The sequence below is a fragment of the Typha latifolia genome, chromosome 5, assembly GCF_019914945.1.
Source record: "Typha latifolia isolate L0001 chromosome 5, TyphaL0001v2, whole genome shotgun sequence".
Classification (NCBI taxonomy): Eukaryota; Viridiplantae; Streptophyta; class Magnoliopsida; order Poales; family Typhaceae; genus Typha; species Typha latifolia.
The window spans coordinates 5,416,105-5,488,193 of record NC_133090.1 but is presented as its reverse complement, the minus strand read 5'-3'; the positions used below and the strand labels follow the sequence as shown (position 1 = coordinate 5,488,193).

The 72,089-nt window shown below is 37.6% G+C and overlaps 2 protein-coding genes across 2 annotated transcripts; one reads left to right on the top strand and one right to left on the bottom strand.

The window, feature by feature from the left end:
- Positions 1 to 9,341: 9,341 nt before the first annotated feature.
- On the bottom strand, positions 9,342 to 10,640 carry LOC140789526 (senescence-specific cysteine protease SAG39-like). The gene is made up of 2 exons (XM_073139254.1): positions 10,202 to 10,640; positions 9,342 to 9,934 (listed from the first exon to the last, which is right to left on the bottom strand). Exons 1-2 carry the CDS (start codon positions 10,638 to 10,640, stop codon positions 9,342 to 9,344), a joined length of 1,032 nt encoding a protein of 343 aa, XP_072995355.1.
- An 11,001-nt stretch (positions 10,641 to 21,641) lies between these two features.
- On the top strand, positions 21,642 to 54,537 carry LOC140789054 (uncharacterized). The gene is made up of 16 exons (XM_073138650.1): positions 21,642 to 21,980; positions 26,017 to 26,078; positions 26,142 to 26,209; positions 28,705 to 28,826; positions 36,475 to 36,580; positions 36,719 to 36,770; positions 36,847 to 36,964; positions 37,059 to 37,089; positions 37,291 to 37,314; positions 37,465 to 37,589; positions 43,254 to 43,335; positions 47,148 to 47,270; positions 47,409 to 47,462; positions 47,591 to 47,660; positions 53,330 to 53,363; positions 53,902 to 54,537. Exons 1-16 carry the CDS (start codon positions 21,779 to 21,781, stop codon positions 54,270 to 54,272), a joined length of 1,644 nt encoding a protein of 547 aa, XP_072994751.1. The 5' UTR covers positions 21,642 to 21,778; the 3' UTR covers positions 54,273 to 54,537.
- The last annotated feature ends 17,552 nt before the right edge of the window (positions 54,538 to 72,089 follow it).

The window sequence follows — 72,089 nt, the reverse complement described above, 5'->3', positions numbered from 1 at the left end:
AATATGCTCGACTATAATCATCTCTAGATAAAATCATATAATCATGCTGGAGGCCAAAACATTCATGTACATACATATATAATATAACCTAATTTGAGAAAGGCGTCTAAGGGATAAGATTACTTACACCACTGAAAATACCAAACCACCACTCGTTCACGCTGCTACGAAAACGATTAGGCCTCAATAGCTAGGTCCACAGGGTCTGGGCATTGCAAAGGTGCTAGGCCGAGCCCAGCACCCCTTGCAGAGTGCAGCCAGGGAGAGAAGGGAAAAAGGAGGAGGAGAGAAGAAGAAAGGGAAGAAGAAGGAGAAGAAGGAGAAGAAGAAGAAAGAAGAAGAGGAGGAAGAAGAAGAAGGTTGGGCCATGGGGGAGGGGTGTGGCCGCTGGTGGCCACTCAGCGGCCGGCCTCTTGCCGACGGCTCAACCCTCCGGCGGTCCGAGAGAAAGCCGACAAAAAGAGAAAGAGAGGTAGAGAGAGAGAGAGAGAAGGAGAAGGAGGAAAGCTCACTAGCGTTAGTGGAGGTGGCGGCGGTAGCGGGTAGAGTGAGAGAGAAGGGGTGTTTGAGAGAGAAAGAGAGGGGGGTGAAAATGAATCAGAGAGAGAGAGAGAGAAAGAGAGAGAGAGAGAGAAGCATTGGGGAGGGGGCTGCGGCGGTGGCGGCAGGGGCCCACCGCGCCAACTGGCTCGGCCAGGTTGGCCTGGCCGGCGCTTGGGGCACGTGGCGCCCAACTCTGCTGCCACTGCATGGCACGAGCTGTCTTGCCATGCAGTGCAGTTTTTTTTTTACTTGGGCTTGGTTTATTACATTTTCCTTCCCCCCTTATAAAAATTTTGACCTCGAAATTTACTTGGGCTCGGGTATCCTCATGCTTTCTATCAGCTATCCTATTAATCACATTTCATGCTTCCCTTCTAAATGTCAGATCACATGCTTCCCTTGCAGAGTGCAGCCAGGGAGAGAAGGGAAGAAGGAGGAGGAGAGGAAGAAGAAAGAGAAGAAGAAGGAGAAGAAGGAGAAGAAGAAGAAAGAAGAAGAGGAAGAAGAAGAAGAAGGTTGGGCCATGGGGGAGGGGTGCGGCCGGCCTCTCGCCGACGGCTCAACCCTCCGGCGGTCCGAGAGAAAGCCGACAAAGAGAGAAAGAGAGGTAGAGAGAGAGAGAGAGAGAGAGAGGGAGAAGGAGGAAAGCTCACCGGCGTTAGTGGAGGTGGCGACGGTAGCGGGTAGAGTGAAAGAGAAGGGGTGTTTGAGAGAGAAAGAGAGAGAAAGAGAGAGGGGTGAAAATAAATCAGAGAGAGAGAGAAAGAGAGCGAGAGAGAGAAGCGGTGGGGAGGGGGCGGCGGCGGCGGCGGCACGGGCCCACCGCGCCAGCTGGCTCGGCCAGGTTGGCCGGGCCGGCACTTGGGGCGTGTGGCGCCCAACTCTGCTGCCACTGCATGGCACGAGCTTTCGTGCCATGCAGTGCAGTTTTTTTTTTTACTTGGGCTTGGGTTATTACACATACAATGTATATACACATGCGATTTCATTATTTTAGATGGTATGGATCCTACTCGCTGGGCTGTAAGCTCACCATCTCTTAGTGGCATTATTTCAGAGCTAGGGGACGTAGGTGCGGGTAGCGAGGAGTAGCTGCCTTTATTTTTCTATATGTCTATTAGTTTTATTAAGCCCCTGCGAGAGCGTTGTGATTGATGATGTATTTTGGACTTTAGCATTGTATTTTGGATGTATATTTGGAAAGCTTGTTGTGGCTTGTGGAACTTGTATCCGGACTCTTATGTTGAGTTTAATTATGGTGAATTTGTGTTGTTGTGTGCCTTGTGAAATTCTTGTACTGACAGGTCATGTGATGCATCGCGTGGGGAGATTTACCCACGCGGTTTACACGTGTATTGGGAGATTTTGGTGTTTCAAAAATATTGTTCAACTTGAAACACCCAATCCGTTGGATCACCGCCTTGAAATTTTGGGAAGTCTAAGCATGCGGTTCTCCCCCGAATAGCATTGTCAGGTTCGCGAAAGATTCTTGCTTCAGGTCTAAACCTTTGTGCAGCCGTTTACCCTCTCCAAATCCTTGAGCACGTCCATCACCATCTCCAGAGGGATCAATCTCATCCTCAAAGTGCCAATCCTCCTCATCGACGAAGTGCATTGGTGTCGCACGCCTCTCGAGTTCCACCACCCCCGGTCTTAGGTTTTGCAGCAGAGGTGGAAAATGATGTGTGGGCATAGGTAAGAGGGGATCATTGACACTCGCAAGACGCACCTGGACCTGTGCGATATCAGTTCGATGAGGTCCCACCGCTGGTCCTTCTTGAAACTTCGATCTCCGTCGAGGAGATAACGAATCAAATCAGTTCTTGACATATGTTTTGAAATCATTGTGATCCTTTTGAATTGAGTCAACTCTATGCATCAATGTATGAAACATGCCCCTAAGTTCATCCATATTCCCACTCATGGACGTTGGTTGACTCGGTCCTGCCGTGGTTGCTCCAAAGGAATCGACCTCACGGCTAGGGTCATTGTAGATTGAGTCCTCCCTTGTCGGTGTGCTCTCCATAGGTCTCCTTATTGATGTCATCTTTCTTGTTTCAACTATTAATGGAAGTCTGAGGTTCACTTGCTCTTATACCAATTTGTTAAGCTCCGATACTACTTGATGAGTTCTTGAACCAAAGATAGGCTATGCAACGATTCCTTCAAGATCTGAATGTATTATAGGAATCAGTCATAACTATGGGAAAATATTCTTCAAATATTCTCTGGTAGTCCGAAAATTACAAAATCAATTGTGTTAGATCCGTAACTTCCTGATTAACAACTTTTGTATTTACTCTATTTACATATTCGAACTATAGCGGTGACTAAAATATGGAATAACGTGGGTGATGATGGTGGTGACGGGTGGAGTGGATTTTAGGGTTATGGATGGATATGGAGATGAAGGTGGATTGTGGAAGTGGTTAAAGGATGTAGACGAAGGGAACGAAATGGCCGAGATCCCAAAGAAGAGGGGTGGCTCGACAGTCGAGTGAGATTAGAAGTTAGGAGAAGATTTGCCAACGGTAGAGGTGGAAGGTTGGTAAAGAGGGAGGAAGGTAAAGTCTAGAGAGAAGATAAGAGGCAAGAATTCAATAATCCAATAGAATAATAAAGTTGGCTGCCTTTCACATATATATAAAGGCTAGCCAACAAGTCCTAAAATAATATGAAACCCTAATTCTAGAACTTTCCCGTCGATCGCGTTCAAATGCGCCCGATCATGTTCGAACGCACCAAAATTCGTTCTCTATATATGCGAATGCAATGCAGGCGTTCGAAGGCGGATGTTCAAACTCACCCAACCGTGTTCGAACAAAGAATATGCGTTCTCTGTATTTGCGAATCTGATGCAGGTATTCGCAAGGGCATTCGAACGCGACTTACAGAAATTTTATTTTAATGAAAATAAACACCAAATATAATAAGAAAAGATCCTAACTAAGTGTATCAGCCGAGCGGAGGCATTACACCTTCCATTCTCCTTTGGGCCGAAAGAAGGGCGGCGAGCCGTAGGCAAGATAGACACCCCAGTTAGCTGCAAGGGTTGCGTGAAGTGTTGGAACCCCCACCATGCCCTGCTACAACTTGGCCGGCGGATCCCCTTCTCCCTTGCCCCATCATCAACCTGAGACCATCTTTTGTAGCCCCTTCTAGATTGGAGGGAGGAGAGATAGGCCAGTGGCTAGCTTGACACAGTGCGCACCAACTGGACCCAACCGCGGCACCCACACCACCGCGACGACCGATCCCGGCCTAGACTACAACTCTGTCACCCGAGGGCTTCCCACCTACCTATCCTTGTCTGAGATTGTCCCCTCCATTTCATTATAGATCGAACAGAAATTGGTTGGACCAGACATGGTTGGAACCTTGGACCTGATGAAGTCGCAGCTCCTTGGCTAAACCGAGGCAAGTTTAGGCTACCACGAGAAGAAGATGATCAAAGAAGGTGTGACCATATGTTGTAGACCCTCCATCTGCTAAGGGTCATACATGAACAAATGTATGACCCCAACAGCAACAACGTCATTCGAGGGTGGACAATGCAGCTTGAATATCCAAAATTTTAAGAAGGTAACTCGTTGGATTGAATATTTTTAGTTGAACAATTTTTTAATTATCAAGGTACAATAGAGGGAGCCAAGGTGTTATTCGCGAGTTTTCATTTGGAAGGCGCTACCCTACAATGGTACTAGTCAGTTAGCATCCACAAACCGTTCAACATTTGGATGGCCTTTATTGAAGGCCTTTCTAGACGATTTGGCATCGTCGAATTCAAGGATTATAAAACACTCTCCAAGTTGATGTAAGGAACAATCATAGCCGCGTATCAAGAAGAGTTTGAGTGGGTTAATAGCCGGTGCCGACTACAATGGCCATAGCGGTTACTAGTCAGCACCTTCATGTTAGGGTTGTGCAAAGAGATCAAAGCTGACGTCCTTTCCTTACGGCCTCGGACCTTGAGCGAAGCTTTCGAAGATGCTACACGCCTTGAAGAGTGCATGAGGACCACATGGACCAGCCGAAATAGTGGGCATGCACCCAGGGAAGCTGAAGCAGCCAGCAAACCCAAGTTGGGCCCTAGGGCCGCACCTATACCCTATGGCTTGAAGACTATCTCGAGACTAGCAGCAAGCCTTGGAGGGGGGACGTCCTTCGGTTCGCACTCTCACACTAGCACAGGTGGAGGAGCGGCGAGTTAAAAGATCACTTCGGGCCACCGTTGCACCAAGGCTAGCGAGAGCGTGATACTGATTGACGGTTAGGAGGATAGTGGGGACCATGTGGTTGAGGATGATATTACTATGGAGGATACTAAGGAGACACCAAACAAGATCTCTCTACATGCTTATTCTAGCACGAGTGGCCCGTAGACCTTGAGATTGGACGGGCTGGTCAAGAAGCAGTGCGTGCACATCCTTATTGACACCGGGAGAATGCATAACTTTTTGGACGAGCATCTCAGGATAGGGTTGGAGATTAACCCGACATCCAAATTTGAGGTAGAAATTGGTGATGGCACAAAGCTACGAGCAGATAGTTTGTGCCCCCAGATCAAAATCTGCATATAGAGACACGAGCTCATTGTGCACTTGTACTTAGTCACACTTCAAGGAGCTGACATTGTCTTAGGTACACAGTGGTTATGGAACTTGGGACCTATGACATTTGACTTCAATAGCATGTGTATGGCGTTCCGACAGAATGGCAGAGTAGTTCAGTTCGAGGGCGCAAAGACGATGCTAAGCTCAGTTTTGCATTGGATGATGGGGCTACCCCAGCCCCCATGGATAGGGGAAGACACGGTGGAGATACTTTTTGCCACCAGTCGCACCACCCTAGTCTATGAGCCTGGCTAGCAACGAACTAGCTTAGAATGCTTCCCAACTTATCACCTTGAGGATAAAAGGTGATAGAAGCGTGGTGGACTATTATGACCCAGCTTGGAGACTCTAGTGGGTTTAGTCTTGTTGGTTTAGTCATGAGTCCATTACTATTCTTACACTTGGTCCAGTCGAGTCATCTATTTCACTACTTAGTGGTTGGATTGAGTCTAGTCTAGTTTTTTTTTTTAGCTTTACTTGGAGGGCAAGTCACCTAAATGAGGTAGCCACTATAAAGGAGGTGTTGTGACACCCCAAAGGCATAAAAAAAACTACCCTAATTTTCGTACTCTCTCTCCCCCCTCAAATTCTATTCTCAATTGGCAGCGCCCAAACCAAGGCCACCAACTGACTAACCCAACCTACCCCCACTAGCTATCTCCTTCCAAATCCCCATTATCATTCTCCTTCATCAACAGCTCAATCGAGCTCCTTCAACTCCAATCGTCGCACTCCCTCAAGCCACACCCATTGCAGCTCCACACTTGTCGCAACCATTCCCACCCCCAAGCCACACTAAGCGAGCCCACCATCTCCTTCACCAAAACCCATCGCCTATACCCACCTCACTGCTGATCACAACACAATTGCAGGAGTTCAATGAGGTGTTTGAAGAGTTGGCCTTCGATAAGATCTCATGGTTACCGCATTGAGAGTGTGCCTAGTCCAGGACTGTCAAACATGCAACTATATTGCTATCCACATATCCAAAATGATGAAATCACTAAATTGGTCGTTGAAATGATGGCTAGTGGGATCATCCATCCATGATACTCCTTGTGTAACACCCACCACCAAACACCTGCCTCTCACGTAGGTAGGACCCACGTGATTATCACATGACCTGCTGGTTAATGTTCAACACAATATATAAGAGAAAAACCCACATTTCTAAATAATACAGACAAAAAATGCCCATAACACCAAGGCCACGACAAGCCCAAAATACATATTCATACAAATATAAATCAAGGCCCATGTAGGAGCAACAAGGCATCTAGTTAAATTTACATGAATAGAATAAAATAAGAGAGAAAAGACTAAACACCAGCCTTCGCCAGATCCTCCATGGGCTCGGGTTATCTATTAATCTAAATCTAATTCCACCAAACGGTAGTGAGCCTAAAGCCCAGCAAGTATCCATTGCTATAGTCTAGAAGTAGTGCAATGAATGATGCAATAATAAGTAAATATGAATATGCGCATCATGATCAAATCAATGCATAAATATCTTATCCTCAACATGTTCATCTAATGCGTATATGCATTAGCAATTGATAACCTACCATGCATCAAACCGGACTATCAAGTCCTCAGACTCAAGCTCACACCGAGCTCCGCCCATAGGCTATGTCAATACTATACCATATGATATGCATCATCTCAGACTATTATATGTGTAACATAGGCTTATGCAGACTATTATACTCACACCCAACCACACATATACCCCTAAGGGAGGGTAGACCATAGCGGTAGAATCGCTAGTCCATCACCTAGCGAACAGTAAACTTATTACATAGGTCAATATTGCATATCGATACTACTATCTGAGCCTTTGGCTCCACATCACTTTACCACCATACGGAAATCATAAGCCATCGCTTACGAACGCCCTCACCCTGCGTCATTAGGTATCGCTAGGTCTACATTTCTTTCTCTATCTTAAATATCTTAAAGAGTATGACTATCATCAATCGATACTAAATTGCTTATTCTCCGGGAAAACGGCAGCCTAATTATCTATGATTAACAGACTGAGACCTCAGGCATGAGCCATAATATATATAAGTATAATATTATTGCTCACCTCTAACCCTAGCTGGGGAGGTGTCGGATCGTGTATGTGTGTAAGTGACATTATATTATACAACACAACAAGCATAATAGAATTTAAATCATTATCATATTTTATGTGCTAACGTACATGTTCATGCCTAATAAATATGTGTAGAAATCATGATATGCAGAATTTTACCGAAGAATAAAATAAAATTAACATGCACAACATGCAATACTAACAATATGGAAAATATATGCACGTACATGATATGAATATGATAATGTCATAAGGTAAGTTATTTCTTTCTCTACACTACTCCTAGATTATAAAAGTTTCACTTGCCTGAACCGCTTTTCTAATACTAGCTGCCACTGCGCCACGACCCACGGGATCATCCTCATAGGGTATGGACTGGATAAGGAAAATAATAAAAAAAGTATAAGCACAATTACCTACAACTAATTAATTAAGTAACCTACTAATGTCCACTATAAGCTTAGGTAGGTCCATTTAAGAATTCTCCTATTTAATTAGATAGATAAGATTAGCATAAATATACCAAGGCCTAATGTGTTATTAAACGTAATAAAAATGTTTTCCTCAAATTATCACCCAAATTGCTATTATCAAATTTACAAAGGTCGCATGGACAATATTTAATTAATAAGCTTCGTTAAATAATGCAACTTGTTTAATATCATTTTTCTATTTTGATCTCTATTAATTTTCCAATAAAAGCAATTAATACAGATACACTTGGAGCACCGACTCTTCTGCTAAAAATTAATTTAGCCAAAATTAAAATCAACCATGCTAAACGCTACTTAGAACTAAATTCCTATTAAGAGTAATTATTATAATTAACCAAACCACTCTTTATTGATAATTAATATTAAGGCTGAAGTTGACAAGAATAAAAGAATAAGATGACTAGCATAAATTAAAATTAATTATGATGCAATTAATTGGCTTGGCCAGCTTAAGGCCAAGCACAAAACCCGCTAAAATTGGAGTCAAAGCCTCAAGGTAACTAGGCCTAAAGACCTCATGGACTGGACCGCAGCCTAACCCACCAACAAACTTGGGCTGGGCTGCTGCAAGCCAAACCCACCACAAACTTGGGCTAATCTGCCAGCAGCCCAAACCCACCAAAGTCTAGCCCGAAACCCACACTACCCAACAAAGCCACATCGGTCGGGCTATAGCCCAACCCACTACCAAATTAGTCTAGTTTGCCTGCAAACCCCACTCACCACAAATTTGGGTTGGGTTGCATACAACCCAACCACACCGCAAACTCTCAATATCTAATGGGCTAGTGGGCGATAACGGGATAGAATATTTTAGCCCGGCTCGAACTCGACTTGACCCAAGTGATTGGTGCGTTGAACCATGAATAAATATTTAGGCCCGGTTGGTCTGAATTCAGCCTGGCCCAGTCAATGATCACCTCTACATTGTAATAATATTTTTTTCTCACCATGTAACTCTACCAAAGCCATTACTCACGTTCCACCATCATTTACATCAATCCTAACCTAATTTATCTACCATCTATTACATATAAACTCTAGATTTGGTGCGCACCACTTCTAGAGGAATAGCAAGAGGCTTATCTATTGTCCGTAAATATCAATCCTTAGTTGGATCATAGCAATTTGATATCAGAGCTCAAGTATCCCAGGTTGGTCTGTAACATATAGACCGCAACTTAAATTCAATCTATTTTCTGTTCTTACTTTTTTTTTCTTTTTTGACTAACTGTTCTTATATATAAGAAATTGCATTTCTTATCACTTATTTCATATCTCGGTCAAATTACTAAAGCTGCTTACTAAGAGATGATGGCTTTTAAATTCAAATTCGTTTGTTCGCCAATGAATAATACTTTTACTCTCGTTTCCAGATAGTCCAAGGATCTGTGTTAATAAATAGAGAGAACAAACAAATCAAATCTAATATGCAGGCATCCACTATTATCGACAATATATTTTGTTTCCTGATACATACATACAAGACACAAGAGCAACTTCACGTTGCAATTTTAACACAAACAGAAACAAACAAAACGCCAATTGCCAGTACGTAGCACACAATTACACAAACACATTAGAAATTTCAATTCATGCAGTCGGATAAGAAGCTTCCATGGCAATGCCACAAAGTCCTTCAGCTGCATCAACATCACGTTGCATCCTTATGTATCCACTCTCTCCCCATGTCTTTCCCCACGAGTTCTTCACCACCCAATACTTAGTTCCATCGGAAGTACTACCATAACCGACGGCAGTAACGCCGTGATCGAGCTCGATTCCGCACTCACCGGTGAACACGCCACTCTTGTAGAACTGGAAGTCCGACTCGCCGGCGTCAATGGCAACCGACACTGGCTGGTTGGCCATCGCTTTCAGCAGAGACGATTCGCTATTCGCTGGCACGTCTTCATAGCCGCTAATGGCGGCCGCCGGCGACGAAGACTTCGCGGTTTTGCAGGTTCCGTCGGAGGCGGTGTATGGGTACTTGGCTTCGGTGGTGAGGCCCCCGTTGTCGATGATGAATTGGAAGGCGTCATCCATTAGACCACCGTTGCATCCTTGGTCTTCGCCGTGGACGTCACAGTCGACGAGCTCTTGCTCCGATAAGGAGATCAGGTTGCCGGTGGTAAGCTTAGTGATTCCTTCAGTGGCCGCAACGGCGGAGAAGGCCCAGCAACATCCTTTAATTTGTTTCATTGAAATGATCAAACAAAAAGGTGTTAATCGACATTGTTGATCTAGATATATGGAAAAAGTTCAATTCTTATCCTACATAAATTGTATTAAAATTTATAATAAAAGAAAACCCCTAGATTTTGCTTTTAAAAAAAAAACAAAAAAACAAAAAGAAGAAAACAAAAACAAAAAACTATATATGTAAGTATGGTTGGCAATATGAAATTCTTCCCACGTATAATCGCCATCAAACTGTCCAAGTTTTCTCTTACCACATTGGCCTTGATCTTTGATAGGTGTAACGGCGCCCTTTTGTCTCCAATCCATGGTAGTAGGGACGACCGTAACATTCTCATACTTGAAGGAACTCTCCACCTTTACAGCAGTAGTACTACTCTTGGGCTTGAATCCAGTGTACACGGCCTTAAATTCCTCGTTCGTCATGTCAGCAAATTGGTTGACGCCGAGCACGTACTTCCGGTTATCAGCCTTGTTGGCCGACTCGATGTATTCGACGTTGGCTTTAAAGATCTCGAACCGCCGGTGCTTCTCTGCAGCTTCTTCATACACGCGCCCATACTCCGCCATCCACCGCTGGTGCCTTACGAACATGGGCACGTCGTTGGCGACATTTCGCGACTCGGATAGAGAGATCCAAGTGCTCAAGATGAACAAAGCTAGCCATAAGCTTCGGTCAGTGATCGGTGCCATGGTGGAGAGCTTATTGATGTAATTTGATAATGAAATACTAGCTAGCGATGGTTTAATTATGTTTATACAGAGATATGCTTATGTATATATAGAAGGGCCAAAGGGGATCGGGGAGAGGATTGGATATATATATATATATCTACGTACGTGCCGTAGAGATTCAAGAGAAGGGGATGGATTTCCTAGCTGATATTATAGTAAAGATCAACGTACCGTGTAGCTTCGATGCCCTTCACTTTCAGCTCTTTCTAGTTGAATAGGGAGGTGGCCAGGAAACGAAAACAAAAACAAATTTTTTAACATCTTCGGTTAACTTGAGATGGTGTACGTACAATATGCGCCACTATGTTAATTAAGAGTGTAATAAGTTTCAAGTAATAATTAGAAAAAGTAAAACTTTCTCTGTCAAACCAATAAATCAATTTCTGAAATGAAAGTGACTCGTATCAATCAATCGAATTTGTTAAATAGTTACCCATAATTATCTAGCTTAGGCATAACAACACATAATAGAAATAATATATATAGAAATAATATATATATAAATAAAAATTTTAAAAAAATATTAGAACAATATTACAACTAAATTATCGTTAACATGTATAGCAATTCTTATTTCTCTCTCCTCACACTTCATACACCCAAATTAATTTAATTTTAATAATAATACTAAATTACTATTTTGCCTCTTAAAAGGACAACATTCGATCGCCTACACTTCAGTAATAGTTGATTCTCTCTTATTCTCTTTCTTCTCTCCAAAGCCAGATATGAATAACTTGAAGCTCTCATTCAACTCTCTATCACCGAGCTCTCTCCTCCTTTGACAAAATCCAACTACCCCTCCATCTGACGATGATTCAGCATCATTATCGCAAAAGCACTCCTCTTACATCTATCCGAGCAAGCAAGAAGAAGCATGGAAGGTCAACCTTTCTGATCAACGAACAATCCGCAATGACTCAAGAGAGGAGCTCAACCCACCAATATGTCATTTGCATTCTCCAACAGGATCATTCCATTTCAGCACGAGATCTGTTATAGCTACCTCCTAGCACCAAAAGTAATTTTTATTTTTAATATGAGCCCACTTTTTTAATTGTGTTGATTTTCATCACCCATATCCTTCATGCAGGCCATCATTTATATGACATCTACTTAATTGTATCCTTTAGTTGTATGCATTATGGATGTTGTTAGGATTTTATTGTTGACAATTGTGAACAAAATATTCTAAGTATTTTTATACATGTATATGAGCATTTATACAAGTCTAGAAAGTATTTGTTTTGAATAATTGCAAGATTAATGGAGAAAAGTTTACGAGTTCACATCGCGTTCACACCGCGTTCATAGTGCGTTCACAGGGCGTTCATACAGAGCAGCGCTCACAAGCGCGTTCGAATGCAAGCGCAGGTGTTCGCATAGACAGTAACACTGCGTTCACAAGCATATTCAAACGCGAGCGCAGGCGTTCACACAGACAGTAACACTGCGTTCACAAGCGCATTCGAATGTGAGTTCACGCGTTTGCACAGACAGTAAGTGGGTTTCTGCGCGCGTCCGAACGCAACTTGTGAAAATCAAGCCGCCGCGTTCGAACGCACTTGGGCCCGTTCGAACGCACCTGAAATCAAGTCAGGTCGTTCGAACGCACCCGGGCCGCGTTTGAACGCACCTACGAAGTTTGTAATTTTTGGACTTTCGTGAGTTCGGATAAGACTTGGATTTGGCTCTATCTTGAAGATCTTATATAAGTATAGTGATGCCCTAATTCTATGGTAGTTGGGTGAAGCAATTTGAAGGTCAACTCTTGATGCTACATCATTTCTTCAACCAACAAGGTCCTACTCTTCTACAAAGCTTAATCTTTCGTTTTAAGAGCTATCTAGACAAAAGATCAATCTCAAGGGCTACTGAGGTTGGATATCAATCACGAGAAGCGGTGAATCGTGGGTTCTAGCGAGCAAAACTGAGATGAACAAAGTCGATTGAATCGACGGGTTATTTTGTGAGTCAGTCTTGTAACTGCTACTATTCTAATGATTGGTTTTGATCCGAGTTTGGATTCATGATTTTTTTCGTTTAGATTTTTTCACGTTAAAATCTTGGCGTTCATCTCTGCTTTCATTTTTTAATATTTCTTTCAATTTTATTTAAGCAAACGAGTAATATCATTACCTAGGGTTTAGATACATACAGTGTGTCTAGGTGTTTTTTTCAGATGTTTCTTTATTTAATGCAAACTTCTACTATGCATTATAGATTTACAAGCTCAAAATGTATATGAACGAATATTTTTCTATCTACTACATATTTATACTATGCACTGCAGATATAGAAGTAAGTTGTGAGGATATTCTTTACATATATGTACTAAGGATATTTTTCTATGTAGTGCGGATTTATATTATGCACTGCGGATATAGAAGTAAGTAGTGAGAACATTTTTTACATATATGTATTGAGGATATTTTTCTATATAATGTAGACTTAATATGCTTTATATGCTTGGAAGTGCAGACTTAGTAAGTAAGAGTAAGAAAATTCTCCCAACCTCTTCTATGGGAGATGCCTTACAAATAACCCTAAACTAGAGGTGAGCTATTGAAATATAAATTGGAGAAGAGTTAGTATGACTATGAGCTAAATAAACAAGGCCAAGTGGATGAATGCTTTGAACTTGCTTATGAACTCCCTACTTTGGATGACAACAAATTTTGCTTTCTTAGTAATACATTTAACGATGCGGATTGTAAGTCTTTCTCGAAAGGGACTGCATACAAATGGCTACACATTGAAATAAGTCGGAAAGAATAAATTATACTAGGAAAATCTTCCAATGTTAAGTCTTTAAATGCAAGATATCTAGAGAGAAAAATTGTGAATTACTTTAAACATATTCGTCTAATAGTCGTAATTCAAAACCTGACTAACTCAGAACAATTTTATATTTGTATTTAACTAAAAAAATTTGTTGCGATCACCCTAAATAAAGATGGATCCGATCCAAGATGTAATTCTAGATAGAATTGAAGACATAATTTGCCAAGACAATGATGATCAATCTACTTATTAAAATGACCTGAGATTTAGATACATTGTTACTATGGAAGTAAGGAATCCAATGCAACCGAGATCTCATCATTTGGATGGCTAGATAAAAAGTTATGGCTAATAAATTTACCAAAGATCAATAGATATGGGATAAAAGTGGATTGTGGAAAATGGATAAATGGCTAGGGTTAGGGTTATGGATGGTGGTAGATGCTGAGATGCATATGGGGGTAGTGTTGTAATTAGATAAAGAGGGAAAAAGGGACTAACTCATAAGGACGAGAGGAGGTAGTCAGACCTAAGAGAAAGGCAGCAATGACGGTGGTGAGAGCAGGGGTCGAGCTCAGGGCAAAGAACAAAAATGCACGAGAGAGAGAGAGAGAGAGAGAGAGAGTTAGGGCAAATTTTTAATTCATTCAATAATGCTCATTAGAGGCGCATTGTGGATTATGATCTTTGGGCATCTCTTGAAATTTAAAAAAATTGCTCCACTTGAGTGGATTCCTTCTTTGTATTTAGGGAAATCGAACCATGGTCCGATCCTTAAGAACGTTCTCTTAGTTTGGGCTAAATTCAAACCCAACTAGTGTAGAGGGTGTGTGCATCACAATTTGCCGGTGTGGTTGCCTTCTATGCGGTGCACACCATCTTGGCTCCTCCATCACAGTGTGGTCGGCCTCGTGCCCATGCAATAGGGCAGCGTTGGGGAGGTGCCACACCCCCCCCCTCGCGTCGTCGTAGCCAACCGGCTGCGGCCCGTCCGCCGCAGCCATCGCCAACCCCTCCCACCGCCTCTCTTTCTCCCTCTAAATCTCTCTCTCTCTCTCTCTCTCTCTCTCTCTCTCTCTCTTGCCGAGGCCACCCTATCGCCGTCGCCGCCATCTTTGGAAACTGTCGCCGCCACCTCCATGAGCGCTAGTGAGCTCTTTCTCCTTCTCTCTTCTTCTCTCTTCTTTTCTCTCTCTCTCTCTCTCTCTCTCTCTCTCTTTCTCTCTCTCTTCTTTCTCTTCCTCCTTAGCTTGGGTTCACCGAAACTGAGCCGCCGGCGAGAGGCCGGCTGTTGGCTGGCCAACAGCGGCCGATGCCCTCCCCACCGGCCTGGGTCCGCACCTCCCTCCCCTCCTCCCTTCTTCTTCTTCTTCTTCTTCTCCTCCTTCTTCTTCTTCTTCTTCTTCTCCTCCTTCTTCTTCTTCTTTCTTTCTTTCTTTTTCTTCTCCTTCCTCAGTTTCTACACACTGCTGGGCTCGACCCACCACAATAGCAGGCAGTGATGGGTCGAGCCCAGCACTGATACAGTTTTTTTTTTAATTAATTAATTATTTATTTATTTATTTTATTGATGTTATTTATTTAGGTTTTTCCTTCTTAATTAATGCAAATAGATTATTTAGACATTAATTATTTTAATAATAATCTATAATCTTCAATATGATTAGTATTAATTATAATTTGTATGATCAATGATTAATTAGGTATAAATATAAATAATATTCATATTTATTTATTTATATTTCTATTAGATTAATATATAGATTTGTAAATTATAATTATCAAATTTATATACTAATATTTTTATGAGATACATTTAAAATAATTCTAATAATTTATTATTTTGTAACAAATAAAATAATCGACTTATGTATTTATTTATAAAGTAATGACTACATAGTCCCTAATTAATCAAGATATAATTTAATTATAATTAGGTTTTTATTTATATTTATATTTATATTTATAATTAAAAATATAGCCAGTTATAGAAATAAGTAGAAATTCTAAAATCTAATAAATCATCATATTTTACTCGAACGAATTATAATGGGATAAATAACTAACTTTATGTTACTTGAACATTTTCAGATCCCGAACCCCTTATTTGAGACCCCGTGGATCTTGCTAGCAATGAGTGTCACTCGGTTGATAAACGGATGTAAATGATACGTAGTTTGTATCTTCTAATCAGTGTGAGTAATCTTACCTCTTAGACGCCTTTCTCAAATTAGGTTATATTATATATTATGTACATGCATGTTTTGGCATTCAGGATGATTATATAACCTTATCTAGAGATGATTACACTTGAGCATATTTTATTATGCATTTGATTAGGTTGATCTGAGATATGAACACATTGGTGATATATAGAGATGATGAGAGATGATTATACTATTATAATGTTATATCCAATTGATCTGTAGCATGAGTATGCATGTAATTGATTAGCATGAGTATGCATGTGTTGACTACATGATCGGAGACTATATTGCATTTATTTTTTTCTTGATTCTTGTTTCACCTAAATTTCTGTTATGCATTGACTTGTTATCATACTAGATATATGCATATGATCTGTCATTTAGAAAGAAAGCATGAAATGTGATTAATAGGGTAGTTGATAGAAAGCGTGAGGATACCCTAGTGGGTGCGAGAGTTAGGACGCGCTTGGTGGATGATTGATCGCTCAACATAGTCGCGATCCTGTTGGCTTTACGTCCGAAGTCATTAGTCTGTGTGCGCAGCAGACATTCGAACACATGTCGTTCACTAGGGCATATATGGCGAGTTATCCTCACGACGTTTCTATCAGCTAAAAGGGTGCCCAGTCTGGATGGATGTTGATACCCTAGCGTGTGGCGGGGTATGATTATATTTGAGATACTCTTGCGGGTGGCGGAGTATGCTCTGAGCCTCCGGGCATGATGTTGAGATCGGGTACCGAGTGTTGACTATGCACAGTGGTCTAGTACGATGATATTATACCGAGATGTCGGTGATAATCGTAATGTTGAGAAATGCATATGATTTCATTATTATCTGTTATACCTGATTATCGAATTATCGATATGCATCATAGGTATTTGCATTTGACATCATAGCATGATCATGATCGGCATGCATCATATGTGTTATATTTGAGAGAGAGTTATGATGATAATATGACATGGAGATTTATTTATACATTGTCGAGGATTATATATTTTATCAGTTATGACATGACATGTTATATATTTTTTATTTATGTATTATTGAGGAACATTCATATACTCATTCATGACATGATGCTCTTTCTGATTCATATTATCCAGTACATGATTTACTCTCTGTTTGACATCACTGATTCGGGGTAAGGTCGGTCTATTCATTGAGCCTTTTGCTCATTACTCTCTTTATTTCTTTTCTAACCCCCTCAGATATGTGATACGTGATAGCGACTTGAGATATCTTGAGAAGATATTTTAGAGCGATGATGATGTGAGCTATAGATGCAAGACGGTATAGATGATAGTTTATATAGAAATTGAGTTGTACCAATATTTGATATTTGTACTCTTTTGTATTAGACGATGATTTATATGATATAGGTCAAATCATGTCGTACTCTTGTATTAGTTATTTAGTTGTATCTTGATGGTTTGTTGTGGCCTATGTGGGTCCTGCCAGATTATGTAGCGGTCTAGTGTATATTATTGTGGGCTGTGATATTCATATGTTAACAATTTTATTTAGTTAATAGTATGATTTATCTAGTGATGGATTATGTGATCATGGATATGTTAGTAGGTTTTATTTAATGATGTTATGATTATATGTGCATAGGAAAGTATCTATGCGTGACGGGCCCGCCCGATTTGTCGCGTACGCCGCGCGTGTCGTGTGGGCGCGTGGGCATGCATGTGCCCGTGCCGGGCGGGGGCATTACAAGTAGGCTCTCCTTGGTTGTGGCTGGATCTAGACCTAACCAAGATCTTGTGCATTTAGCTATGACTAGATAGGCACACCCTTGACCGGTTTCCATTGCTTTAGCTTAATGGGACTAGGCTCACATATAACAGAATTTATGTCTATGACAATATTTCTTAACTACTGATATAGAGTACTAAAATGTTGCCCATATATTTGTAGTGGCATAAGCTACAATCACCGTCTAAACTCTCTATCGATATAAGTTAAGTGGTGATCCTAGTGTTGTTTTTAGTTGAGTGATAGAGGACTAAGAATTCCGTGGCATTTTATAGAATTCGTCGCTATTAACTTTTTCTTGAGGTAGTTGTAAAAATACGCTATAATATTTGTAATGGCTTTAATATAACTATTGGTATAATTTTATAGTGACATTTATCAACTTTTCGACATAGTTTTCGTCTGCCGTTTGTATAACCGTCGGTGTATTTCTTTTAGTGATATTTATTTTACTATCGGTATAGTTCTTTTAGTAATGTTTATCTAACCTTCATATAAATTTTTCAATGACATTTCTCAAAAGTAGCACTTCGAAAGTATTAGTATAAATACTCGCATATCTAAACTATCCTTATCACTATTAGAATTTTGGCCATTTATACATTAACAAAGAAATTATAGTTTTCTTACCTGCATATAGTACCTTTTATTTGTAACTAAAAGATGCATATCATCTAGTTTCATTAGAAATATCCCCAAGTATATGTAATTGTCACATGCCCTTCAAATAATTTTTTATAAAATTAACAATACACACCAATACGACCACCATTAAATTTTGATCTACAAAGCACCACAAAATAAAACTATATATACAATTCATCACAAAATGAAAAATCTAAGACAGACTGAAGTTTCACTAATAAGACAACATAGATAGTAACTATGTCAGTTAAAAAAATAAAGAATCTTCATCATAATGCACTATTATTTCCTCTTCACAACCTCTAAATATAAATAAAAAAATAATATTAATATACACAAGGATTTTAAAAAAAAGTTTTAAAATGGAATAGAAATAATTAAACACACTAACAACTTAGATGACTAGGTAATATTTTGATTAGCAACATCTTTGATTATTTGCAATAATCTCTAATGTCTAGTCAGATCCTCTTTAGGTATCATGACGACATCAATAAAAACCTCAAAATATTAAATACCAACATTACACCACCAACAAAAGTTGTTGTATTCCTATAGGAGAATTCCACATGTGATTGGTCAATGTGGCGGTGAATTTTCTCTTCAACTTTTCTTCTACTCTTGAAGGCCTTTTTTTGTATAATGTAGAAGTACGTGCATTTTCCTAAAGTAAGGAGGGAGTATGACCTAATCCAATGCCTCGTACTATATCATACACGTCCATTTCTATCCTCACCCATAATTTTGGCATAGTGATCATCTTTAGAAATTTTAGATTGTGATAACTCTAGATTATCTTACATCAATTAGCTCGAGTGTAGTTGCATGTATAAAGTATTATTAATTAATAGTATTGTGCTTCTAACACATATATATTCTTAAAGATACTTATAATTACCAATCGTATATTGGCATGCCATCTTTTTCTCATAGCTAATAATAAAGACTTTGCACTCAATTGTCCACTTTGTCGTTTGAATACACCTTAACAGTTGTTCAAATTTATAGAGGAGCATTTTCAAATGTTTGAATGTAGATTGATGGTCATTCAAAATTATAGAGATAGTTCTATAGATTTAAGTCAGGTTGTTTAAATGAGACATTTTGTGTTCGATGGAGATTTCGAATTTTCATGAAAGAGTTATTACTCCAATATCTTTTAGTATTTTTTTCATACTACTCTAATTGTCATAACATCGTTTGAGCACTTCAATGATAATTTTAAAATCATCATTGATCACATCTCGTAACTTATGTATATATTCTACATAAAATCTTGATACATTACATGAATAAACATTCTGTTTTAAAATACTGTTAATTATATATACAAATAAATCTTTACATATAATTTTTATTTATCAAATACTATTTAGAGATTACAAAATTGTATTTCTAGCAAACAACATATGTTTAATTTTTATTTATAACTTTCTTGATAGTGATTTGAAAAATATGATATTTATATGTGAAAAGTACACTTGATATTCTATAATTTTTAAGAAAAAATATTTTTAAATCGGATATTACCTACATGCTGTAAGGCCTATAAATTAACTATCCATAGCTATTTTCTAGGTTGACAATTTCTGAACACGTCTCTATTAGCCATAACTTTTAAGCCAAATATCTTTTTAATAAAATTCTTATCAGGTTTAAAAGACAACTCAAATATCTACAATTTATCTTTTGTTAATTTGGCAATATTATTTGTAAAAAAATATTGCAAATTAGAGAAAAAAAATCAGACCAAATTATGCACACATTAAATATTTTGTAAAATATCTTCATTGTTTCAAATTATTTCAAAAGGAAAATAGCATTCTCAAACCTATAAAAGGAGGTTCATACCTCATATTAAAGTAAAAAATTTAAAGACAAATCAAATGATATAAATGAGAACAATTTAGTTCACCCTATATTGGAGAAAAGAGAGGTTCCGACTTGATTAGTTTTTTTTTTCTCTTTTTTTGTTTAATAAAATTTATTCATAAATTAAACTTCTTGGAATTGATTACACAGCTTGAGTATGTTTGTGATTTTGATTTTATTTATAAAAAAGTTGGAAGAACCTTCATGGTTTGTGAGTGAGAGATTATGTAAATATCTTGAAAGAATTCGATAGACTTTTTACCTCAAAGCAAATGTTGTTTTGGGAGAAGATATTTTGGAAGATAATTTTCTTGTGTAAAGGTTGTTAACACTTTGGTAAGTTAGTAATGTATGCCTTTTAAGGTATGTTTGGTTGTAGGATTAAATAAGAGAGGATTAAATCATTCCTAGTTTTTTTTTCAAGGGATAATATTACCAATCCCATATTATAATTTTAATATACTGTTTGATTTATAAAAGACTATATATAGGATAATTAAATAAAATTATCAGCTGATTGGTAAAGTGGCTGTGACTACTGGCTTAACCATAATCCTAAAACATGCTAAGGATTGGTTTTGCAGTTTCTTTCTTAATCAGAAGAAGGAGATTTCTAAATGAATCCTTATTTGAGTTGCAACCATGATTTGGAACATTTGGTTAGAGTGCAATAGTAGATTGTTTACTAATAGATGTAAAGATGTGGATATTCTTCATCATAAAATAACCTCCATGTTCTGTTGCTGGGTAGGGTTGCAAGGAAGGTAGGCGAAAAATGACAAAAAAGATGGTATATGTGATGAAGATCAAGGATGACTAACAAAACTAAGTTCGCTGCTTAGATGAATATTTTAGTTTTGTGTTTGGTTATCTTGTGCTGGGGTGAATGTTTGAATTTTTATCTAATTGTCTAAACTTTGATGTAGTTGTTATGTTTTGTTTAGGCTGGAGTTTTATGAAAGCCCTCTGTTTTAATTTATTGCTAGCTTAATGGTTGTTTTCTTTGATTAGTGGGGGTGTCATACTGAACTCAATAGGTTTCTTAACCTATTAAGTCAAAACCTCTTTTTGCTCCGGTTGTGATGTTTTATCAATAAAATTGGGTACTATATATTTTTTGTCAAAAAAAAATAAAATAATAACGCTAATCACTATCTTAAATTATTATTAATTATCTCAAACTTAAATTGTATCATAAAATTAAGTTATATTAATTATAAAAATTAATTACGTTCAATTCAAATTTTCATAAAATAATTGTATACATAAGTGTAAAATTACTTATTTTATAATACATAAAAAATATATTATAAAATAAATATCGAGTTAGTTTAAGCTCGAATAAGCTGACTCTAGTCCAGCTCAACTTGATTACTATTTTGGGTTAAAAAATTAAGTTTGATTCGGCTTCACTGTAATATAGAGTTCGAGCCGAGCTCCCGAGCTAATGAGATAATGAGCCTGGAACTATTTTGACAGCCATATCCCAAACAGTACTGAATAAAGGTTGACTAGCTTTCTAATTGTCTTTACTGAGAAGAATAAAAGAACCATATGATATGACCCACATAAAAATCTTTTAGGACAGCGCCAATCCATCTCAGCTACCAATAAAACAAAAGAAAAAAGAAAAAGAAAAGGCTAGCTCGCCAAAGTGGCATATAACCGCGCTCCCTCTCCCGACCCCATTTAATCCCCTTCCTTTCGCACCAAACATAGTAAGTTCTAAGTCTCTTTCTCTCACCTCGCATTCGCTTTTCTCGCTTCCGCTTTCCAAATCTTCGACCAAAACCCTAACTCCGCCCCGCCGATTTCCGGCGAAAATGTCGGCCTCCGACGGAGAGAATAAGCCGGAGGAGTTGGAGAATGCAGAGGCGGCTTATGGCGAGCTGCTCTACTGCGGTGGGACGAACTGGGATGCCATGGGCCGGAAGGTTTTGGGTTCGCTCGCCGTCAACTTGGTCTCTCCGACGCGGCTACGGTCCCTTATGGGAGTGGATATTCGTTTCGTAGCCTCGGGCTGTAGTGAGTTCGATCTCTTCTTGCGTTGCTCGTTTTGTTTGGATGCTACTTTTTTCTTCTTGTTGTATGTTCGATTCATTTGGATATATGCATTTTCTTTGTTTTCTCTCTTTCTGTGAGATATTTGATCTTGATTTTTGCTCGTAACTATATAAAGTCATAATTTTTGGTCACTGAATGTTTTGTGTTGACTCTTAAGCAAATTTTATTTAAATGTGGTTTTTTCATTCTGCGCTTGGATGTTTTGCGTTATTGTGCTAGGCTGCATTTTGATAGGTTTATGCCTATCGAACTTGAGAAGATGTTTAATTAATTTAGTAGTCATCAACGGGTGGAGTGCCTTAAGAATGTAGTACTCCAAGAACAAAATGCGGTTTCTTCCTAAGGATAATTTATTCACATGTGATATTTTCTCTATGCTTGATTTTTTACGGCTGTTATGTATACTTGGAAGAAAGTTATATTTGAAGTTGTTGATCTGCTCATACATGCTTCTGTATATCTTACTTTTTCCAAGATTGCTGCATGGCTCCTTCTCTTGATTTGCTGCCTTGACTATACTCCAGATCAGTACTATAAGTTCTTGAGTCCTATTTAGAATTGGATTGTGGCCAGTAAATTCCTCGAGAATATAAATGGAAGTTTACATGCTACTTCCTCTCAATTCTCCTCTTGTTAACCTTCCACATATATTGGGATTATCTTCTCTTTTCCTCTCTTTTCTCCTCTAGTACAATGTCCTGGGTTGATATTTGGTAATCCAAATGGACCTTGACCTATGTTATACTACATCCTTTCCTAGGTTCTACTGTCTGATTCAGATATTCTGTATTTAAAAGTGTTTCATCCAGATTTATTTCAGTAGGCTACTGTAACCATATAAACCTTGTCCAATAGCAAAGATAAACAACTAGACGAGAAGCAACTAAAAGTTGCGCACAAACAATAACTCTTCATCCTCTGGTTGAAATCTATCTCTGCTGAACACGATAACAGATGAAATTATGCCCTCAAATCTGATGCAGTAGCAATAAGCTACTAAGCAGTACTGTGATAGTCATGCCAGTGGCATTCAGAGTATTGATTATCGTTTGATATTACCAACCAACACAATTGGCACAGCATTGACCTGCAATCAATATGGGTCTACATGTTCCAATACAGGTTTGTATCAAGTACTCTTTTGTATCAATCCTGATAAGACACCAGCACAATATGCGGAAATCATGGATAGTAATTGATGAAAAAATTGCTGTGGAAGAACTTGTGTATGATCCTATACAAAACAGGAGATCATATCCGTTCAAAATTTCATGAGATTGGAATAAGATTTTGCAGAATCACTATTGAGCACCTGATTAGATGAAATGATCTTGGGTCTCATCAAATATTGAAGACCATGTATTTGTAGATTGGAATACATTTCTGGCTGACTAACTAGGCCACCTGGCCTTATAAGAAGAGGTGCAAATCAAGTTGGGTTTAGAAGATTCCACTTGCCCTACAAGCTATACTATGGGCATAACTTATGAATTTGGAGGAGGTTCACATTAGTTATTCACATTAGATTGAACTGCTCTTCTTTGTTTTTGTTACTAGCAACAAACACGTAAAAGAATTGCTTGAAGTGGTTAGCATTGTTGATATACATCTATGTATTTTATCCATAGAGGCATATTTGACTATACTATACATTTACATGTATAAATAATACATATATAAAAGTGGTGCATATCCCTAGTGTATCATATCCAATTTTTTGAAATTTGGTATGGAGATTGAGATCAGCTATTAGAAAAAATGAAACCTATTGGTTGTATTGGCTGTATCGGCCGCTTATATTGGATCAGACTATATTTTATTATATAAAATTCTTAATATTATTTTTAAAATGCACGGAATTTTTTAAAAATTGAGAAAAATAAAAAATGAATAAGAAAATAAAAATTTGTGATATATGAGACTAAAAACTAAAGAAAAAACTCACTAAAAAACTATGATTCGTTCCAACTTGAATTTGACAATTTTTTAATGAAAAGAAGCTAAAAAGTGGGTGAAAAAGAGAAAGAAAAGAAATGAGAAAAAAAACACTCATCTGAGTTCACCTGCGTAGTAGTCGGAGGGGCTTATTTGATCAACCATCGAATGAACTCGGTATAATGTGAGGGGTGGGATGAGAGTGTGCGTAAGAGATAGAGGGCAAAAATTGAAAACTTAAAAATGAGGCAGCTGAGGGCATCGATTATGGGAGATAAATTTTAGAGTTTAGATTCAAAATGAATTTTAATAATTTTTTAGTTTTGGTTGATAAGGCAGAACGGGCTGATCCTAGATTGAAATCTGGATCGGTCAACGTGCGAAACGGGCTTATCCTAGACTGAAATCCGAATTGTGATCGGGATTGACGTATCTGACATGGCATCTTCTAATTTTGGGAATCATGATCATATCCTCATTTTCAAGATTTTGTCATATTGATGTATCAATATTGTGTTGTATTTGTATCTATATCTGTATCATGTTTCACACTGTATTGAAAGGCAGCCGCGAGTGGCGGGCGGTCATCCCATCGCCTAGTGCCAAGGCGGATGCTAAGGCGGTTTAGCATTTTTAGTACTAAATTTTTTTAAATAATAAAAATTAATTATATATGATAATATATATGTATATATTGATATAGTATATATAAATATTTTAATAGTGTAATTTACAATCATAACAATAAAATATCATAATTTACAAATATGTATACATATATATATATATATATTTATTTATTACATATTTTATTAATGCATTTAAAATTAAAAAAGTGGCTCTATGGGCTCATGCAGCTATTGAGAGGGAGAGAATTTTGGGTGAGCAGTGAGCACATAGCCTTTTAAAGCTTCTCCCCTTTTTTTTGAGACAGTCCTTCCTGGCTTTCTCTAAGAGGTCCCATTTAGAGAGAGAGAGAGAGAGGGAGAGAAAGAGGGAGAAGGCGATCACCACTTTAGTAGCTGCTTGTTGTCGTCGGCGCCGAGAATGAAAGGGAAGAAGAAAGAAAGTGAAGAGGAAAAGAGAAGAAAGAAGAGTTACTTGCTGCCGCTATCGCTTGTTATTGTCGATCAAGAGAGAAAAGAGAGGAAGATGAGGGATTAGGTATTTGGGTTAGGGCTAGTAGTTTTTTTTAATATCCGTTGGATAGTGCGACTTTACTCGACCCACTATAACAACTAAGCGAGCCGCGCAGGCTGCCAAAAGGAAAAGGCAGGCCGCCAAATGACAAGGCGGCCCATTGAAAAATAAATGGTGGCTTGCTCGCCATTAGCAGGCTGCTTAACTGCATGGTGGGGTGGTTGGGTTGCCACCCCGCCAAGGTGGCCGCCTTTAAAAACATTGATGCTTCATAACAGTACGGTGTTGCCATATGGCAATGTACTGCATTAATGAGATTTTCCGTTTTTAGTTCCATCAGCGGGGAATAATGGAGTAGTACTAGTTGCATTCTCTTCCATGACAGGCTATGATATAATTAAAAATGAACTCTTGGCTAGATTATGCCTAAACCACAGCTGTACACTGCTTCACGGCATATGTAATGTTTCTTTAATATTTTAGTGTATGTAGTGCTTTACAGCACTCCAAAAAACAGAGCTCTTATATTGAGCTTTCAGATATTCCACTTTTTTTTCCCTCATCTAAACTAGTATACTGTCTTCATCCTACGATGAGTTATTTTCTGGCTTTCTTTTTTCCTGCTATGCATGCTATCAGACAAGTGTTACTCTTGAAGTGCCAGTTATATGAATTATGAAGTTATAAACTATGGAGTTTGCTTCTCTTTTGCACTATGTTACTAAAAGTGGTTTGTTTTTTTTTTCCTTTTTTTTGGGCCAATCCAAAGTTCTTCTTGTTCATAAAGAATGTTATTGTCTTCCACTCTTCCTGTCATCAAAACTAGTCCAGCATAACATGTTCTGTCATTAGCTGCATATATGCTTGTTGATACAATTTAAACAGTCAGCAACTTGGTAACTATTTGCCAATGATACTGTAGCTTCTTGCCATTGTGTGGCTCTGGATGTTGAAGGCCGCTGCTATACATGGGGGCGAAATGAGGTATGGACACTACTTTGTGACTGTTGGATTTTGCCAAACACTTAATCTACAATATGTTGGCAGAAGGGACAGCTAGGACATGGTGATACCCTTCAACGTAATATGCCAACAATTGTGTCTGAACTATCCAAGTAAGATTTATTGGCAACTACTACTTTTAGTTGCTTGAATCAGCACAAAATTCTGTGATATGCCACTAAATAGATTTGTTAAAATATAGTGACAGTGTCAGCTTCTACATATGTTGCTCATTTTGAGTTGTGGACACTGAATGCATATCATAGTTCCTTTTGTTAGCTTGTTTATAAGTAGTTCCTTGTGCAATTTTTGGGATTTGTAGACAACATTACTTAACTGTACAGTGATGTGTACATGTATATTTATCTGGCAAAATAATTAGATCTTTTGAATTTTGTTTCAAGAACAAAAGGGTGGCAACTTGATGCCTTATCAAAACTTTGCTTTATTTTGAAATTCACTAATTGTTAGATGTCACGCTGTGGCCTAAGGAGTTCCTGTTCTTGACCTTAATCATTTGTTGAGATCCCATTGCTTATAGATCATTTTGTCTCATATGATTCATCAACTTATCAAAGTGCTATAGTACAATTGTTGGATCTAGGGTGAAATAGTGAAAAAAACAACATAAATTGTGCACACAGAATTACATAATTTGCCAATTTCCTACGTCGACGAGAGAGGGAGAGAGCCACTGGTTTCACTATTTTTAAAAAGATGGTGCACCATGATATATGTATCTGGAAATCAGGGCTTTTGTTGTGCTTTGCTCCCTCAAGCAACTTTCCTTCTATATCTATTCTTTGAGAATATAAGCCTCTCTCTTCAAAGGCAATCATCAAATTATGTTATTACTATTTCTGAATCTATCTATTCTTAGACCAATTTGGGTTGACGAGAATACTAAAAATGAGATAAAACAACTTGCTTATAGGGAGATTGGACTGGTTGGTTTCATAACCTTGACCCCAAGCTATTCCTGTGTCTCCCTTAGGTTAAAGTCTCTTGTTAAAAAGTAAATATTCTTAATTTTATATGAAAAACTATATTCACTTCCATTGGAAATATTACTTTAAAGAGTTTCATGGCTTTATAATATGCGTTTCGATCTTCTCTTGTGCAAACCCATTATGTCCTTTCCTTCGATGTACCACCATCATCTATGTGCATGTATTCCCATACAATAGTCTGGAGAGTCCTGGCATGTGCGCTGGTGCTTGCATATCTGCATACTGGAGCAGCTGATGAAGAAATTTTGTGATCACCGTCGGAAAAATAGAAGAGAGAAAAAGAAGAGAAGAAGTAAAATAGAACTAACACTCAATTTTATAAAAAGTAGTGTATTTTCCATCATACACCACTTCTCCTTAAATAGAGATTAATACTAAAGCAAATAAAACTCCTAAAATTACTAGAAATCCAATCTAGATGGGAAACTAACAACTATTAGGAAATTAAATAATTAGGAAAGACATTTAAAATAGGAAACTACATAGAAAACCTACATAAGAAACCTTTTGAGATTAGGAATCCTATAGAACTAGAAAACCTTTGAGAATAAGATTCCTATGAGAATTAGGAAACCTTAAGATTAGGTTTCCTTTTAGAACTGGGAAAGACTTGATACTACATCACATATGGATCATATATGCATTGAATAAGCATGTGCCTGCACATCATGTGATAACTTTCAGTTGTATTTGGTTTTAATAGATTTGAACTTTTATGATATGGCCATCTCAGCCATCTGTCAATTTTATCCAATTGGAGGCTACTGACAATATAAGTAACTATCTTCCCATTCTTTTCCATCTCAGTCACCCCAACCCAAAGATAGTATTTAGATCAATCTCTGTATAGTCAGCTATGTTCAACTAAAATTAATGAAGCTGGTATAACACTTCTTTGCTGCTGCTTCTTTGGGAAACCTTTCACAGGCTTCTACCAAGAATTGCTTGTATGATTAATGTAATTCTTATAAGTAATATTTGTATCATTTTCTTTTGGCATTGTATGTAGTTTGATGAGGCATTACAAACTTCTATTCCTAACAATGGTCATTTTCTTGCATCGGCGGACTCAGAGTCTGTGCAAATCAAAGCAATTTAGGTGTCTTCTTGTAGGTCAAATTATAGTCGTAATGCTTCTGTGTTTTAGTTGTTTGAGTTCAGGAAGAATATGAAGCTATTCTTCATTGCAGATTTTTCTCATTCCGTATGTGGGTGATATATAGTATTCTGTGATGATTCACCCTTCTTTGGTGGCTACTTGAGCTCATGCACTCAACTCATTGTAATATTTCAAGTGTATTAAATTATTCATTGACTTGGTCCAGATGGAACTGATTTCATGTATAAAGGAGTTGATATGATGATTTTCCTTTGCAATCCTGTCTGATTTGCTGTACTTAGTTCCATGGAACAATTATTTCTAAATTTACTATCAAATTATAGGTTATTATGTTCTGCAAGCTTTTCAACCCCGTTTATAGTTTATACTTTATAGCATTACATTGTGCATGTTGTTAGATGCTGTCAGGCCACATTTGCTGCATCATATAAGACAGTTGGATGACACTGAAGCTGACATAAGGTTGCTGATGGTACAGATATAAGATTGTAAGAGCAGGCGTTGGAAGGAATCATACAGTTGTTGTAAGTGAAGATCGGAAATCCTTTTCTTTTGGTATGAATAAGCATGGACAGTTGGGAACAGGTTCTACGAAGAATGGTATGTCTATCTTTTGGTCGGTTATGATTATGCTATGCGCTACAAACTTGCTACCTTAATTATATTTCTTATTTTATGACCTTCTCAAAGTCATGCGTTTGAAATATTGAATGAACTACAATATGGAGAGACCACTGAACAAGTTATGCCATTAATTATAACAATTTGTGTCTCTGGTCATTTTTAATAGCATCCAATGTTACTCCTTTCTTTACATCAATTTAGTCAATATCGCTGTTTTGAAAAGCGGAAAAGGCGGCCGCCCCGCCATGTTGAAAGGCGCCAACAAAAGGTGGCAAAGCGCCTTGGCGGGCTGCTTAGGCGCAAAATAGCACTAGGCGGGCCAGCGCTTCGGCTCGCCAAGTTGAGATGCGGTTATTAGTGAGCCGGTCGGGTTTTATAGTGGATCGGTTTTAATAAAACTAACCAATATAAAAAAACCAAATGCCACGCTGATCTCTCTCGTTCTCTCTCTCTCTCTCTCTTTGTCTCTCTCTGCACATCTCTCACCGACAAACCCTAGAATAAGCTCTTCCATAGCCGACGGTAGGGAAAGGCGGCGACCACAGTGAAGGTGACAAGCGGCCGACGGCAGTATGCGATGCTCTCTCTGCCACTCTCTCTCAGTTAATCTCTCTTACAATGATACTCATCTCTCCTCTCTCCCCCTCTCTCTCTCTCTCACTTTCTCAGTTTCTCTCACTCTCTCCCACTCTCTCCTATTATGAATCAATAGGTTTATTGTTTTCTTTTCCCAAGCTTAAATGTTCCTAATTTTTCCTAGCTTAATTTTTCAATTACTCTTAATCTGCTATGATATATGGTTATAGGAATTAATTAGAAATTTAGAGGAGTTAATTGCTAATTAGTTGGTTTATGATTTATTGAATTAAGATTACGAGAAGGAATTTTTTTCCCACTGTCATGCATTATTAATTGGGGGAATTACTAATTGCCTGCTAGGTATATAATTTCTGATTAGAGTATTTTGAAATGTGATTCATGTAAATAAACTAGAGTTAGTAATCAGATATCTCAGTTATTCAGTTATCACTAATAAGCAATTAGTCAATGCGATTATGTTATTTAGTATTTTGGTTTAGTACACTATTAGAATTTCTATATATACTATACTTATTTATATTAAAAATGTTAGACCGCCTTGTCACCCGCCTTGTCGCTCGTCTTCTGCCTAGGCGCTAGGCAGTGGGGTGACCACCCGCCACCTGTGGCCGTTTTTCAAAACATTGGTCAATATTATATGTTTGAGTTATGCAAATATGTTTTATTACATGTAAGTTGCAGTCTGGTACAAACTAACGATGGTCGTGCCACAGGCACGGCCCGTGCCGACCGCCGGCCGTCACGGCACGGCATGGCACGTGCCGCGGCAGTTGTCGGCCGTGCCGTAAGAAAAGGAGAGAAAAATGTACCACCTTGTCCATCGCTGTCGTTGCTGGCCTTCGCCGTCGCCGCTCCCGGTCACTGTCGCCGCTCGCCCAAGGTTGCGTCGGGTGCCCTAGCTGAGGGAGGGGAAGAAAGAGATCGAGAAAGAGAGGGGGGCTTATCGGTTAAAAACTTAAGTTGCGGATCTGAGCTCGGGCGAGTGGCGACGGCGTCGGCGAGCAGTGACGGCGACCGGGAGCGGCGACAGCGACCGAGAGCGGTGACGGCGATAGCGAGCTCGACGACGAGGGGTGCTGTGCGGCATCTCTCGTGCCACGTGCCGGTACACCGCCGGCACGGCAAGTGCTGACCGGCACGGCAAGTGCTGACCGGCACGCCCTGTGCCGGTCGGCACGGCCATCCTTGGTACAAACAAAATAAGCAAATACATGCATGGTATAGTAGGCTTATAATTGCATCCTGATATTTTAGCAGGTTATGTGATCTCTAGCCACCAAAGGATTGTAATTTGTAGCTTGTTTCTATCACTAAAGAGGAAAAATACTAATTGGCAGTGTAGGGGCATGCACAAGTACTCATCTATTGTAAATAATATTTCATTCGTTCCTGAGTTAATTCACTCAGTTTTTAAGGCTGCCTAAGGTTGAAATGCCTTTTTCTTTGTTGTAAATAAACTTGGTATACTAGGCAAATAATGTCTAGAAAGAAACTTCTCAAAAAGAAAAGAAAAGAAAAGAAAAGAAAAGAGTCTTAGATAGAATGGGTTGCTAAGTTTGGTACTTAGCATGAAATCATAGGGGATCAATTTTATTTATGTATTTATTCATCTATCTATGTTTGTGCGTGCGTGTGTGTGTGTGTGTCTATAGGTATCCATGTATGAACATACCAAAATATGCCCCGTGCTGCCTGCATCATTTCATACTTTATGCAACCTGTCAGGAAATGGTCCAGCTCTAGCCATACAATGGGATGTCATGTGTACTCCCTTTTATCAATCCAATTAGTGCTACAAGTGCAACTTGACACACTTGGGTATGTTTACTCTAAAGGCATTTTGGCCTAAGATAAAATATTTGATCTCAATGAGAGAAGAGAACGACGGAATGTATCTCATGAATTCCCAAGTTTTGCATGATTTGTGTTAGAGAAAATAGAAGCTCGAAAAGAGAAACTCATACATTTAACAATTAGGGTACTAATAGAGAACAAAGTAAGAATATTTTAGTTTAGAATTTTTGAATGAAATTATGAGGAAAGAGTTTTCCCTCATTCTGTTACCAAAAAATACAACATCCAAAAATTAGGCAACATATAGTAAAGTTAGTAACATTTGAAGGACCAAAGTTAGTAACATTTGAAGGACCAATCTTGTAGTATCTAAATAAGGGGTTTGTATATGCAAATTCCTCTTAATTTGGGATGAATTTACTGTAAGTTTGAAAAAAAAAGAATTTCCCTACTACTTGAGAAAATAGAAGAGAAAAGAATGCATAAATTAAGGAAGCATTGAGGATAAATCTTGCCTATTGTTCCTTTACAAGTTCCCTGAATTGAGCTTAAGTTTCACGTAACGTTGGTTAAAGAAATAATTTCCATCAACTTTGATTGAAAGTTAGTGCTCTAAGAAGGTTTGGTCTAGTAAGTGAGATTGACGACTTTTATTGGGTTAATCGTGAAAATATCGTCTTTAAAATATAATCTTTTGTAGTTCATGAAATTGATTCTAAAATTTTGGTATCATTTGGAGGTACTTCGTTTTTCTATGTACTACTTGAAAATGGATTAAGGAAAGCTTTCCTGTAGATAATTAAGTGAGAAGGGAATAGGGAGGAGATGAAGGGAGAAGAAACAAAGGCAACTAGGCCTATATGGGATGAAGAAATTAGGAAGGGAAGGAGAGAAGGGAGGGCATGTTAGTAAATTAATATTTATTAAATAGGGAAGAAGGGAAGCATGGTCTACAAAGGAAAAAAATGGGTGTTAGGTTCTAAACACATGGCCATTTTCCATCAAAATGCCTCATGTTCCTTAACAAAAGGTCCCATTTGTCACATTTCAATAGTTTGAGTCTTAGTGACAGGCATGGATTGTCGTGCTGAGCAATCTAGACACGTGGCATGGAGGCTATCAGCGGCATCGTCTCTTTTGCTTCCTAGCATTGTTCTGCGATAGTCTAGAGGCTATTTGGATGCGTCAGTGTGAGAGAGATAGCTTTCAAAGGTGGCTAAGGGATGGAGAAGAGTAGAATACAGTATCGTTGGCGATAGCCAAGAAGATGTTTGCCAATGAACGGTTTGGGGAGTTTGGTCCGAGGAAGAAGATATACTAAATGGATCAGATTTTCATTCTTATGTTTGATCCGCATACAATGGATCTCTCATTTTTCTTTATTTGATCTTTCATTTAAATTAGATCTAATAAGTGGATCCAACTTAAATCCCAAGATGGGAGGAGGCTATTCTCTTATGTGGGAGAAAGAAAAGCTAGGACATAGTATGTATCTCCCTCTCCTTCCCACTCTCTCCCACCAATCTTTGCAAACTTCGATTATTTTTTATTTTTATTTTTTTGAGTCGGCATTGCGTCGGCAAGGAAATCCTTGGGTAGATGTCTTATTATTTTAGGGGGTCAGCGTGAAATTATGGTGTAGTTCAAGGAATGTAAGTATAATTTAACTATTTTTTATTTTCTCTCCAAAATGGATGAAGCTTACCAAATTTCTACTTTAAATTTCTGAACTCCAAAAGAAAGCTCATTGGATATTTACTCAAGGATTTATTTGTGTGATCTGTAATCTAGAAGATAAGAAGTATAGTATTTATTATGAAACAATAATTGAAAATTGTTGTCACTACCCAATTTTTGAATCATAACCGACCCCAATTGGCTTGATGTACATAAAGCCTTAATAATAATTATCCAATTCCACAATACAATGACACTCAAAATTTACTTAATAACTCCAATTCAAAAACTTTCAAAGACATAAAATATCTAAATTATACAATCAATGTTTTCTAAATAACACTAAGGCAACATTTAGCTTTTCAAATTGAAACTAAAACTACCACTATATTTGAAGGTGGAAAGACCAAACAAAATCTTAAGCTCAGTGGTTAAATCCATCTAATGCTAGATATATTTAATGAGCTAACGGTTTAAGCTTTGAAATATGAAAAAAGTTTAGTGAGCTAACAGTTTAAGCTCAATGGCTAAATCTATCTAGCATTAGTAAAATCACACTTTATCTGATATAATATTACCAAGGCTCGACAATTAATAACACTGACCAGTATGCTCTTAATATAAATGATAAGCACAAGCAACAATAATACAATTAACAAGCTAATAACATGCTCAATTTTATTATGTAAATCTTCTCAATCTCAATAATGCTAATTGTCTCGGTTTGGGATTGTATCCGTGAATCCATATCAATTAGAAGTCACTTCGAAATGACGCTCAAGTTTTTTCTTTATAGTTCCAGTTAAACTTATTAGAAGGTGTCACTATGTGATAAATACACCCTGTCTTTTTCACTAACTATTAAGAGATTCTTAATGTCAGGTTTACCACATGAAGACAATATAATTATAATATGAAAGACGAGAAGGTAAATACGTAAGTAAATTCACTCACCTAAATTCCATGTGGAATAGCTCAAATCCCTAATTCAGGTACGAGTATAAATCTTCATCTTTATCCATAAATAATTTCACACTTTAATAGTATTTTCAAAATTACTTATAAATTTGTAATTGGGCTAAAATAAAACCAAATACTCGAGCTAGCCCTATGTCCAGCCCACAACCCACAACATTAAGCAAACGGTTGAGCCTAAGGCCCAACCCAATTTACAATGAGTTGGGTTATATATCACACCGCACCCACCCTTTCATTGATTGGGCATAACATGCCCCAATCACCAAAGCCGAAACTAACTTACTAACTCACTTACTCACCCAAACCCAAGTTGGGTTTAGGCAAGTTCACTAACAAGCTAAGATCTTTTGATCCCAACCCACTGCTCTTTCTCTTTCAAAAGGGGAAGAGAAAAGAAAGGCTTATAGAAGTAGGGAAGATAGTTGTCGGTGATTCCACTGCCGACACCCCAAGCCAATGATGCCAAAACCTTACTATGACTCTAGCAACCCACACAAAATGGAGAGAAGTCGATCAAAGCGGCCGACGGCGAGAGGCACACGATCCATGGCTGACAACCATGGTGGTGAGCAAGATCACACCTTAGCCTTGAAGGCTCTAATGAGTGATGATAAGGGACTCTCCACAAGAGTGGGATACTCGTCCAACCTTTTGGATGGGACCGACACCGAAGGTGGTGGTTGCATAGCCATCCTTAATCACCATGGGAACCCACTAAACACATCCACGGTATAAGGGTGACGTGGAAGAACTTTTCGGACTATTTAACGACGACCCAAAGTCACCGATTGGTAGAAATCCATCGAGGAAGCCGCAAATACAAAAATGAGGCTTTACAAATATATTACTTAATAAACTAAAATTAATGGAAGAAGGTGGAAGAGGACTCACCTACAATTCATTTGGTGTTATTCGCTTGCTCTAACGATGTCTCGATGATCGACTTTGACGATGATAACTCCAACGAGGTAATGATAGAGAAGAAGATTAGGATGAGGAAGAAGATCATGGCGTTTTCGAAAGGAGGAATCGGCCTAGGTTTTTATAGGGAAAGAGATAAATCAAATTTACGTGATTTCTTCTTGACGAAATTGCTGGGAAGATCGCACTTCTTTAGTCTCCGATAGGGAGACGGAAGTGAAGTAGAGGGCATGTTCCTACGCACGACCTCTTTTTTTTTAATTTTTAAATATTACAATTATGATTGTAGAAACTCATATTCAATCATCAATCACGAAAATAATACTCATCATAATTTTACTCTTCTAGAGAAGGAAAATTATGTTTCTAAATATTCTTTTTAGAAAAGTTGAGACTCATTAGTTTATTAAAATTAAAATGATAATTAGTAAAAGGTGTTGCTTAACTAATACCTTCTATAGAGATTTTTTTATCAAGCTTAGCTATTTCTAAATATTTTGCTATAAAGTATTGATGATGTTGGCATAGGTCAAGTTTGGCTTTGAAATGAAAGGAGAATATGTGTTGTTAAAAAGGGGGTTGACTATGACAACAATAGATTTTATTGATTGCAATACCATAGGAAAAAGGGCAAATGAGAATAAATTGAGATGCACTAAAGTTGGTGAAAGAATCAGATAAGATGGCATGTCATATTTGATAGTTGGGCATCTAATATATCAAATGGATGATTCCGAACGGTTAGGGTAATTAGATGGATCTCTACCTTAGGCCGAAGGGACAATGGAAATATGAACTAGTAGAGAGCATGGATGGCTGTGCCGTGCTAGTAATGGCATGAGACTTGACACGGGGTGTGCTAGTGGCACGGCACATAAAAGCGTGCCACTGGCACACAAGGGCGTGCCGAGTTGTGTTGCTCGGCACACCTTATGTTGACCGACACGTGCGGCTGGCATGGCCATCATTGGTGGAGGACATTTAGCATTGTTTGCCTCGTCTCATTTGCAAGATGAGGTCCTTTTAGGTTCTTATACCTAGAAGAAAGAACTTAAATAAAATCTATTATTGCCAATTTTGCTATGTGTGGGCAACTACTTAGACACAATGTCTAGGTAGCTAGTGGAGCTTGAAAGTGAAATTGGTTAGTGTCATATTATGTACATGTTTAGCAATTAATTCTATTGAAAATCTTGTGTATTGATACACTATGACAGTCTTTCTACTTTTTAAAATTAAGACATAATACCAAGGTTTTAACTTTGTAAGTTTCTGCAGCATAATGTGTGTTACTTAGCATGTATTGTCCTGGGATGGTAAAGGAGCACAGAAATGTTATTGCCAAAGCACCAACCTTTTCTACTTAGGTGGTGACCTGTACTAATTATTGCTTGATGGCCCATTAAGAGCTCCTCACTTGTCTGGTTCTCCTAAAATTATTAAGAACAGCTAATAATTATGTCATTTTTATTTAGGGGAATGAAGTTAAAAATGATCTATAATGCAGAATACCTTGACATGATGCATACAATTATTCATCTCTAGCAAATCTTGGGTTTTTTTAGCTTGTGATAGATAGACAAGCTCACTTCATTGTGAAGTTTTGGATGAAAGATTTGATTTAATAATTAAGTCATTTTCTGTTGTTTTCCAGAAATTGAACCATATCCAGTCCCCTGTTTGGTTACTGAAGCAACAAATGCTGTTTGTGGTGCTGATTTTACTGTATGGCTAACACCGACTGAAGGCTCCTCTATACTGTATGTTTTGCAGGAATATGATTTTTAATTCCTAAATACATTTATCTTGGTTCAGTGGATTTGAACTTACAGGCCTGTAGTAAATAGAGCTGCACATCAATTTTTTGAAGAATTATTCTCTTCTACTATGGTATGTAGGTCAGGTGGTCTTCCGCAATATGGCCAACTTGGACATGGAACTGACAATGAGGTTTGGATGATCGTTCCTTTGACGGGAGCTATTAATAAATTTACCTGTGATACATTTGAAGTGTTTCATCTTGCAGTATAATGTGAAAGATGGATCTGTGAAGCTAGCTTATGAGCCTCAGCCTCGTCCACGAGCGATAGCTGCATTATCTGGGAAAACTATTGTAAAAGTTGCTTGTGGGACAAATCACACAGGTTTTCTCATGACTTTTCCTTTTATTCCAAGTTATCATGCATTCTGACAAAAAATTGATGTTGTTGTTCTCTTGATCCACGCATTTGCGTCTAGTTGCTGTCGATTCAAGCGGCTTTGTTTACACGTAGGTGCCATAACCATTTTCATTGTTTTCTCCTGCTTGTATGATTTTTTTCATTTGTTGTGGTTAACTAAGTTGTCTTTGTCTTCATATCTGCGTCTTCTTTTCACATACATGGCTAGCATTCATAGTATTAAGAATTCTTCTGATTTTTAAATTTCTCTGAACTTTGCTTGCACTCCCTTTTTCTTTTTTTGCCTCCAGATGGGGATTTGGTGGATATGGAAGGTGAGCATGGTTAAAAAGCAACTTTTTGGTTCATTTTTTGTTTCTCTTTGGTTGGATAATAACTACACTAGGCTGTAAATATAAAACAGATATGTTACGTCTGAGCTAGATGAATATGACTTAGTTCTTCCAAAAATTTCCTTGATTTAGGCTGGGTCATCGAGAACAAAAGGACGAGTGGGTTCCTCGTCTTGTTGAAGTATTTCAAAAGCACAACGTTCTGCCACCCAGTGCTGTGGTTTCGGCTGGTTCTGCCAGTTCCGCTTGTACTGCTGGTAGTCCCTCTTATCCCTGCAAGTCTGATATGAATGCTTCTTTTTCTCGATTTAATTTTATTTTCTTTAACTCCAGACATTAGATTTTTCCCTAATAATAGCTTGGTTTTGTATGTTGCTTGTGTATGCCTTTCTATGTCATTATGACCAACATGAAGGCAATATTTACTCTTAATTTCTTGGTTTAGGATTTTGGGTGTAAATTATTCTTGTCCTTTATTACTTAATTTTAAACTGATGGTACCAGTTTCCATCTATGGCAAGTTTAATGCTTGCCTTTATAGTTTATACTAAATCAAAAGTGTCTTAACCCTTGGTGATCATTAAATTAATTGAACTATTTCACATGATGGACAAGAAGTCTATGTGATTATTGACATGTGCTTTAAATATGTGTCCTATAGCTGCCCTTTGTTAGTTACAGGATTTGACGTTATGTATGTAAACATATGTTACTTTGCACATTCATTCATGAACTTTTCAGCCACACCCAAATTGGCTTTCTGAATTGTTTTAAGAGTTGAGAACCTGATTGGATGATTTGATCCAAGTATCCAACCTTTTTATAGGATCCCATTCATTGCTTAAATGTGATATTATTTTTACTGCATACATGCAACTTCACATTTTTCAACAAAGAGAAACTTTCTGTTATTGCTTCTAGATTAAAACATTCGCTGAGTCAGAAGACATGCTTATGTTTCACATAATAGCATGCATCTCAATTCTATCTGCCACGGTCAATAGAAGTTTGTATTCATCTTTTTCCCTGCTGGAAAAGTTGTTTTTAATTGAGAAGTATGTCCTGCATATCTGCATCAGAAACTCAGATACATTTTTATAAGTTGAGACTGCTTTCTTTGGTTTCATGTGTAGTTGGTTTTTTTTTTATTTGCTGAGGAGTTAAAAGTTTTCCATTATTTCTTTTATAATCTTGGCTTGTTAGCCTTCACTGAATTGGCTCAGCTGGTTCTTATTAAGCCCCTTAACCTGGCCACTTCATGACAATGATAAACCTTTCATAAATCTCAACAACCTAACTACTCTTGCATTTGATTTTGATGTAGCTAATGGTGAAATTATTTATTTTGAGCCCTTCACAGTGTGAAAGAGGTGGAAAAGATATCCCCAAGGTATTCCCTTTGTTTGAGTTTAAACACTCTTGCCCCTCATTCCTTCCTCACCAGGCGAGATGTCTACATTATTGATTTATTGTGATTGATTAGATGCCTTCCATGGTAATGATGCCCTGCTTCTCCTATTTCTCAAACTTGAACAGCCATGGTTGTTCTTTTGATGTGACACTTGAAGGTGCCAAGTACATAAAATCATTTATTACGAGATAACAACTAGAACATCACAGGCTATGCTCTTAGCACAACGTGCAGCTCATCATTGACCAAAGTTTGGATGTACCTCACATGAAGACTGGCTGCCCCTAGCGGTGGCAATCGGGTCGTGTTAAGCAGGTTTGTGTCGGGTCAGATTCATCCTAATAAGAACATGACCTGACTATTAAACGAGTTGCATTTAGTAGACACGAACACGACCCATATAACTCATTTAATAAATGGGTCATGTTAACATGACCCATTAACATAGCACGATAACCTATTTAACACGACATGTTAACCTATTTAACATGACACGAATAATATTTACCCATATAAAAATCAATATTTACTGATTTACCCTATATAAATTGTCAATTATACAAACAAAATGGTATCTTTTCAACTCAAAATTTATACAATACAAAAATAACAATTCTAAGCATTCAACCATAAATTCAATTCGAATAAAATCCATACATCAATTCAACCACCAACAACCAACATTAAGTAAATAAGTCTAAGTACTAATTTTAATTTTAGGTTCTAACTTTCAAATCGAACAATCGCCCAATTACAAGAAATTTAATATAGTTTCAAGTTCACAATTTTACAACCAACATCTACCAACAATAAGTACATAATCCATTACAAATTACAAATAGTTTGAAATAAATAAATAATAACATTGAGCTCTCTGTTTTATTGTTCAAATATTATGATCCTGTCAAAAAGAAGAAAAGAGAATGTAAATAACTAAGATAAGGATGATAGAGAAAAAGAAAGGCTTAGATTCTCAGACCAAACATCAATAATATATATATAAAATATTGCAATAAAATTTGGTGCCAGTGGCATAATTGATCTTTTTAATTGGTTTCTTCTTCACTATTAATTCTAGGAACATCCGCCAGCAGATGTGGCCCAACTTTTCCACTAGCTTTCTGGCTATTAACTGGCAAAGAGAAAATAAAATGATTACATTGAAACCAAAGACATGGACCAAATGCATACAGATGTGCAAGTGGAAATGAATTTCATAAAGTTGATACTTCCCCTCTACAGTTTGTATATGACAGACATTGGAAATTAGTTCAGCATATTCACATTTATGATCAAGGGTAAAAAGGCATATGGATAAGCTGCCACTATGGGATGAGTAAGATATCTGACAAAAAAATTATGAGGGAAATAATATTCATCAATTCTTCTTAAAACAGAGGTCATACTTCATCTTATCGGCATATTGCAAGAAACGCCATGATCCATGATCGAACCTGATCTGATGCATTCTTAAAGATTCTATTTTAATCTTGACAAATGTCCCAGTCATTGAGGATGTCTAGTAAAATTTTTGAGCATAGTTACAGCAGATTTAATACACTTACAGTAAAAATATGCTAACAAGCAGATCTAAGTATCTAACCAGGCAGATCTAACAATGCAGTAAAACATTGGAACATATAATGCTACTAGCAAGCAGATCTAAGTACACTTACAGTAAAAATATGCTAACAATGCAGTAAAACCAGGCAGATCTAAGTATCTAACCAGGCAGATCTAACATACCAATGCAGTAAAAGATTAGAGCAAATCAGTAATTAAACAAATCTAACATTTGAATAGATCTAAAGCATTGTAGTAAAAATAATTAGTGAAAAATGTAGTCAGCATTACAGAGAATATCTCAATGCCATCGCAAAGCAAGCACGGATTTCATCATACTTGATGTACTATTCCAGTTAAAAATCTAAATTTTGCTAAGAGAGTTTGATCTACAACCTGGAACATGAACTCATAAAACCCCCAAAACCAATTAAGCATCTAATAAGGCCAGCATACCAGCTCTTCTTTATGTACTCAGCCCCTTCGGGGTGGAGTGGAAGAAGCGGAGGATGTGGGACTGGGAGGAGGCGGTGATCATGTGGAAGAGAGGAGATCCGACGGCGTGAGGAGATCCGATGGGCCACAATGGCGAGAGGAATGAGGAGATCTGGTCAACAACGATGGTGTGAGAAGTGTGAATAGACAAGGCTTTCTTTTGATGGGGGACGGTGCTGTTGTGAGAGTGTGTGAGCGAGTTAGAGACTTAGGGATTTAGGGTTAGAAATTTATACATCCATGAGGTTTGCGGGTTGGCCGGTTGACCCTACTCGATTCGAATATTTAAACGGGTTAAACTAGTCAAACACGTCAGTGGTATAAAATCGAACACAACCCGATTAATAATTGAGTTAGGCGGATTGATCCATTTATAACCTGAACCCCAATTAAACTAAACACAAACTAGTATATCGTGTCAGGTTATTGGGTCAATTCTTGCCACCCTTCGTTGTCTCTCCTATTTGGTAAAGAAGGGTCGGAACATTCAACTTTATGCTGATAGTTTATTGTATATTTTACTATGGAACCTGCCCTAACCTTTTAGATTTTAGATTATTTGGCTGGATTTGGGATCTTTTACGCCCAAATCTTACTCCCAGAGCCAACCAACCCAAAAGGGCTAATTATTTCTTATTAGCTTTCTTTTTCTCACTATTTTTTAAGCCAAACCTGTACCCTCTAGATGTCCTCTTTCCCTTTATAATATCCGGCATGATTGTTGTGTCAACACTGCAATTGGGCCTTAGATAGCACGGATTAACAAAGAAAAAAACTTATGCAACCAAAGATATGTATAGTTGTCATCATATGATATTTTTCTCTATTCTATCCTTTTATCTTATTTTCCTTTTCTCTTATAAGAGAGATCTCATTATTACTAGTGGCTGCTGCCACCTGTATGAGTATGATTTATCCCATAGTTCTTTGTGTGCTCGTGTGGTATTTCATTCTGCAAAATTTTTTATTACTTTTATCCTTGATGGCCGTGCACTTGCCGTGCCAGTAATGGCACGACACTTGGCACGGGGTATGCTAGTAGCACACCCCCTCGACCCGTGCCAAGCAGTGCCGGGCTGGCACGGCTCCGTGCTAGTCATTGTGCCATATGGAGCCATTTTTAAATTTTCATCAGTCATTATTAAATCAATTGATCAATTGATCATTTAGAAGGCTTGAATAAAATCAATGATAATGAGACGAGATGATAAATTGATAATGATGATGATGATGGTGATGGTGATAATAATGAGACTCAGTCTGTTGGCGATGATAATAGAAATGAAATATGCATCCCAGTTACACAACCTTTTTAGAGGTATTTTTTTTACAGAGTACTTGAGTCTGTAGGTAGCAGGATATTAGGAGAGGTGCACCCACAGGATGATATGAGTTTATTATAATTATCATCATATCAATCACACCCACCAGTGTTAGAACACCATTATTATACTCTATATTTATAATCTGCATATGCTTATAGTGTGTGTGCGCCTGTGCTGGTGTCGTTTATTCCCATGCATGTACAATATTTATATTATATCATAGGAGAATTATAAAATTTCTATTTGTACGAAGACTATGTGAGACGTTACAATGAGCAATCACTGAATAAGTTTTGAAGAATATCGACAGTATTTAATGCAACATTTTCATGTTTTTCTTGTGCCGACAAATGAAGTATTTGATTCTCGTCATTTTACGTTCAAGTTGATATTAATTTTAATTATTAAACTATTATCGATTCATATTATGTGTTCAATTACGGAGTATGTGAAACATAAAAGGCTAGAAATAGTTATATTCAACATAAATAGTTGTGCATGCATATTTATAGATTCATGTAGTACTTACTGCATGACGCTATATTCTTAAGTTTTTTTTAGTACTTTAGTGGCACCAAAAATTTAACTAGTGGTTTGTTTTGCCTCCAATTCTCTATGTTTCTTTTATTTATTTTTTAATTTGTGACTTGATCAAAGTCATGCCTAGTTGTTTATCTTAATCATATCTTTCTTAAGTGGCTTATCCTAAATTTGAAGGAAATATTTTATGTTTATCTTTAATCTCCTCTTGCATTATCTTTGAGTTGATTTATGTTTAATTAAATGGCTTTCTTTTGAACTCTCCCTAGTTTGATCAACCAATTAGATGGTACTACTAGTGAAATGGCGGGAAAATTGTATTTTTCCCATACTAAGTATTTTTGATGGATTTTGCAGTTCACACCTACCTTTCAGTTTTACATTTTGATCCCCCTAGTTTAGATTTTATTCTCAGCAGCTTGTACGTTTCATAAGGTTGACAGAAAGGGTTCAAAGAAAGAATATTCAATTAGAATCAAACTCGATTTTCTGAAAAGTGCTTTGTGCATGAAGTTGGGAGAAATTCAGAAAAATTGCTCCATCAAATATTCTTGTTGTTAAGTTGATAGAGTTTTTGCTTTTTTCAGGAGGAGGGCAGTTGTACATGTGGGGGAAAATGAAGAACACTGGTGATGATTGGATGTACCCTAAGCCAGTTATGGATTTAAGGTTCCTTCCCTCATACTTTCCTTTTTAGACTGTTAGTTAAAGCTCTTACAATCTTAATTATTATTTTCTTTCTTTTCCTTCTTTAAGAAGCCTTGCAACTACTACTTTTTTAAATTACTACAAAGAACAGAAACAATAAATGATCATAAAGCCTCCCACTAAAAATTAAGCAAGATTAGGTTCAACTTAAACTTAATAATTTAGTAAGTCTGAATTTATAACCAAAAGAAAGGCCAAAAAGAATAATGTATCAACTATTAGTCTTAGATCAAACCAGCATTGGCTAGAGATAGGTCTAAGCTTCAAGAATTCATAGATAGCTGTAAGATTTTCTAGTGAGGCATTGAAATGATCAAAATAGGGTATATAAACAATAGTAGAATATTGTTGGCTCTCACCCAATGTGAAGGTAATGTTTAGCCTTACGTCTTGCCTTCATCTTCAACCTCGGGCTCTAATGGTCCTCGTTTAATTGCAGAAAATTCCTCAACAAAAAATGCATAAAAATAGAGCAAAGAGATAAAGTAGAATTCTACAATGATTATGGCAGGTTTGTAGAAAGGACATAGCGATGGAAACCCACAAAGATTATTGGAGGGATTTAGTGTAGATGAAGAGAAAATGAGATATTTATGTGGAGAAGAAAAATACTGGATAACCTTCCAACAATTTCTTCCTCTAGGGGCTTCGTAGATTTTATAAAAAGGAGAATACGACAATATGTTAAAGGGAGTTAATAAGTCATGTTGGTATGTCCAAAGGATCCTTGGGAAATCCAAAAGTTCCTTGGGAAATCCAAATGTTGATTAGAAAGCCTAAGAGTTTTCTTGAGGATTCCAAAATGTTTAGATCTAATTACCTAGACTAATAACCAAGCCAATAGCCAAGCAAAATAGTCCAGACATCCCTCCACACATTAGGCTAATATAATAATTGTTCAAATGATCTAATTGGAAATTGATGCCACATTAAAGTTTTTATAAAATGAAGGAAACATTCAGAAAAATAACATGGGGGAAAAATCATCCATCGCTCTCTCTAGTCTCTACCCGTCTCTTTCCAGTAGCTCTCTGTCTTTCTATTTTTATCTCTCTTAGGCTACTGTAGGGAGAGGGCGGAGCAAGTGAAAAGAGATGGAGAGACAAAAAAGGGGAAAAAATCCCTAACCAAAGAAATATGTATATGTTTATACATATACATATTGCCGAAGATCTACTTGTTAGAGTTTGATCTCGTCGTCAATGCTCATTGTGGCTAGCCATCATGTGTTCGAGAAGGCCGAGATGCGATAGGAGATAGACTGAAGGGGAAAAGTTGAAAGCATGAGAAAGAAGAAAAAGTTAATATTAATATAGGTTTCGAATCCAGGTTGGACTTGACTCATCAACATTCGGTCCGAAAATTGCTCATTTTGGCTTGGTCCAATTGAAACTGACCCAAAACCAGTCTAGAAGGTTGGTTTCAAGGTGAGATCTCTGATCCCAATATGTTTCGACGAATCTGGATTGGAATTGACTGAAACTTTATTTCTTGATTTGTTGAAAGAAACTATGGAGTCCAGGGTTTTCCTTTTCTTTTCAATGCATTTCGAGAGGAGATGATAGAGGCTTGGTTGTGCGTGGAGGCTTGGTTAATTGAAGTGTGTAATCAATTGGGCACAATCGGTTGAGCACGAATGGTACATAGGTGGGGCATTAAAGGCATTTTGATAAATCCATCATAACTCAAGGTGTTTTCTGCAATATTGAGCTGGGCTTTGTCTAAGATTTGCAAGATCTCCATCAATTGTCTCTCACACCAAGTCAAATGTTCAAAGTAAGAGTTATATGTAAGGGTTGGTTATGGCTATTAAATTATGATCTGATGAGCAAGAGGGCTATACACTTAACACCAAAATCTAAGCCTAATTCTATAATGCCCTATGGCAGCAGCCGCTTTTTTTTTTCTTTATCTTGAGCTGTTGGGTCTAATTTGATGACTACGATTGATTAACTTGAAGAAGAGAAGAAAATATCCTAACACACACACACACACACAAGAACCTCTATTATATATTAGATAATGGACTAGATAGTTAGGCTAGCCTTCCTAATAACTGAGCTATAAACAGACCCACCTAGCCTAGCCAAAATATCAAACTGCCCAATCCAACCTCTAAGTGGATATATGCCGCCAAGCCATTGCTAAACTGTTGTCAAGCTGGCTCCTTCGAGCCAAAACATTGCCGAGCCAAGCGGGCAAAGTAGTTTCTTTTTTCTTTTGCTCACTTTTTCTTGCATAAGATGGGGATCGAACCTGAGATCACTTGACTCATAGGCAGGGGTATCACCTAGCTATGCTACATTGGATCATGATATTATTAATATGTTCAATCATATTTTTCAATTGAGAAAATTCTAGAATACTCAGTAAAAATCCAGAAAAAGTAGAAATACTTCATTAAAATCTAGAAGTTCTATCACATTATGTATTTCCTTTTAAATGCTTATTCATGCAAATAATACATGTTTTATGCAAGGATGGTTGTGCCGGTGGTGGCACGACACTTGGCACGGGGTGTGCCAGTGGCACACTCCTGTGCCGATGCGGAGCTATTTCTTTTTTTCTATTTTTGTTAATTATTATCAAATCAACTTTAGTCATTTTCTTAACAAACATGATTTGATATATGGAGCCTATTTTTTCTAGCTTTTTTTTAATTTTCATCAATCATTATCAATCGACTTTAATATTATTTGTTGAATGTTATTATGTGTTCAATTATATTATGGAGTATTCAATCATATTATGGAGTGTTCAATTGTTAATATTAGTTTTAATAAATATATTCAATTATATTATGTGTTGAATAGTATTTGTATTTGACAATTGTTTTATCTTTAATAAAACAAGTCATTTACAGAAATAATCTAAAGATAAAAGACTATTATGTCGGTTTTAATACATATTTTTGAACTAAAAAGTAAAGATTGACATATTGAAGATCTAAAAACATCTCTATATATTCTATAGTTTTTTTTATAATTATATTAGATGCATGTCACTGGCACGTCAGGATGTGCCGAGGGCGTGTTGATAGTGGTACGGCATGGCATGTGCCACTAGTACGACCATTGTTGGTTTTATGTACAAAAGAAAAAGGAAGGAATAAAATAATGTTTTTCTTTTTGCTTGCATTCACTCTTTTTCTTGGATGGACATTTATGTGATTGTGATTGGCTTAACTGGAGGTTGTTTTTCATGGACTTAATTAACTAGGGTTCTTTATGGACTATAGGGAGCCCCTGAACCTACAAAAACCCCGATACACCCTAAACTTATTGAAACAACTAATTGTCTGATTGGAGGAGCAGTTTGCAGTTTGGAAAATATCACCCAAACATACCTTTTTCCACAGACCTTTTTCCATTACTTTCTTTCTACCTTGATATCTCTAGTAAAGATATAAATAAGCTGCCTTTTGGAATTCTAACCTGAAGGGAATTTCTCTTATCTTGGTTTTACATAGCTCAAGCTAGATTTCCACCTTGACTTGAAAGCCAAACTTGATATTTTATTGACATTTTACATTGATGTTTTTCTCATGGTATTTTGATGTATGTTATCCATCTATTTGTTTCATATATTTCAACCAAATGCATTAAATTTACCTTTTGTTTTACCTTGATTTCCACGTTTTATCCATTAAAATTGTCATTCTCTTCTGTCTACTTTTTTCACGTGTTAAAACATTTATATAAGCTCTGCTTTATTGCCATTCTGTTTTTTCAATCTGAATCCTTTTCCTGATAGATAATATCTTTCATTTGCAGTGGTTGGAATATCCGTTGTATGGCTTCTGGTAACATGCACCATGTTGTTGGTGCTGACGATTCATGCATATCTTGGGGTCATGCTCAACATGGGGAGCTGGGATATGGACCCCAAGGCCAGAAGTATGTGCCTTTGACAATGTTGATAACTTGTTCCAATTCTATGACTATATTCTATGGTTGTTTTTTGAATATATGACTATTCTTTGACATGGTGTCCTAGTAGACTTTTTGAATATATAAGCCTCTTTGCATTTGTAGGTCTTCTGCAAATCCAAAAAAGGTTGATATCCTTGACGGTATGCATGTGACTAGGTAAATAATCAATTTCCTGATTTCATACTGAATTCTGATATCTTTTATATGTGTGTGCATATATTCTCTTTAAGTGTATGTTTTCGTGTATATATTTCTTTTTTTTAACTTGAAAATACTTGCTGTAGTGTTGGATGTGGATGGGGCCTTTCTATGATTGTCATAGATAGAGCAAAAGCAGGTGATCGGCTGGAGAAGGTGATTATAAATATGATTTCTATTCTGTATTCCCTTTTGCTTACATATCTTGATGATTTGTCCTTATTTTGTAATTTTCGTGTTTGATAATTTTCATATCAACTAGAACAAAAGTATATCATAACAATTAAGTTAATGGTGATAAATATTTTCGGAATTAAAGCAGCTTATTAATTACTACCTTCGGTAAGTAGGTACGGACTCAAAGGAGATGTACTTATCTTAGAGGTGGAGGGAGGGAATTAAGGAGGTGATTATACCACATGATGCACATGGACATTATCAGGGATTTTTTGTTCCTACTGATGCTAGAGTCATCTACTCGGAGGGGTTGAGACATTGCTATAGTTATGGAACTATAGTGGTATTTAGCAAGGTTTCCAGTATCGGGATCGGGATTGGTATCGGCCGTCCAGAAAAATGATACATATTGGCCGTATCAGTGGTATCGTTTCGTATCGGATCGGACTATTTTTTAATTATATAAAATTCTAAATATTATTTAAAAATGTAGAAAAATGCAGAAAAAATTAGAAAAAATGATAAAAAATAAGAAAACAAAAATTACTCACATATGAAGTCTAAAAACTTAAAAAATGTATTAACTTACTCAAAATTTAAAACTTTGATGAATACCGAGCTGGTTCTCGTAAATTTTTATAGTCTTCATCATCATAATCACCATAAGTTTATAAATATTGATGTTTGGGACCTGATGCTCCAAAATATGATTCCATCATACTAGTCATATTATATGGATCTTGTTGTGTGACTTGCGTTTGAAGAGAATAATAACCAGCATTTGGAGCTTGTGCCTGAGAATACTGAGGATAATAACTAGCATATAGATCTTGTGATGACTCTAAACAATAAATACACGATGTACTATAATATAAGAACCAAAATGTATCTCATGACGACGTCGCTGATATGTATATATATCCTCAGTTTCTCTGTCTTCACTCCTTATGCCTTATTGACTTTCCTCAACAAATGTAGATGGAACGATCTCACCACCATATGTATTATCAGGACTATGACTAGTACTAGTAGGTATATTATCTCTCGTTGCTGAATGACTCGTACCAGCCTCTGCCCTCGTCGTGGTCTCTCCTAATATTTCATCTAACCATGGGTTATCTCTGTCATCTAATAACCTATCCTCTATTCCTCTGATCCATGGAGTCAAGGGGTTTTCTTTATCAAAAACATGATTTAAATCAATCAGTTCATTTTCTGTCTTTCTTCTTAAATTTCTCTCCCTCAATCTTATATTATAATGACAAAAAACTAACTTCTCCAATTTTTTCATTGTCAAACGGTTGCGTGTTTTTGTGTGGATTTAGGAGAAAGTAGTCCAATTTCTTTCACACTGTGATGAAGAAACAGTTTGACTTAAAATATTCTTTGCTATTGGCGTCAAATTTAGTGCCTCCTCCCATCCATAGATATACCACTATTCAGCTGGAGTGTTATGAGATATAGCTGCAGCAACTTTAGCAGTACTGAATTGCCTAGCTCTCAATCTATCTCTCCATCTGAAATCAGAAATATATTATTAGCTTATTGATTATATTGAAAGTTAAAACTTGAAACAAATAATAATAAAATTATTTAATTGAATCATAAATTCTTTATCGCACAGGATTTGTTTATGAATATCGGGCTCAAGTTTACTTATTACCTTTCTAACCTCTAACAAGACTTCACTATCATTATTGACATTTTTAGAGAATTGAAATCTTGGATTAAGAAAAATACATTTTCAAGAGCCATATTTTTCAAAGTTTCACCTAAAGATTTATCTTTAGGTTTTATATTCTTAATGTTTATAGACCACTCCTGTGATATAAACATCAGCATAATATCATTCTTGTAGCGCATGATGCTTTCCAAGGCTAAAAAGTGAGTGACAAATCTAGTGACTCCGAGTCTGATGATCTCCCTACCACCAGTCATCTGCCTGAGTAAATTAAGAACCTAACTATGGTTATATATAAACTTTGTTAACCTCTGACCTTCACGTATGACTATATCAATTTCAGGTTCATTTGTAATATCCTCTAACATCAGATCAATACAATGTGCAGCACATGACGTCCAATATAAATAAGGTCTTTTAATCATCAGTAAATTTTCAGCAGCACATGACGTCCAATATTTTTTCACCGATTTCTTGTACCACTTGATCCATCAATTGACAAATATAATCTGCATTTTTGAAATGAGCAGTAGCATCCACAGTAGAATTGTTGCCCTCATATTCTCTCTCTCCTCGTATATTAACTGAAATGGCGACTTGTACTACAGTTATGGTCCTGTGGTGCTTATTCGAAATATTACAGAAATAGATAGTAGTAGTCTAATCGTCGGTTAAGTTTTGATTGTGTGTGTTGTACCTTCCTTTTCATTCTTCGTTTTTTTCTAAAGCATATCAGAACTTTCTTGTATATTGTTACTACAACCAAAATTCTAGTTGTGGCAGTGATTTTCACAGAATTTTGTTTCGTTGTGAATTTCCTTGAAAGAGTTTTTATATACAAAGTAGCACGAGATATTTGAGCTGCCTGCACTTGTGTAACGAGTGATGACTATCTTGCCTTGATAAAAAGAGGGAGAGAGAGAGGTGGGAGGAAATGATAGTGATATGATTCGGACTTCACCGATGTCGTCTCGAGCACGGATACTCTTTAGGGGTGTCTTTGTTTTTTGTTTTAATGTTTAATTCTTAAGAAAATAAGTTTTCTATAAGTCGCGTTCAAACGTTGTTTTAATGTTTAATTCTTAAGAAAATAAGTTTTCTGTAAGTCGCATTCGAACGCGGGTGGAGTGCGTTCGAACGCGGTTGTGAACGCCTACATCACGTCCAGGGAGTGTGAATTGAACTAGGTGCGTTCGAACGCAAGCGGGCGTGTTCGAACGCGGTCGGCGAAAATGTATTGTTTAGGGTTAATTTTGAATTGTTTAGTTAACCTCTAAAGGATGTTGATGGCAATCATAGAGTCATTATTGAAGAATTGAGTTTTGCCTTGCCTCCTTTGTCTTCTTCGCTCTCGTTCTCTCGATCCCCGGGGACGTCACTTCTAACCTCCCTCGACTGGCCAATCACCCTAATCCCTTAGGGGTGGCCTTCTCCTCCCCCTTCTTTCAATCTATCCAACACTTGCCCTAACCCTTCCATCAACCATAACCCTTTCACCACCACTTTTCACTGGTGCCACCCCATTAACGCTGGTCTACCCCCAACCACTATCATCTAGGATCTCGTGCCTCCATCCACGGATCCTGATTAGACTTCCTGACGTTCATCCACTAATCGAACGATATCTCGAGATTCTTACATTTGATTTGCCTGAAACTAGATTCGTTGGAAAGCTCTTTTCCGGGGCTACAATATATCAAAATCTCAGGTCGATCCGACGGTGGTATCTTTCGGGATGTATTTACAAAGTTCCATGCCAGATCCAGTCCAGATCTGAAAATCGGAAGAGATCGAACCTTAGCCAAAAAGAGGAGATCGTATTAGATAGTTGGCGGAGGAAGAGAGAGAAAGGATGGGAGGAAGAGGAGATAGGGTAGCAATGATTATGTGGGTAAGAAGTAAGGAGAAGAAGATTAGAAATGGGTCCCTTGGTTGGATATGCCCTACCCCTACGTGATCTGTATCTGTTAAACTTATGAAAAATGTGTTTGGTTTGATATAGTTTTTGTACTTGATTGACCAGACCCAAAAACCTATAATTTAAGTTATAGATTTTTGGCTAAATCAAGCCCAAACGCTTTAGTTATGACCTGGTATCACTTGGACCCCTAAAGTAAAGAAGTTGATATAAAGACACCTAGAAAAGTTTATTTCACAAATTTGCCTGAAGTACTTATGCACTTGGACTGCAGCAGAGGGAGAGAGGTTGGCAGATATTGGGAAGGAACATATGCTAATTAAAGGGTTATGTTGAAACATTTAAGTAGTTCAGGGGTTAATAGTGTCAACTTTTATTTTTTAAGGGGGTCTAGGTAATATTGGGACATAGTTCAGAGGATCTAAGTGTTATTTTGCTGAAAGTGTTTGAGCAAATCAAATTGAGTTGTCTGGTCTGATCTAGGTTATTTAATCCTTTCTTCCTCATCTTTTTTCTTGATCTGGTTGCTGCATCGCAAATCGTATCTTACTTCCCTCTCCTTCCTCTGTCCCCCATCTTCATTCATCACATTCCCTTATTTTTCTTACTGTCCACATCTCCCTTAGTCTCATCTGCAAGAAGACTGTGCTGGATGGGAATGGTTGTGCAATCCGACACACTCCTTCCAGAGTAGTTTAGAGAGCCAAGTCTTATAAAAATCTTGTGGCAGAGTGAAATCAATTTATTATTTCTTACATGTATTGGAAAGTCCTTATTTCTTTTGATGTCTATTATTTGTTTCACCAATTTTCTCTCTCAGGACAAAAGTAATATGAATTTTCATAAAAACTTTTTTCCTTTAAAAGATACTTGTATCATTATTAAAATCTTTAAATTAATGTTAAAAATTGAGAAATCACATACTGGGCCAAAAGCTTACGAAAGTCTTACATCCTAACTTGGTTTGGCATAAATTTGCAATTTTTACCTTGATAGTCAACTTGTAGTGTCTAGCTAATTCTACTCATTAGCTTCAGTGGGAATTATGTTCTACTAAGACATTAATGTTGATTTTTTGTATCAAGTATCAACAAATAATTTATATTTTCTGTAGGACATTCATCAGATTAGTTATTTGCTATTTAAGTTCTTTCTTGTTATTTTCGTGATTGTTTGGCACAATCGGACAAATACATATTATTCTTATACATCTGCATATACTCCCTATTTCTTTAATTCTTCTCTGGATATGAGACAGAATTTTATAATTTCAAATTGCATCTGACCAAGTAAGGTGATTGTAGGTAAACAGCTTTACTTCTGACTACTGTGTTATTTTGTTGTATGGATTGATTACCAGTCCGTATTTAAATGCCTATGTTGTCAGGCACATAACTCTTAAGAGGTGCTAATTTCCTAATACCAATTTGGTTCATGAGTTTAAGACTCGTCAAGAACTCGAAATACTTGTAGGTACCAAGACATGAGTGCAAACAAATATCACATTGTTAGATGCTTTTGGATTCTTTTCTGTAGTAATCCTCTCAATAGTAAAATTAGAGAGTACTGAAAAATTTGAACTTTTTCCTAAATATTTTGATGGGGAACAGGAATAGATAATAAAAGATTCTCATTAGGATCTGAGAAACTTTTATCTTAGGGAAACTGGAAGCGAATATAAGAAAGTTATATTTAAGAGTTATTATTACAGTTGAGAGCTACTGTTAAAGAGTTATTGTTGCCTCGTCTAATTGGGTCCTAAGCCTTCTCAATAACTTTCCTATGAATAATTCTTGATAACTTTCCTATGAATAACTACTTGGGCTGTTTTAACATTCCTACTTGCTAACTTTTCTATTTGATTGCATCATTTTTCTATTCAGCACAATATATTGTTTATTACATCATTTGTGTTATATCTTTATGTTCTGATTTTCCAAAGTTATAGTTAGTCTATTATTACAGTTTCTGTACTTGTGGCTGGCTAGAAGATAGTTTTTGCTCATATTATCTAGATCTACATTCTCAACTAACGGAAAATACTTACAGCTTGAGGTCTATGATGGTGATGCATCCAATGAAGGTAAGCTATTTCTCTTCTATCTATAGTCTATTTACCATATTCATTACAAATTATTGCTTTTCTCCTTTGATTAAACTTTTAAATTCTATTTAGGAAACTCCTGGCCCCATTTCATGCGGTGGGGTTTTATTATTAACTCTATATTTGGATGGAGAGAATAAGAAGGAAAAGAAGAAACAGGAGAGAAAAAAGACTGAGAAAGGAAAAATAAAAGAAGATTTTCTCTCCTTTTGTTTCTATACATGTGAAAGGAAAAGAAAACCTATTCTTTTCTCCCTTACACTTTTGGAGAGGAAAAAGGACTTGGTACTTGGAAGGACTTCTTTTCTCTCCCTTTCTTTCCATTAAATGAAATAGTCAATCCAAACAGGAGAAAGCTGTTTTCTCCCGCAACTTTCTCCTCTTTTTCTCTCCATCCAAGTAGGGTTTAAGTTATGAGTATCTATGTGATCATTAATAGCTTATTAATGTATATAACCATGCCACCATATGGATGCCAACGTTCAAAAACAATGTCTTACCTAAAGCTTTGCTGCAGGCACAGTAAAGGATGGCAACGAGACTGCCACAACTAGTAAGAGCACATCTAAAAGGAGTGTTGCTAATTCTGCTCCAAGTTCCAGAAATAGGAAGAAGCATGAAGATTCATCAGAGTCAGAGGAAGAAGAAGATGAAAGTGAGGATGATGAAGATGCAAATGGGGAGATTGGAGGCAGTAACGGTAAGCGTGGACGCAAGCCTTCTCACAGAGGCCGAGGAAGGGGAACTAAAGGTGTGGCCACAGTGGACAAGCAGTCAGGGCGGAAAAGAGGGCGCCCTAAAAATGACAAGGGTTCTCCTGAGAAAGCAGCAAGTTCTAGCCGAGGTCGTGGGAGAGGAAAATCTGGGAAAAGAGGGAGGTCTAGGTGATGATTAACAATATATGCCTCAGTATTTTTTTTTTTACTTGTTTGGCTGAGGGGATACTAATTGTATGTTTTGAGTCGGCTGCCATTACTGCATGCTGTAACTTCTGATGGGTTATTTAGCATGCTCATTGACAAGAAACTAGTTACATAGGATTTGCCTCACCATTCGAGGGGAAAACAAGGAGGGCTATGAAATGTTATTGATTACATTTATCTTTTGGTTCCTTTTGGAGGAATTTGGTTCAATAGAACGTTGTCTTCAATTCTATTGTTTTTATTTCCTTCTTATGTTGGAAGATTATGGTTTCCTTTTTCATTTCATTGCACAACTGTTGGCTGATGTCAAAAGACTACTATGTTGAACTTGTTGCTAAACTGCTTAGAGCCCTTGGTTATACATTAATCTACAGAAGCATATGTATCAGAAAATACATGGAAAATACATGTATATGTAGATGCTGCATCTCGAGAAGCAAATCACTTGTTTGGTTGTTTTTATTATGTAAAATTGTTTTTGTTTAACATATGCTTAATTTTATGCATTATTTGCTTGTTTGTGAAAATTTTATTTGGTACCTAGGATAATACTAATTTACTATCAAATGCTACACTTTTACAGAGAACTAAGCCCTTCGTGCACTTGTGGAATAAGAATAAATTTATTCTAAAATGAGTCTTCTTAGTCTGCTGTAATAATTAAATAATATTTTAGCTTATTTTAGTATAATAATTTATCATTCTCTCTTATTTTATTTTATATAATTTTTAAAAAGTAATTTAATAATAACTCACAAACATATTGGATGAAATTCAAATTCTAATAACATCGGTTAAATTAATGTCCTCTCATTATTTCTAAAGGAAAAAAAAACGTTAAGCTGAATAAGTTCAGGCAAAGAATATGAACAATTTTAAATTACAAACAAGCATGTACGTTTACCTCGAGGTTAAGTATTAAGTATTAAAATATCTATTTAGCATAAGTGTTAAAAGTACTCGTTGGACAAGAGAGCTACTTGGCAAAATAAAAATTCAAAATATAACCAGACATAATATATATATATATATATATATATATTGAAATTGTGAGAATGCAGAAAAGAGGTTAAGAATAGAGAGGTGTAAGCAAAATTTACTAGATAGTTGAGAATTCGTCGAAGGAGAGACAATTCTCGGTAGGATAGTAAGGTTCCCATTTCCTGTCAGGATGTGAGAGCTTAGGTAGTCCAAGCTGATAAATCGAAATATTCAGTTGTTTATCTCCCACTAAGTTTTCCACCATATATTATCGCCATTAGCATGTCTAGACGTCCCATGATTTTGGGCAGGTGTTTATGTGTAGCTTAGCAGCTAGTGTGTTGTATAAGCTTTGTATGAATCCACAATTGCAAAGAATGTGTTGTATTGATTCATCTGCTTCGTTGCAAAGTTCATATGTTGTAGGACCCTGAATACTTTCCTTCAACAGATTGACTTTTGGTATGAAGTCTTCTTTAATTGTGCTAGCTATAGAAACAGTTAATTTTGATTGGAATCGTTAGTTTCCATATATCTTGATTTGATCCAATCCATAAGTAATTTAGCAAATTTCATGTATTTATCTTCTGGAGTGCCATATAATTTTGTCTCGGTTTGTTGTGAGATGTTTATCCCTGAAAATGAGTTGAATCTCTTGAATCTCTTGCCTCTGAATGATAGTTTCCTCGATAAGAAATTTTGAAGATTGAGGAATGTTGTAACACCCATAAAAAAAAAATAAAAAAAAAATTTTAAGCGCACGCGCCATGCGCGTGCACCCTAACCGCAGCGCATGTGCTTGGCGCGTGCTGACTCCTTCTTCCCTCTCCCCCACCTCTCGCAGTTAGTTGCGAGAGGTGGGAGAGAAGGGCGCCGGAGTGGAGTTAACTCCACTCCGTTGCCCTCTCCACCTCTTCTCTATTTAATCTCCACCCAATTCCCCCTCGAGTTCTTTTTTTTCGGAATCTTCTCTTCTTCGCTTTTCCCTACTCTCTTTTCTCTCCCGAGCCGCCGAAGTTTCCGTCACGGGCAGCGAGTCACCGGAGCGCCGGCAGCCAACCAAAACCCCTCACCTCGATCGTCAGGTTAGCCTTCATCCCCTCTTTATTTCAATTTGAAAATAACCTAGTTAAGCATGCGTAATTAGGATTTTATCTTTGTCTGCTTTCACCAGAGAAATACGCCGACCAGCGACCTCGGGTCAACCACCCACCGGTTCGGGAAGTTTCCCTATTTTTCCCCCTTGCTGTAGGTACCCAAGTTGGGTACCCACGGGGCGCAAGGGAGGCGATGCCATGTCGCCTCCCACCGCCGGGTTTCTTTGGCACCAGCGGCCACCACCGGCGGTGGTGGCCTCACTCATCAACCTCGACCGACCCACCTCTTCACTTGAAAGAGGTGGGTACCCGAGAAGAGGGCTTCGAGCCCACCTAGCTCTGAGTTGAAAACTCCATGGCCGCCGGCCATGGAGTTCCTCAACTCTTACCCTCCGGCCGCACTAGCCAGATGTTCTATCCACTCCTGCGCCCAAGTCAAACTAGTCAACTTGGGGAGAAGTTGCTAGAGCCGGGGGGGTTGCCGGTGACGAGGATCATCGGCAGCAACATCCCTCTCCTCTGTTTCTCCTTCTCTGTCAAGGAGACGAGGAGAGGGTGGAGGTTGGGCCCCCCACCGCTCTCTCTCTGTGGGCTGTGGCGTGGGCTGCGTTGCAGCCCAAGTCCACAGTCCCCTCTTAATTTTTTTTTTAAGGTCTCAGTGGACTGGGCTCTGGAGCCTAGTCCACCCCTTAGTTTCTAGTGGGCTGCGGGAGGCCCCGCAGCCCACCTCCTTATTTGTTGTCAGACTGGGCTCTTGAGCCCAGTCCATTACCTCTGGTCCAGTGGGCTGCAGGTAGGTCTACAGCTTACTCTCTCTCTCTCACTCTCACTTAATTTGTTGGGCCTTGAACTCAGCCCAATCTTTAACATTTTTAACCCTAGTCTAATTAATTTTGAGTCTGTTATTTTTCTTAAATTCTGTTAGCTACGTAAATTGTAATTATTATAATTTTTCTCAACCATGTTATTAATAAAATTAGGGACTATACAAAATTAAAATAGTATTTGAATCTATTAGTCTTCTCAATTATCTTCACATTTACAATGTGAACGGCTCTAATGACCATTATTAATTTAATTAGGACAAATAATATCTCGGACCTAGAGAATCAAATTTAAATATACACAACAAGATGGCTAGTTTATAAGTCCATTAATTTTATGTCTATTTTATTTATAAATTATTAGATTCAGCATTGTGCGGGAAGGATCTTGAAATTCAAGAAGAGCCGACTGATTAGGAGAGTAAGACGGATTCCAGAAATACCCCAGGCGAGTAGAATTTTATAATAGTCTTTAAAAATGCATGCTTATGTCATATCTTACCTGTGATAGTTAAATGTCGTTTTCTTATGAAACTTATATGACATCTCATATTTGCATTTAATTACATGTCAGTTCTTACTTGTATTATTTATCACTTAATGCATATGTATGATAGACTCTATGTTTGTTTATAATATCTGTTATTGTGATGATTATGTTAAATAAATAATAGAAGTCATGGCACCACGTGCACGTATCACTATTAGTCAAGTCCCAGTTAGGCAGTGCCCTTTTACCTACTCAACCCGGGGTTAGGGGTAGAGTGTATATTATATAGTATCATATTAGCGGCCTACACCTGAGGTCGGTAGCAGGTGGAGCATTCAGGTGATTACACTACCATAGTTGGAGACTTGACTAGTATGATATTAGAAAGATGATTGAGAGGAAGGGATTGTAGTTCTAGCGGTACCCGAGGACGCAGGGTCAGGGCGTCTATTGAGCTGTGTGCTCTTACCAGCCGTATGTGATGATTTCGCTCTGTGCGATAATTACTAGAACGGTGTTGATGGGCCTACGACTGGGGTCATTAGTCTGATGGCCACAGACAACCAGTTATATGCAGCGTCGCCAGGCATGTATGGGCGATAATACCGCTAGTTGATTAGTCTCCCTCGATTTTTATGATGCTATGTGAGATATGTTATTGTGACTCGACTCCTATATGGATTTCTATGTAAAATAAGCTATAATGATGAAAGCTATTAAAAGTCATAATGTATATTTTTCCCTGACATGTTATGAGTTGCATTTTTTACTTATCATGTAATATTCTTAGATTATTATTAGATTTTACTTGCTGGGCCCCGTGCTCACCGCCATTTTTGGTGAAAATATTTCAGAGATGATTATAGAGGATGCGGACATTGAGGAGTAGCAGATTCATTCCTTATTTTTAGCATTTGTTTATTCTATCATTTCAGTTGGACTTAGCCCCTGCGAGGGTATTTATGTTTTAGCAAATTTGTGATGGACTTGTATTCCTAGAGGCTTGTTGAGGCCTGTGATATTATAATTCAGGATTATTTGTTGGATTATTATGGTATTTCTTGACTTATTCAGATACTTGGTGAGATTATTTCACTGACCGATCACGTGAGAATCACGTGGACATGCTCCACGTGAAGAACACGAAGTTGGTGTTTCAAATGTTCTGCTTGATTTGATCTTAGAAAGAGAACTACTAAGCTATCCTTGTTGACATGGAAGTTTCGCTGAGCCAAGAGGAAGAGAGTGGCAAAGGAAATGTCCATAGTCTATCCCATCAAGGGCCAATCCATTCTCCACAATATAGTTAACTCCGATTTCTAAGACGCAGGAATGACCAAATGAGTATAGTTGTAAATTAATCAAGTTATAATTATATTTTTTTTCAAGTTTTAAATAGATTTTTTAGGTTATAAATGGTTTAGTCAGGTTATAAAAGGGTTATCGTGTCATAAACATGTTATTATGTTATAAACGAGTTCATGGGTCATGTCATAAACATATTAAATGAGTTAAACAAGTTGAGATAGTAAATAGGAACATGACTCATTTAATAATCAAGTTAAATCGGTTGACATGTTTATGACACGAATTTGATTAAACTAAACTCAAATCGGTTAGTCGAGTTATCATGTTATATCTAGTCGCGTCAAGTTTTGCTATCACTATGGATAGTATGTTGTAAGGATAAGATCCTTTTAGGGAGATTCCTTGTCATCACCTAATAATTTCTACCATCATTTTGCTAATAATGCAATGTTTTAATTTGAGCCCCGCACGTTCTTGCTGTTTTATACCTTTTCCCAGTTGACCAAGCACCGGAACACTTTTATCTTTTGCTTGCCTTGCCAAAGGAATGCTTTCTTGATTGAACCAATCTTGTAGAGAATGTTAATTGATAAGTAGAAGACATATATATGAAGTAAGAGGGCAATATTGATAGGATGACATTTAGTAGTCCGGAGATTTGGACGTAATAAAATTATAAAAATTTATATAGAGGTAGCCTCAAAAGTTAGGGTTCTAATGGATTTAGTTTCACGAGAATTTAACATATGGATGAAAAGATATTAATAAAATAGTAGAGTAGGGTAAAATAAAGTAAAATGATAAATATCCAATGTTGCAGTGATCGTCGGAGAGTGATGGACGGCCGTATGGTAGGATGGCTGTTGGTGAAAGAAAATGACTAGAGTTTGGAAGATAAGAATGCTTCTATGACTACGATGTACTCCTAGAAAAATAAAGATGATTTAACGGCTACGGTAAAAAATAAGGACGAAAATATTAACTTGGTTAAACTTAGAATATATGTCCATTCCTATTTATAGGAGTAAGAATTTCTAGCGAATCGGATCCACATGTAGAATTCCCGATTTATTTGAAATTTAAAATAATAAGATAAAGCTAACTAACAAACTTGACTCAACTTGACTTGACTTAACCCATATGGTCAGATCGTAAATCCTTAGTAGCACTATTATCACCACCACCATACATGATGTTTTGGGAGGATGAGGAAGCTTCGCCAATGGGTAGCTGAGATAGATTGTCTTTGTGGTGGCCCTTCATGTCTATCTCGATAGACTTAGCCTTTTGCCTCCCTATTCCCATTCTTCTCCAAATACTCCCTTAGGACCTTGTACAAAGCATTTAAATTGGCACATGTGTCCTTTTGTGCTGCTAATGGAGGACAAATGAATTCCCTCACCTATGAGATTATTTGGATCTCCTTGGGCATCGGTAATCTCTGGCCACCACCCACATCTTTTTAGGGATGCGATTGAGGTCATCATAAGGGACAAATCAATTAGCCTTGGGATGCTCCTTGCTCAATGCACCAGGGTTTGTGACTGAATTTCACCACCTAATACCTAGAATTCCCTAAGAGCAGTTTCCCTTAGGAGTTCTCGAGTAGGAAATGTAATAATTTTTTTTAACCCAATTTATTATGGTCTAAACATTTCCCTCTCTTATTACTAATATTGATAATAGTTAGAATGTTTTCTTATTGATTGAGATGGAAGTTTTCTTATTGATTAAGATAAAAGTTTTTTTATGAGATGAACGTTTTTTTTTCAATATGATAACTTATAGTCATAAAGCTTGATGGGAGCTAGGCTATATATAGCGAATTTTGTCTCTAAACTTATTCACTCAATTTAGAAAAGACACACCATCAAACTAGAGTGTTTGAGAGCTTAGAAGATCCAAAGCTAACGTGAGAAAAATCATAAGTTTTGAAATGTGAATTTGAACGCCAATGACTGGAGCTATGATGATCTTTGGGAGTTTAGTTTTCGATCCTTTATAGAATTTAATTCCGGGTTCGGGCTGGGTTTTTCGAGTCAATCGGGTTAAAATAATGTGTTAAATATAAAAAATATTATATTTTATTGGGTTGAGTTTAATGGGCTTATATGAAGATATTTTAGTTATTTTCATGGGAACATACTTATATATTATTATATAGTTTACTAAATATCTAATATGGGACTAAAAAAATTATAGAAATATGCATGCATTATGGGTTGAGCCATAGATGAGAGTAGTGAATCGGATTTTTAGGCCGAGCTTAGCAGGCAAAAGCTCATGCCGCCCACTACCATCTTGAGCTTGGGTCAGGTTAGACCTAAATAGAATTCTGGCCGGGCTTAGCCCGATTAAAATCAAGATAGTTTAGGTTAGGTTTCGGCGGGTCGGCCCTAATGATCATGTCTAGGTGCGATAAGTAGATTGGCATGCGGTGTTAGGCAGCTTATCCCATCAGACTATTCCTTCAATCATCACCATTGGTAGATTAGATGGTGAGAATTTCAACGATTAGGATTTGGATGACACCTTCTCTTTCTACGAGAAAGTATCTACCAGCCATCCCCATCAATATTAATGAGTTGCTCCATCGATGGTGAGAGGATTTCAGGTATTGCACCTTATATTAGTCTCTTGGTTTGATTTGGAGTGAAGACTCTCTTTTAGTTTGGTTTGCTCCTCCTAGAATTGCCACCAAATCTCCAAATTAGATTAAAACGATGATCGATGTTGGATTGGAAAGTATGATATTCCTTTTAGTTGAACTTTGTATAAAATAAAAGACCATCTCTAAGTGAGAAACTCCAAACATATCTTAAATAGTGATATCAAATTAAGAGGTGAAAATTTATGTCATGATAACTTGAGTGATTCTTAGAGCCATGTTGGTTACTCCTTCCCTAATGTCACTACCAATTTGTAACAGCTAGAGAGACAACTAGGAATGAGTTGAATTCTTCCTTTAACTTTTCAAAGTCATCCTTCAATTCTTTCTCTTTTCCTTTCATTTGTTTAACACATATATTATATGAATCAGGCAATTTTGGCCGAATGCCTTGTTCTTTAAGAAAAATTATCAAAATTGCATCCTATCATATAGATATTTATCATTTGACTCTTGTATTTTTCTTTTAATGCCTAAAAAATATCTTGACATTAGTCCTGCTCATAGATAGTTATTATATATATGAGTTAAATTAATTATAGATATAAAATGACCTTAATACTGTTGAGTACATTTTTCAAAGTAAAGGTAAAAATAAAAGGGAAGCTAGATTTGAATGTCAAACGAGGTGCATAGGTGCATATTAGATATTTTAATTTTTTTTATTTTCAAAGTAAAAGGAATATGTGCAAGAAAGAGGTGTTTGATATTTAAATAGTAACGAGATGATAGATTTTATGATATGATAGCAATTTATTAATTTTCTTTTCAAAAGAAGGTCCGTAGACTAATTTTATAAGAGTTAGGTTTTATTACATAAAGCTTCCAACTGCTCCCCTGCCCAAGTTTTGGAAGTCTTGGAGCGAAGAGCATGCTGGGCCAAATTGTGGGCAAAGAGATTATTGCATCTGCTAGTAAAACCTAACTTAATCCATGGATGCTTCGAAAGGTGCAGTTTGTAGTCTTCAACGACGTGGTGCGTAGACCAATCAGGGGTGACATTTGAATTATTGATCCAGTTAACTGTCGCTTGGGCAGTCGCTAATGAGCCGCATTTCATCAGTGGTATGGATTTTGCCAAGCTCCTTTAACCCTTCTAGGATGGCTTGAGATTCATCGAGCAGCAGGCTAGAACAACTATCAAGAAAGATGGAAATTGCTAGGGGAGAGGAGGGGCTAAGAGTGATGTAGATGCCAATTCCTCTGCATAGCTCATTGCACCAAGCCGCGTTAACCCAACCTGCATGGGTGGAAGGGCAACTGGGGTCTAAAAGTTGAGGGGTGCAACCCACCTGATCTTGGAAGCCCATGAGCAGTCCAGGGCTACAAGACATGAGCTCATTTGCCTTGTGGGCTAGTTCTCTCGGGGAGGCTTGCTTGTTGCGGAAAACCTGGTCACATCTTGCTTTCCAAATGCACCACATGAGGTAGAAGCAATAGGTAACATTCTAGGGGGACAGCTTACTATGGAGATTAAGAATCCAGTCTTCTAGTGAGCAGTCGTGAGCTGAAGTTCTAATGCCCAGAATGCTTGCGTGCCAAGTTGCTCTTGCAAAAGGACAGCTGAAGAGGATGTGTTCTATGGTTTCACTGCAAGATGAGCACATGGGGCAAGTCTCATCGATTTCTAGCATTCTTCTATGAAGGATGGCTCCGACTAGAATAGCACAAGCTAAGCATCTCCAAAGAAAAGTTTTGACTCTAGGTAGTATAGTTTTTTCGTGCTAGATTAGAGACCATATCTTTCTCGAGTTACCACCCGAGGATGAGCTGAGCCAGTTACCATTGGAAACCGCATTGTAAGCGGCTTTAGCCGAGAAGACACCATTCTTTGCCGCTGACTAGAAGATCTTATCAGGCCGCTCGATGGAGTGAGGATTGAGGTAGGAGCTAAGGATAAATGCAGCAGCTGGGGTTGGGAAGATACTGTGAATGAGCGATTGCTTCCATGCACCATCAGCGATTAGATCGCTCGCCAGGTTGATATAGTTGGGTAACTAAAGGTTCTCCAGGATGGCAGGTGGAAGCCAAGGGTCCGTGCGGATAGATATTCAAGCACTATTACCTACCGTCAAGTGAGAATATCTGAAGAGAATGTCTTTTACTTTAAGGATGGATGACCATGTTGTAGAACATGATCTCTTGGTGGTCTGCTGCCAAAAGGAAATAGAAGGGTAATAGTTTGCCTTTAGGAGTATGGCCTAGTCAGCATTAGGGTTTGATACTAGGCGCTTGAGGATCGCTAACAAATGGTGCAGATAATTTGTTTCCTCAATAGATCTAAGAGATCAATCTCTTCTCCACATACTTTGTCTAACCTTGCTCATGTGCTGGATTCTCTTAACATATGGTATTAGAGCCAATTTTTCTATAGGCCATGGGTTCAAATCTCATCAACTTACCTAACTTTTCTATCTTTTAGTATTCATTATAGTGATCTATGGTGAATGAAACATATTATTATATATATATGACACCCAATATTTTAACGAAATTATGGTTTACACTATATTTTTACTATTTACAAATCGAGCCTATGATTTAGCGAGTACGTCCAAAAAATACACTAGGTTAGATTTAAATTAACACTGTTGGGGCAGATGAGAATATTTCATCAAATATAATTTTTTTAAATGATTAAAATATCCTCAGAACCTTCCGGTAATTTTTATTTTTGAAATTTAACACAAAACATTCATACAATAGAGTAAATCTAGAATATATCCTCAGTACCTCTATGCAAATTTATTTGCCTATCTTTTTTTCAAAGTACAATCTAGAATATCGTTCTTATATCGACGGATCATGCAGTCTTTCAATGCTTCTCTATGAGAACAATGCTCCTCCAATATAATCAAAATAATATATGAGAGAAAATTGAGAGAGAGAAATAGCCAAAGTTTTGTATTTGACTTGAAATTTTGTAAAAATATTTTTTCATAGATAAAAGGGTATATATATATATATATATATAGGTGTTTGAAGCTTTTTGAATTTCTCCAACACTTATAACCCCAAATAAATTTTGCCTATTAATTATTTAAAGTAGCCATTATGACTGTTACAAAACTTTTTTTCAAATTCTTATAACATTTGAGTTTTAAATTTCTTTAATTACTAATTTTAAATTTAGAATTAATTCTGAAACTAATAACAATCTCCGACAAAGGGATTTAAAATCACAATGATTTAAAAATTATTATATATTATTGTGATTCTTGATTTAGGTGCATAGTGAAATTGCTTCAATTTGTATCAATATCTATTTATGTTTTAGGAAAATTAAATAGTTTTTGGCAAGGTGCAATCGAACATAAGGGGATGCGTTTGAATGCGGTTGTCCGAACACCTAATCTTGCATTCGCACATACAGAGAACACGTTTTGATCATTCAAAAGTGATCGAGGTGCGTTCGAATGCACAATGAGAAAGTTGAGTTGTGATAGGACTTGTTTATGGTTAAGTTGACTTGTAATATGATTTGTTTAGGGTTTTTGGATGTTTGACTAACCTCTATATATGTGGAAGAGCAACCTCTATTGATTATTAATTATTGGAATTAGTTTTTATCTAGGCTTGAACCATCTTCTCCCTCTTCCTTCCTCCCCCTTGGTATCCAACCCAAGTTCTCGACTCCGACAGAGATTAATCCTCCGTCGTTTCTCCCTCCTCTCTCTAGCAACCAGTCATACCTAAAAGTTTCCTTCTCTCCCCTCATCTAGTTACAAGCACTAATCCATCCACCATACAATAATCATCTTCTATAATCCTAACCACGTATTGCACGTCCATCCCGCTACCTCCTAACCTTTAGTCACTATTTCTTAGGTAACTCTCGATCTACTCATTCAATCGATGTGATTCTAGTTGCGTTAGATTCCTAACTAGCTACAAGATATCTGAATATCAGATCAATCTAACAGTTATATCAATCCCAGTTACATTCACAAGTTTCGTGTTGATTTCTATCCAGATTATCAAATCAGATAGAAACTTATCCTTTGGCAAATGCAACCGTAACGTGTATATATATATATATATATATATATATATATGAGATTATCAGATTGAGTTTTTTTATACTATGTACTAATAATAAGTACCTTTCAGTTTGAACTTGCACCTTGCAATAATTGTATTAGATTGATGATCAATGGTGGACTACGCCTCGAACCAAATACTATTATCAATCTTCTATAATCATACACAGTAGGAGGAGTACTTTGTTCTTGTCCAGGATATTTATAGCTATACGCTTCCCTTGATTATCAAATTTGCCTATGTCCCATAGTTGCGGCATCACGATAGGTCTTACTTAGGTAAATCCCCCCTCAAAAGATGTTTACAACAGAATACACCTCTTAGAAAATAATAATTGCATTGGCCTCATTAAAAGATAAACTCAATCTAACCATCACATAAACTACTTCATCATAGGGATAGAAAAATAGTTAGTACTCTTCACTATGTTTATCAATAGCTTTGTTTCTACTCAACTTTACTTTTAAGATAAATCCAATCATATTATTAGGATTCATTGTTGGAACCATTTGGTAGGCTTTAGACTCATCCCATTTGATGAAAATCTAGAAACAATGTTAGTCTTAGGATATCGTCCTCTTAGGCTATTTGCTTTTACAAGTAATCAACTTATATGACATGTCAATATAAAAGTTGTAGAATTTAAAGTCTTAATTTGAAGTTTACAACCCCCATATCTTTTTTTTAGAATTTTATGTATTCCATGATGATAATTTATTAAATATGCATGTATAATAGTGATTTAAATAATCACATTTAACTTCTATAGCATTTTAATAATTTTATTGTTAACTATAAAAAAATATTTTACATGCTACAATGTGTATTCCATGCATTCTGATATACACGATTTTCTCAAAGCATATAATTACCATTAATAGTAATCAAATAAATAGCACAAGCTATTTTGCATAAACATGCTTAATAATTTAATATAAATAATTTTTAATATTTAACACTCCCATGTTCTAGTCAATATGTAAGAATAAGATTTATTCAAATATAAGACACATCCAACGTGAAAACCTTAATTCTCATATTTAAGAATTAATATTTTGAATATTCTTAAAAAACATTCACATTTTTAAATAGAATATAATATGTTATAAAAATGATTTTTGTGTGAAAATAGTAAAGCTAGTATAACGACAAAATATCCTTAGCATAAGTTAGGTGAGTATAACATAGTTGAGGGTATATTCATCATCTTTCTAGTATAGTTAACTTAATGATGCGAACTGGGTCGGATCGGATCGCATCAAGAAAAGATTTGGCTCAATGGATTGAGTCTAGTTATCTTATCTGCTTATTTGCTTTAATTAGAGTCTTATTAGGTTAGAATTTGTTAGTTAACTAATTCAGCTCTGCATAATTTTGGGAATAATATTCGAAGGATATTCCACAGATAACCAAATATTATGAAACTACTTGGAGAAGATCTACAACTTTTGTATTTAAGGTTTCTTCAGATGTAGACTCTATCTATGACAAAATGAAGAATCATTTCGAGAATGATAAGGAATGCTAATTTAGCTAAGTCATATTTATCTCTAAATCTAGTTAAGTCATGTAAGCTAGTAAGGTAAGTTCATTAAAGTCATGTAAGCCACTAAGGTAAGTTCATTAAAGTCATGTAAGCCTTTAAGGCAAGTCCTAGTTCGAGTCGTATAAGCCTTTAGGGTTAGTCTAAGACAAGTCCTAGTTTGAGTCTAAGACAAGTCCTAGTCGGAACGCTTGCATTAGTTCGCAAAAACAAAGAACGCAAAATGTGCGTTCTAACGCGGTCGGGCCCGTTTGAACGCCCATGAACACCTACATTAGTTCGCATCCACAGAGAACATCTTTTGTGCATTTGAACGCGATCGACCCCGTTCAAATGCGATCGACAAGGGTCCACTAGAATTAGGATTAATAATTATTATTTTGACTTGTTGGCTAACCTCTATAAAGGTGTGGATGGCAGCCAAAATTATTATGATGAATGAATATTGGTTTTTATCTTCCTCTATCCTCTCTATAGTCTCTCTATCCTAATCTCCCTCCTCCCTCTTTACCAACCAACCACCTCTATCGTTGGCAAGGTCTCATCTATTTTCTAATCTCCCTCATCTATCGAGTCCTTCCTCTTCCTTGGGATCTCGGGCCACTTTTACCCCTTCATCCTTATCTCCTAAACTACATCAACCATCCACCCTCATCTCCATTATCATCCATAACCCTATCATCATCTCCGCCCATCACCACCACCATCATCCCCACTCTGAATATGTGAAGGGCATAAATACCAAAAATGTAGATCAGGTAGTTATGGATTGACCACACTTGGTTTTGTAATTTTCTGACTACGAGAGAATGTTTGGTGAATATTTTCTCTCGGTTGCGCGGACTACTTTTTACAATCAATCCAGATATTAAAGAGGTTGTTCCTTAACTTATCATTGGTATTAGAGCCAGGCGAACCTTGGACCTCCATTAATGGTGGAGACAAAGAATATGACCTCATCAAGGAGATCAATGGAGAGCACACCGACAAGGGAAGACTCAACTTATGAAAACCCTAATTGGCGGCCGATTTCCTTAGTATGGCCATCGTAGGACCGAGTGAGTCAACCAACGTCCATGGGTGTGATCATGTGCTAGGCAGATGAACTCAAGGGCATGTTCCAAATATTGCTGCATATGGTGGACGCAATGTAAAATGATCATAATGCCTTAAAGGAATATGTCATGTACCGATCTTCGTCATCTCCTTGACGAAGATCGGTGCCTCAAGAAGGACCAGCGGTGGAACCACATCAAACCGATGCCTCAAGAAGGTCCAGGTACGACATATTAATGTCAATGAACCTCTTTTACCTATTCCTATACATTATCCCCCAACTCTAATACACAACCCGAGAGGCGTGCAGCACCGGTGAGCTTCATCGATGAAGAAGATTGACACTTAGATGATGATGTTAATCCCTTCAGAGATGGTGATGGGCATGTTCGAGGATTCAGAGAAGGAGAGCAACAAGCACAGTAGTTTAGACCTGAACCAAGGATCTTTCGCGAGCCCGACAATGCTATCTGTGGGATAACCGCATGCTTAGACTTTCCAAAGTTTCAAAGTAGTGATCCGATGGATTGGGTGTTTCAAGTGGAGCAATACTTTGATTGTCAAACGACATCAGATGATGCAAAGGTATCGATGGCAAGCTTTCACCTCCAAGGAATGGCGTTGCATTGGTATTGATCGGCCATTCGAGGTGGAGGATTTACCGGTTGGGCAAACTTTTGTAGGAGGATTACACGCAAATTTGGGACAGCGATGTATGAAGATTTTACTGCCACATTAAGCAAGATGGTTCAGAGGACAACCGTGTTGAAGTACCAAGCAGAATTTGAAAGAGTTAGTAGTCGTTGTGAGCCAGCTTGGCCCGAACTGATATTGATAAGTACATTTATTTCAGGGCTACTGGAGGAGATTCAAGCAGATGTTTGTGCTTTTTGTCCTACCACTCTTGATGAGGCTAATGAAAAAGTTGTGAGGATGGAGCAAAAACACAAGGCTCTAAAAATGGCAGCAAAAGTAAGTTGGGCAACTGAGATGGGCGGTTTGCGCTGAGAACACTGGTTGGAAATTCTATAAGTTCTAATGCAGCGGTGATACAATCTCCCTTTTTTGGCGAAGGCTCGATCTATCCCGATTTTCAGATCTGGACAGGATTTGACACGGAACTTTGAAAATAGATCCTAAAATATTCAGCCATTAGATCGATGTGAAATTTGATATATTGTAGCCTCGAAAAAGAGCTTTCCAACAAATCAAGTTTTAGGCGAATCGAATGTTAGGGTCTCGAGATATCATCTGATTAGTGGACGAACATTGGGTAGTCTCTCTTAGGATCCGTGAATGGAGGCACGAGATCCTAGAAGATATTGGATGGTGGTGGACCAGCGTTAATTGGGGTGACAGTGGTGAGTAAGTGGTGGTGGAAGGGTTATGAGTAATGGAAGGATTAGGGCAAGTGATGGATAGATTAGAAGAATGGGAGGTCTAGGGTGATTGGCCGGTCGAGGGAGGTTAGAAGTAGTGTCGCCGGGGAATGAGAGAACGGGAGAGAAGAAGACGAAGGAGGCAGGGCAAAAACTCAATTCATGAATAATGATTCCATGGTTGCCATCCACACCTTTAAAGGCTAACCAAACAATTCAAAAATGGCAATTATTAACCCTAAACAGTACATTTCCGCCAACTGTGTTTGAACACGCCCGATCGCGTTTGAATGCACATATTTCACACTTCTCTAGATGTACGAACGCGATGCAGGCATTCACAGGCGCATTCGAACGCGACGTTTGAATATAGATTTCGCACTCTCTGGATGTGCGAACCTCATGTAGCCGTTCAGAAGCGCGTTTGAAGGCAGTTCGCCCGCGTTCGAACGCGACATACAAAAAACTTATTTTTTTAAGAATTAAACACTAAAAAAAGAAACAAAGACACCCTAAAGTGTACCCATGCTCAAGACGACCTTTGTGAAGTCCATATTGTATCAATTTACCATGCTTTCACAACGTTATCCTCAAGGTTTGAAATTGGGGAAGCGATCCATGATATCTGATTCTAGCTCCCAAGTAGACTCGTTAGTGGGCTTGCCTAGCCACTCGATCAGCACTTCGGTCTCCAATCTCGATCCATAGCGTCTTCTCCTACGGCTTAAGACTCGGACTGGTTCAGTTATAGCACTTGGTATGGACCATAGTACTTGTGACCCAACTTCTGGTTCAAAATTGGCCTCAATGTGGATTGCTAGTACGGTTGAGCTCGAACGAACACCAATTGATTCACCTCAAACTCTCGCTCACGCCAACCTTTGTCATTAGTCTACATGCAATTTTGGGCTATTGCTAGGTGAATCTTGAACAGTCTCAATGTTTCATCTCGATCAGCAAGTTCCAAGTCGAGCTTGGTCCTATCCGCCGCCACGAGTCTATCGTAGGTACTCAAGACAGGGAGAGTGCGCCCATAAACCAACTCAAAGGGGGTCATGCCGATGCTAGAGTGATGAGCGATATTGTATGACCACTCGGCCTATGGAAGGAATTTGACCCAATCCTTTGGTCGGTCCGCCACAAAGCATCGCAAGTATTGCTCCAGTCCGCGATTAACCACCTCGGTTTGGCCATCCGTCTCGGGGTGATAAGTTGAACTAAGGTTCATTCGAGTCCCTTGCAATATAAAGAACTTGGACCAAAACTCACTGATGAAGATGCAATCCCAATTTGACACGATCGTCCTAGGCATCCCATGCAAGTGCGTCACTTCCCGAACAAAAATTTAAGCAACCTTTCTCGCTGAAAATGAGTGCAACAATGCTATAAAATAAGCATATTTTCTTAGCCTATCCATCACAACGAACACCACCGATTGTCCTCGAACCTCCGGCAGCCCCTCAATAAAGTCCATGGAGATGTCCTTCCAAATATGCTCCAGTATAGACAGTGATTGCAGCAGCCCGCTGGGTTTGAGCGTCTCCGATTTGACTCATTGACAGATTTGGCATTCACGCACATATTTCTTCACGTCCAACTTCATCATTGTCTATGTACAGTTTTGATCCAGCCGCTTGTAGGTACGTAAGACCCCTTCATGGCATGCTATTGGAGTATCATGAAAGTGTGCCATCAATAGTCTCCGTAGCTCTTCATCCATGGGTACCTTGATCCGCCCGCGCTCGAGTACAAACTCGTCGCATTCCTCATGCTCGGGGTGGCTTAATGGGTTCTCTATCAGCTCTTCCATGAGTCAGACTAGATCACTATCCCCTACGCTAGCTCTCCGTAGATCTGAGAAAAAAAAGGAAAAGTGGGTGCTAAGAAAGAAACGAGCTCACTTGCGTCCCCTACGCTTGGAAGTTCAATCAGTGGTTGATTTCCATCCAGCAGCACTCTCTGGTCATTCCTCCAAAATGTCAATGAGAGGTTTGTAAAGTCAAATTTCATGGGCTTCAAGCTTCGAAGCCATTGAGTCCCCAAAATAATGTCGGCACCTCGCAAGGCCAATGGATAAAGATCCAATGTGAAACATTGGCCTTGCACCTTCAACTCCACACCTACACAAATGAAATCTGCTCGCAATGTGGTGCCGTCTCCAATCGTCACATCGAACCCTTCCATAGGTTTTGACTCAAGTCCAATCTCCTTAAGAAGCCTCTTGTCAATGAAGTTGTGGGTAGACCTGGTGTCGATCAATCTATGGTTGTCTTGATTACACCGTTCACCCACAAAGTCTTTGGTGCGGCTGTCCTAGAATAGATGTGGAGGGAGATCTCGACCATCATGTCCTCCACAGGTCGCTCCTCAGCTACTCCTCCTTGCTGTCTAGCCA

Bases quoted from the DNA above. Each gene is read 5' to 3' on its own strand.
- LOC140789054 (XM_073138650.1), top strand. From the start codon at position 21,779: ATGTCGGCCTCCGACGGAGAGAATAAGCCGGAGGAGTTGGAGAATGCA. The intron at 36,581-36,718 runs GTATGTTTTGCA...TATGGTATGTAG, and splicing joins ACTGAAGGCTCCTCTATACT to GTCAGGTGGTCTTCCGCAAT. The intron at 43,336-47,147 runs GTTCCTTCCCTC...TTTCATTTGCAG, and splicing joins AAGCCAGTTATGGATTTAAG to TGGTTGGAATATCCGTTGTA.
- LOC140789526 (XM_073139254.1), bottom strand. From the start codon at position 10,640: ATGGCACCGATCACTGACCGAAGCTTATGGCTAGCTTTGTTCATCTTG. The intron at 9,935-10,201 runs GTAAGAGAAAAC...AACAAATTAAAG, and splicing joins CAAAGATCAAGGCCAATGTG to GATGTTGCTGGGCCTTCTCC.